The sequence below is a fragment of the Lissotriton helveticus genome, chromosome 9, assembly GCF_964261635.1.
Source record: "Lissotriton helveticus chromosome 9, aLisHel1.1, whole genome shotgun sequence".
NCBI classification, from domain to species: Eukaryota; Metazoa; Chordata; class Amphibia; order Caudata; family Salamandridae; genus Lissotriton; species Lissotriton helveticus.
In genome coordinates, this window is record NC_136070.1 from 160,437,772 (window position 1) to 160,509,860 (window position 72,089).

The following is a 72,089-nucleotide window of genomic DNA, read 5'->3' on the forward strand; positions in this document are numbered from 1 at the left end:
TGAATATGGGTGGTCTCAGCATCAGTTCCTCGGCCTTCCTGGCCAGTCTGTTTCCTCCCGATATTATAATTTTCTGTGCAAGGTATCTTGGTGTGTTGTAATGAATCGCTCTGTGGGTAGTACATGCCATTTTTAGTTGAATTCTAGCTTCGTAGGGTAGCCAATTTAATGCTTTCAGGTGCGGGGATATATGGTGACATTTCCTCGTTCCTGTGACCAGTCTTGCTGCTGCATTGAGGCATGCTTTATGTGGTGCAGTGGAAATTTTTGGTAAGCCTGCTAACGTTGTACAACCATATTCAATCCTCGAGATAACCAGTGATTGTATTGCTAGTTTTAGATCCGTCTCTGTTAAAAATGATTTCACTTTTTTAAATAGTTCAGATGAAAGCGGGCATTTTTTGCCATAGCTTTGATGTTTGCTTTCATGTCTAGATTCTCATCCAGTGTGATTCCAAGTGATTTCCCTGAATCAACCAGAGTGGGGGTTCAATTTAACACTGTGATCATTTCCGACCATTCTTTCATTTCTGATTGGTTCTTTTGTGGCGAGATAAGTAAGAATTCTGTTTTATGTGCGTTTAGCTTCAGATGATTGGTAGTTAGCCAATTTAGTGTCATTTTGAGGGCCTAGTTCATTAAGAAAATGGCTTCCATGGCTTTCGCGTACATGTGGTAAGATATTTTGGAATTTCGTAGAATTTCTGTGAGGGGTTCGATGTACAGATTAAACAGTGATGGAGATAATGTTGAACCTTGAGGTACTCCAATTGTGTTTGGACATGAAGGTGAGAGAGATTGGTTGACCAGGAATCTCTGACTTCTATTCTGTAGGAAGGACTCGAACCATCTCAGTACTTTACCAAATATTTCCATCCTGTCCTGAAGTCTTTCAGTAATTTTTCATGGTTGACTGTATCAAATGCAGATGATAAGTCGAGGAGGATCAGTAGACAACATCGGTTTTGATCTAGTGCTTGAAGTGCATCATCGACAATGTGTAGGATTGCCGTTTCTGTACTGTGACCTGTTCTAAATCCTGATTGGCAGTCATATAGTAGTGAGAAATTGTCGATATGTTGGCTCTGCTGATTCTGTACACATTTCTCTATTAATTTGGCCAGAAGTGGGATGTTGGTCACCGGGCGATAGTTGGGTCCGCTGTAGGTTTTTTGATGATCGGTACTACTTGACCTACTACTTGACTTGACTACTTGACCTGTTTTAAGGAAATCTGGAAGGATCCCCTGGGCAAGCGATGCGTTTACGATTTCTGTCCAAATAGGGATCACGATATGTCTGATTTCTTTTGGGCATTTTGACGGTAGTGGGTCATTATAGTGGTTGTTAGGTTTGATGTCAGCTAACGTTTTAGCAATGTCGTACTGGTTCAATGATTTGAAGGGGTCCCAGTGTGCCTTGTTTTTTATCCTATTGTTCACATCTTTTGATGTAGTGTTGTAGCATGATTGTGTGTGGTAGTCAGGGTTGTCTGCTGCCATCTTGAGTTCTCTTTCCAGCTTGTTGGCTTTGTCGGTGAAAAAGTCGGAAACTTCTTTGCAGCTTAGTTGCGATTTAATGACTTCTTGGGCAGATTTGGCTTGCTTGTTTGATTGTTGTTTTATGATCTCAAATAGTTTTTGTGGTCTGTTTTTGGCGTTGTGTAGTTCTATTCTGATAAACTCCTTTTTTGCGTTGAGGATCTTTTTGTTGTATTCATTATTAATTCTTCTGAGGGATTTCAGTTCAGGGGATGATGGGTGTTGTCTCCATTTTCTTTCCGCACATCTCAATTTTCGTCTGTCTTCATTGAAGGCTCCATTGAACCATGGGTTTTTATCCTTCTCTGTTACTCCTTTCAGTTTTAGCGGCATGGTAGTGTTGACAATTTTCATTACTGCCCTAGTGTAATGGTTCGTGATCTCATCCACATTTTTTACGTTAAGAGGTAGGTTTAGGTCTTCCTTGCATCTTTCAATTAGTAGCTCCATGTTCGATTCTGTGGTATCCCGTATCCATCTTTTGCTTTTGATTGGTTGAGTGGTCTGTGTCTTCATCCATGTAGGTATCAGGAAGGTTATGGCATGGTGGTCTGACCAGTGGCAAGGCTCTATTGCGAGGAGTGAGATATTTTCCTTTTTAGAGATTATCCAGTCCAGTGTTGAGCCTTTCGCGTGCGTTGGTTGTAGACATGCTTGGGATAGGTTTAGTTCGGTTAAGAAGTCTTTCAGAGTGTTGACCTGTTTGTCATTGTTGTTGTTCCAGTGGAGATTAAAATCACCTAAAAATATGTTATTAGCGTCAGTGTTCGTGTTAGCCGTGATTATCTCCATTAGCTGATCAATGAAGGTCACATTGTTGTTTCCCGGAGGGTGATATAGGGCATGTAGGATGCAATTTGGTTTGTTAGCTGATCTTATATTGAGACCTAGGTATTCGCAAGACTCTAGAGGGTCAGATTGAATTTGGCAAATTTCTAAGTCCGATCTGTGTATGCAGGCTAAACCACCCCCTATTTTCTTTTGCCTATCAAGTCTTACAATGTTATAATTAGGGCTCCCGGTTTTATGGTATCTATTTTTTTGCCATTTCCGTCTGTATTTATCCATATTTATTTTTTGGGCATTTTTTCTGTATTTATCCACATTTATTTTTGCCACAAGCAAAAGACGAAGCCACAGCTAGTATTTTTCCACATTTATTTAAATTGACAATGCACACCTGCGCCCGGTTGTTATTGGGCCGATGCAGGTGCAAAACCTGATGGTGGCAGGAAGGCGTCTTCATACCAGGCATGGAAAGAAGAAATAGAGTCAGTTGAGCCCCCTAATAAAGAGAAAAAGTTATGAGGGCGAGGCCGTAGCAGTGTGCTAAACTGTGTTGGTGACTGCTGGCACAGCCGACCTTCCTTGCCCTCAGATATTCCTCCCCATCTCTGGTAACTTTGCTTGATTTCTGCTACCTATGGATCGAGGCAGAGATACCAAAACTGCAGGTAATTTCCAACATTTCCAAAATCTGAGGGACTTTTTCAAAGACTCCAGAATCTGTGGGGAATTATGAAATATGGGTTATCTGCAAAAAGGTCTGTGCATCAGATTTGGATGCATAAGTCATTAGTGACGAAACATTATCCTGGATGAGCTGTTTGTGGAGGGTGGGGCAGAACTATGGCATTTGTGTCGAATTCATGGCATCATTTCAGGGCTGACTCTTGGATGTTTGCCAATGCCTCTCGAGTACATCTGACCCCTATCTCTACGCGCCATTCCCTGTTCACTTCAAAGAAGGAATCCATATTGTGTTTACTGTCACCCCAGCCGTCTTTTTGTTATGTGTGTGCTAAATGCCACAGGGTGCCTTAGTTTATCATGGTGGTGGAGGGAAAGGGCCCGCCGTCGCGCCATTCCACGATTGATGGCCTACTTAGCATTAACCTCATGCTAAGTAGGCCATCAATCGTGGAATGGCGCGACGGCGGGCCCTTGCCCTCCACCACCACGATAAACTAAGGCACCCTGTGGCATTCAGCGCACACACTAATTTCAAAATAAACAACAGCCCCCACCTCCCCCTCACCCACATGATGACTGAACATGATCTTCTGCTGATGCTGCTCTAAAAGGGCTGTTTTCTCTCTGAATTTGGGTCATTACATTAAGCTTCAGCAGCCCCCAATAAAAGAAAATTGTTTAAATGCGGCTCTATTAGGGGGCCGGTATGTGACACACTGCAGCATGAAAACTGTAAGTAGACTGTAGATGCAGTCTACGTTATTGGATTAGTTAAATATTTCAGCCAGTTTCGACCTCTACTAGCCGGTAATATGTAAATATGTTGGTAAATCCAAACACGATCTCTCTGACAGAGTCTGACACGCATGTGATCACACAAGCAGGTTCATTTAGAGCGCGCGGAAATGGTGGACATTTGCGATATTTACATTGTCATTAAAAAGCAACGTTTCTTGCACAAGTAACCAACATGAAATACCTTAGCTCCTATGAGAAACAGTGTGACTGTTCAAAAAAATGGAACGGAAAAAGCAAAACGTGGGGCAGTGAAGATTCAGGAGACTTTTTTTTCAGACAATATGCAGCCTGTACTATTGTTACTTTGACGCTCCGATGTACGTAATGCCCGTGTCCTGTCTACCAGTGCTATAATGTTGTAAGGGTACTGTCAACAGAGGCACTTTGTTGCTGAAACAAGCCCCTATCGCAAAAGCACTTGCAGTGACAATCACCTCAAATTAAAAAAGTAGCCGAAATTTCCACAGTCACTGACTTGAAAGGAACACTTCCAGCGGAACTAATGCTTATGGAACACTCCACTTGACTTGAGCCGCAGGACGTCACGGGTCAAATACTCAAAGCACAAGTGTGTTTTGTGCAAGTATTTTTGGAGAAATGCAACGACCTGCCTGCCGGGGCCTACTTAGCATTAACCTCATGCTAAGTAGGCCATCAATCGTGGAATGGCGCGAAGGCGGGCCCTTTCCCTCCACCACCGCACTGCATTCAGTAGACACATTAATTAACAACAGCCCCCACCTCCCCCTCACCCACATGATGACTGAACACGATCCTCTACTGATGCTGGGGCATGGGGGGCAGGGGAAATCCTCTTACCTGCGGGCTGGTGCAGAGCTTGAGTGGCAGGGCTCTGGAGATGCCGAACGTCGAAAAGGGCCGGTGCAGGTGCAAAACCTGATGGTGGCAGGAAGGCGTCTTGTAACCGGGCAGGGAAAGAAGAAATAGTCAGGTGAGCCCCCATATAAAGGGAAAAAGTAATGAGGGTGAGGTCGTAGGTGTTGGCACGCCTGCACACATAGGCTTGATTCCCACGAGGATTGGCTCAGGTGAACGGCTGTCCTTCAAAGACCCTGTGCCAATTTGTCCACACGAGGGCGCCAAAAGACTGATTGGAAGGGAATATAATGAATTCAGGCAGCGGCAGCGCGGCAACATTTGCCAGTGTTTTACCGCTTCTATATATAAATACAGACAAAGGAAATATAGATTTCCGTCTGTATTTATATGTAATTATCCGTAAAAACGGAAAACCGGGAGCCCTAGTTATAATAATGTCAGCTATGTCAGATGCATGTTTAGCTGCAGATCGACAGTTGAGCAGTAGGCATTTGAAGGATTTTTCTGTTCTACATTGGTTCATATTTTGCGATTCGGTGATCAGTTTGACTTGTTGCATGTTGTTGGAATTGGGTTTCCTTCCATTCAGCTTTGACATTGTGTTGGCGTCTATCGGAACTCTTTTGATTTCCTCTCCGCTAATGTCGTCATTAGGCTCATAATCCCGGATTAGGGATAGGGTCTCTTCTTCAGTTAAATAGTTCTGAGTCCTATTTGGTCTATTTTGTCTTTCTGAAAGTGGCATGGCCTTCTTCTTGCTCTTGTATTGAGATGTATATAATAGTTTTCGGATGTGCTCGACTTCTGTGTGTGTGTTTCCCGTGATATCCCGTAGTCTTTCTATTCCTATAAGGGTGTTTCGTAAATCGTGTGATAGGTTGCTCATTTGTGTTTGTAGCTCCGTGATCTTTTTCATGATCCTGGGTGATGTACTGGGATTGATCATCCGCTCCTTTCGAGTTTCACGACTTTTGTTCCTTCGTTTACTTTCTGAGCTTTTCCTCTGGATCTTGTTCTGTTTGCCCTTATGTCGGTTGTCCCTATTACCATTATTTGCCTAGTTTGAGTCTCTATCTTTGTTTTGTGTTCCTACGGTCTTGTTTGAGGTGCCTAACGTTCTAGGAGAGCTTAGTGTTGACGTATTTGGGGGTATAGAAGGGGCAACTCTTTCAGAGTTGGCTATTCCTAGGTATTCATTTTGTAATTTATTCCTATAAGATGTTTCATCACTGATGTAAGGCATCACTTCTTCCCATTGGAGATTATCTGTAACGTTATGTGCATGACAAATAGACATTCCATTTCTCTGATTAATGATCTCAGATGTTGGGCCTCCTGTTTCGCTAGTGTCTGTTTGTAGCGGTGAGAGATCTGGTTCAGTTAGTATGCTGTCTAAGGTTGCTTTTTCTCTCATAGTGGGCTCTCTGTTGCTGAGGGTATTTCGTTTTCTTTCTGAGTCATTCCTTATCATCGAGACTTCTGTACTGTTTGTTGTTTATGGTTGCGTGGATTGTTCTGTTTCCCGGATGTCTCTAATCGGTGTGCTGACTGAGACGTAAGAGACTGGGTTGTCTTCTGGCGGTCTCTGGATCTGTGATTGGATTGTGTTTCCTATTTGCGAAAATTGTTCCGGTTTCAGTTGGTTTCTAGATGGTGTTTTAGTTGTGATGGTACCATCAAATAGGACTGGGTTGTCTTCTGTAGGGCTCCGGTGCTGTATTGGGTTTGTGTCTTCTGGTTGCGAGAGTTGTTCAGGTTCCAGATGGTCTCTAGTTAGTGTGCCAGATGTGATAGTGATGTCAGATGAGACTGGGTTGTCTGCTATCGGTCTCTGGTATTGTATTGGACTTGAGTTTATTACTATTCTTTTTAATGTTAAGAATATCTTGTCAAATTTATCCAATTCGTTGTTGGAAGCTTGGATCATCACTATTCCGTTCTTGAAGATTGTTATGCAGAGGTCCGCTCTGATTCTCTGTTTTGCTATGTTCATGAATTTAGTACCATGTGGGATGTTAGTTGTGGATTTTATATTAAACATCTTTATAATGGTATTTCGCCATTTCGCAGTTCTTCTTGTGAAGAATATCATGTCTTTCGTGATGATACCATTGTCCGCGCAGAAGGCGGTGTCAGAAATCAGGCTGTCCGGGTTTTTCTTCATAAGGTTGTGTTTGAATTTTTGGGCTGCATTCTTGGAGAGCTTGGCTGGGTATTTTATGATATGAGCGTTCCTGCTTACTAGTTCTAGGTAGTTGTCCTCCATATTTGTGGAATGTAAATTAATCATGTGAGTAATATTTATTTAGAATATTTGGGGCGCCCTCTTCTTGTTTCTAGTGTTTTTAGAGGGTGGGGGGATTAAGTACTCTCTCTAACATAAATAACTAGATTATAGTTTCTTATTTTTAAGTACTTTCAAGATGTCCGCCGGAATAGCTGTATTCCTGAGGATTGAGGTGTCTTTTCTCTCTTTCTATTGATTTAATAGTGCTCTTTTCCTTGCCATTGTTTCTTTCTGTCGTGTTGTATATCTCCTTTTTTCCATTATTACTCTTCTACTAGTCCTCTTTCAATTGTCTTGTTTCTTATTTTCCATTTCTTGTCTTTTGCAGTCACCATTTTGGGGTCAGGCAAGCCAGTTCGCGATCTCAAATTCCCCTGGCATCCCTGGTATTCCCCTGATCTCAGATTCCCCTGAGTTGACGAGTATTTTCAGGTTGTATACTTCAATTTGGTTCCTATTGTTAACTGGTCCACATTTTTTGCCCTAAGTGTCTTTTGTGGCCGCCATTTTGGGTTCAGGCAGGCCGGTTCGTGATCTCCGGTTCCCCGAGTCCAGCGCTCCTAACCTTGATCGTCAGTACATTACAGCAGAAATCGCCCTCACCATTCAGCCCACGGACCAAGAAGGCTGCGTGCACCAAGAAGGCAGCGCGTAGGCTGGGGGGGGGGCGCGACTCCCTCTGTGATGCAAGTCCAGTTCCCGGCTTCTCTGCCGCGTGCTCTGTGATCGCACACAGCTCAAAGCATCAAGCCTTCCGACCTCGCCACGGGTGCACGCATCAGCTCCCCACCTCCGCTCTCAGCGGCTTGGCCGACGCACTCCGCCGGGGTGCTCCGACACCTTCGTGTGCCACAGGTCCTCTCCATCAGCACTCCTGCTCCACCGAGCACCGCTGCCTCTCTCCTAAAGGCGATCTCTGCGGCATCAATGGAAACATTGATCCTCTCGCCCGCAGCTCCCCGTCAGTCCGACGATGCGATCCAGGAGATGACAAGAAAGAAACAACTCATCATAGTCACTACACATCATCAGACTGTGTTCCAATAGATCAATGAGTAATTCAGTTTCATTAAGCATTTCATATAATTTTTCAACATGGAATACAAGAGGAAACACACTTACTTTGCCTTCACCAAGCCCACAAATGTAGGATTGTTTGTGCTCGACTGAAGTAAAGCTTCAACTGAGGTACCTGATATGTTTGTATTTGTAAGTGCTTCCTGTTGAGCTTTAATTTCTGTGAAATCAGCACCAGGGCCAGATTTGAACCTCATTATGTCCAAGAAGAGACCCCAATTTTTCTGAAAAAGCCCACCCAACTGGAGCCCTTTCACCTTGATAATTAGTGAGTGTTTCCTCGTTGGGTAAATGTATTGTGCATATTCTGATAATTGAATTATCTTCAAGAGAAGGCAAAGAATCATGGGCTCTGCTCTCACCAGAACACAACAAGAAAGAAACCACTCATCATAGTCACTACAGATCAGATTGTGCTCCAATAGATCAACTATACATTCACTCCATCAAGCATTTCAGTTTGTTTTTCAACGTGGAACGTGGAAATAGATGAAAACTCAGCTCCCAGCAAGTGGGAGCAGACTTATGTTTGCTTTCGCTTGCCCGCACTACCAGTAGACAAACATAAGCATGGAGGTGCCACTTTTATTATTAACAATGTGCAAGAACGTGCCACAGTTTTTATTTGTGCCCAGTGGAAGTGTTCCTTAACCTCTGAAACATAGAGAATACTGTGTGAGTGTATGTACAATAAGAGGTTGCCCTTCCCTTTTAGCCAAGTGTATATACCACCCTGCTATCCCAGATTTTCTGACAAGGGGTGTCTATGCTTTTGTCCAACCTACCAGACCCGTTTCCCTTTGTAACATTGGGCTGGACTGCCCTAAACAGGAACTCCATGTCCGTGGTCCACTTGTTGTTAAAGAAGTGTTAAAAAGTCTGCCCCTATCGCACCCGATGCCCAGGCTGCTGGTGCAGGGCGACTCTTCGTTCTCACCTTGAATAATTACCAAATAAGGAGACGGGCACTGGAAGTAGGAAAACAAGAACAGAGTTTATTACTCATGAGGAGAGCATGTCCTTTGGGACACTCGCATGGTGTCTTCGGGAGGTGCTCTAACAAGTTTCTCTGAGGCTTCGTCTTTTATACACAGGTTTATGGCACACAGGCATCCTTTATTACAATCAACACATTGTATAGTATGGAGGTATTCCAACACGTGGCTACAGTAGGGCCCTTATTCTCCATGCAAATAGGAGGGGGCTATCATGCGGCTGAGTGTCCTGCTGATTCCATTGGAATGTGTGTGTCTGATCGAGTCTCAGGGGGTGGGGTGGCCATGATCAATAGTAGCTTCTTCCAAGAGAGACGAGTGCATAAAGTAGTGGGCAATAAACTGTAACCTCAGGCTAAGGGATGACCAGTGGTCAGGGCTGACGTTCAGGCTCAGAGGAAGAGGTCATCAAAGGAGGGGTATTCATGGAGGGACAGGAGGTGTTGGTCAGGCGCGGGGTGCGATTCTTAGGGACAGAGTCATGCGGGAGGGGCGGGCTCGTGACTCGCGCATGTGGGAGAGGGGGCAGTCAGGGTGCATGGGGGAATGCTTGCAGGGTCAGGGAAGTGCGCTGATGAGCGATCGTGAACAGGGAGACCATGGTACCTAAAATGGCTGTCATGTACATGTGTGCATGGATCTATGCTGGCGGGACAACATACTCAGTGTTTTCGCGATATCCGTTCTGCTTACAACAGGGGTGCTATGAACACAAATGAACGCCGCTTATGTACATACACATTGCTATTTTTAACAGTCGCCGCTTTTTACATAAGCAAGTTCAGTTTCTACCTAGACGATCTGATTGGCGGAATGCAATACATGTTAATTTACACCTGTCGGGTTCTTCATACAAGCCTAGAGATCGGCATAATGTTTAGTCGGTGTAGAACCAAGAAAAATGTTCCGATACATAAAAATCAGCTTCACATTTTCTCTCTAGTGACATCAACATACAGGAAGAACGCTCTGATACCTTCCGACTTGTCAGTACTATAGGGGATTTTGGAAAACTAACCACATGAGTGACCGACGAAACATTTCTTAAAAGGCAATACAAAATGGTTAAGGGAGGTATTCAATTTGATACAAGTAATTTAGTCAGGGGCGAATAGAAAGTTCTGGAAAGGGGGTAGGGTCTTTGTCGCAATGTCTTTTAACATAGTCCGTCTTCTTTTGTTGGCGCTGCTGAGCACCGGCGGTGGAGCTATAGGTCCAGCTCGGATTCGTCCTTACACGTTGCAGGGTGCGATCAGTCCTCTGCTGTTAGATCACAGTCCTGTTTCCTAACTTATTGTCTTAGGGGTGCCTTATGCTGGGCACCTGCGTGTCTTTCCTTTTCCGTGACAAAATCCCAGTCCATAGTCAAATTTTATATGAAAGAGTTTGTTGAACAATCGAGGGAGGAGAGGGCGGAGTGGGGCCAGATCTTCGAACACACCAAGGGACCAAGGGAGCAAAGGACAATGAGCAGGCAGGCCCATAAGTCGGACTCAAAAAGGGACGGGAACTTCAGGCACGGGTGGGTCAGCAAGTCGAGGGCTTCAAGGCAGCCCCTTATTCCTTCATCAGCTGAACTTGAAAGTTGTGCCTCGTCCCGCGTCTCGTTGCTCTGCGGCTCCACCTTTGGTCGTCACACGTGCTCCATGATCTGTGGCCAGGCTGTGCGTCACGTCCAGCTCCTCTCCTTTGGCGATTGTATCTTTGAATGGGTGAAAAACAAGTTGTTAGACAAACTGGTCGGGAGAACAGATATACATCTCAATTCCTTCCCTATTCCTGAGTAGGTGGGGGATATGTTCATCGGTCACAGCCAGAGGTCGTTATTTATGGAGTCTGTAGAAGGGCATTGCATATTGAATTCATAGACTTGTTTGGCGTTCATTCGCGATATATGATAAGAGAAATTGAACTTTTGTACACAATGTATTACGTTACAAAAAATCGAGTCCTTATGGAGAGACTCGTTCTTCCCTTTAACCCAAGTATCGACAATATCACATCTCCTTTCGGGGTCGGCTAATTCTTGCAAGCAGGGGCATTATCAGAGGGTTGATCGGGGGCGAGTGGGTGCTTTTGGACAGAGAGCTAGGGTCGATCGGGGGAAGTGGGGTACTCTGGACATCCGCACTTAGGTGCAAGGGGGTGGGGCAATCGGGACATTGGGGATCGCATTTTCTAACGAACTGAGAAACAGAAGACCATTGACGTTATAGTTCCCCTATAAAAGGCCAGATTAGGGGACATCCGTCGTCTTACCCGTCCTTTCCTTCATTACCAACTCGGGTTCTATTGTTTGTAGAAGGGAGAGGTAGTAATATGGTAAGTCTCAATCGTTTTGGGTTTGGTCAATTTTGCTGAACACCTTTGCTTTCGAGGAAATCCAATTATGTTTGTGTCGGAGGGACACAATGCCATCATACAAGAAGAAGAGGAAAAGGGGGGGGTTCTGGAGAGAGGGAGAGAGAGAGAGAGAGAGAGAGAGAGAGAGAGAGAGAGAGAGAGAGAGAGAGAGAGAGAGAGAGAGAGAAGAGAGAGAGAGAGAGAGAGAGAGAGAGAGTCGTACTCTAAACGAACCATTCGGTACTCGTATGCCGTGAGGAGAGAGAGACGTGTACAATAATGGTCCATTCAGTGCGCACACAACTTAGAACAGCAGGGGTTAAGTAATGCGTAAACACAAGCGGAGGGACGACATAGATCCATACATCACGTACACACAAACTCAGACGGGGGAGACAGTACAGGTATTACATAGGGACGACGTAGATCCATACATCACGTACACACAAACTCAGACGGGGGAGACAGTACAGGTATTACATAAAAAGATCCAAGACAAAACATAAAACAGTTATTGGCCACAATTATCCTTTTCTGTGAGCTGAGCATCTTTATCATCCTAAGTTCTTTTTACCTTTTTCTTATCTTTTATTCGTTGGCTGCCTCTTGCTGGTGACTTTGATTGTACACACTTACGCCTTTGGCAACTGGTCATGGACTAACCTGGTCGGGCTAATGCTCACGGAGGTTTATTCGAGTCATTTTTAGCAAGTGCGTTTCCAGGCTGAGACAACAGTTAGTGTCAATTGGAGAGCAATGGGACAGCTTTTAGTTATATGCCTATGAGGATGCGGAAAAGGAGGTAGTAGGTTTTCAAATATTGGCAATATCCCTAGTCCTCTCGGCGGAGGATACTTGTGTAACCCCTACCTCGAAATACCCTAAACCTTTCCCTACTTAGTCAAACGTAAGAACGCTTAATCATGTGTGTACATTATTCTTCTTTACTTTATTCGGGGTTTGTCGTGGTTAGGTACTATAATCAGACCCCTTTTCCCGTCTCTTCGTCTGTTGGATCACCGTTTTCGTCGGCATTCCGAGGTGACCTGCAGAGAGAGAGAGAAAAGGAGGGAAGGGAGAGCAAGCTATATTGATACGCACTCGCGCGCATAAACCCAGAAAGGTTTTTACTTACTGCGTACTCGGCCTATTTCCACAGGATGCAGTCACTGCCAACTGGGGCGTTTAAGCCCAGGTGGACCGTTACTGTGATTTTTCTTATATAGGTAGCATATAAAGTGTGGGCTAAATACCTGGATCTCCAGCGGTTGCCTTTGGCTGTATAAAAAGGAAAAATACACAACTAAAATTCGACCCTTCATATTTGTAATATTTCTACGCGTTATACCTTTTTCAGCCCTTTATCTAACCGAGCTTAGTCATTCCACCTACATTTCAGTTATATCGAAAAATAGGGATTATTCATTCAAGACTTTATCAATTTACACGGACAACTATAGTTGCTTTCTCAAAAAATCTTTAATAAGAATGTCGATGTATAAATACGGGCCTACAACCCCGTGGACCGGCCACGGAGCAGGCTGGAGCGGAGTCGGTGGTCGTTTATTTCACAATAAAAGTGCGAAAAGCGCAATAAATTCATGTCGAGACTTCCGTGTGAGCGAATATCATAAGCATCGAAATTTCGAACTTTCAATAATCATGATGCGCCAAATTCAACAACAATTCATTGTCCGAATGTTCAATTAATACCCATCTGATGTCAATTTACCGTCTGCACACATAACCAGTACCCATCCAATATCAATTCTTCGTTCGAACATATAACCCGTACCCATCTCATATCAATTCATTTCCCGAACTGACAGTACACATCCTATATCAATCCATTGTCCGAACTCATAACCAGTACACATTCTATATCAATCTATATGTTTAAAAAGCTTCATACATATCCTATGACATCAAGGCTGAGCAATCGGAGTACAATAAGGAGTGTGAGAGTTTCATTTGCATCGGCGCCATTTTGGGTGCAGTCAGGCAGAACCAGGCATAGTCTAAATGTCTATTAACTCGTGGTTGGCTCAGAGCTTCTCTTGGCAGTCCAAAAAGTTCCGTTAAAGGGCAAAAGAAAGGATCGGTGGTTTGAACCATCAGTCAAAAGGGGAGGGAGGCAACAATCTTTTTCTACCGGGTCATACTGTGCTTTCGCCGGAACTGATCCGATCTGTAGTCTGCAGGATTCTAGTCATTCAACCTGAGGCTGGCGACAGCATGGGAGCGTCGGCGTCCTGCGGCTACATTACCGTCGTTCCGAGGGCACTCATGGCAGTCATTCCCCATCGGGGGTATTTGCGGGAGTCGGGGACTCCCGCGGCTCCTCTAGAATCTTCAAGGTTGTGGAGAACTACGGTGGTGGAGTCAACGGGTGACCGGGCCATTCCTTCGTGCTGGGCCCGCTCTTGCCAGGTCGATCGCCATTTTGAAAGTTCGGCAACTATCGGCGATCGCGGGGTCAAAGGAGCGGACGGGCTCCCACCTGCCGAGCGAGGCGTTGCAGCATTGCCGCAGTGGAAGAACCCTTTTCCGGGCGCCTGGAGCGCTGAGGGTGCCGTTGGGAAGCCTCCACCTGGGGAGGCGGGAGAGGCCTGTTCGCACCGTCTCTCCCTCCCAGTGCACCCCACGGCGTCTCGTTTGACATTTGTTATGGCCGGACCAGGCGATGAGGACGGGGGGGGTCGGAGGCATGTGCAAGACATCCCCCCCCCAGGGTTGTCGCAGCCATTATACAAGAAAGAAGTGGCGCCTGGCGTGTGGTTGCTGCCATTACGGAAGAAAAAAGAAAGAAGTGGCGCCTGGCGTGTCGTCGCTGCCATTACGAAGGAGAAAAGGAAAAAATGTCCCGTCCGTCCTTGGGCCGGGCTTCCGGTGGATGTCGGTCGGACGCCCCTTGCTCTGGCCCCATAAACGGGTTCCTTGGCTCATCGGCTGCAGCCGGATCTCGTCGGCCCCGGCCCCCGGTCGTTGGTGGCCGGGCCGGGAGAGAATGTGGCGGGACTACCTGCAACTCTCACGGGCCACCGCGGCCGGACTGGGAGAGAGAGGGGAGGGTCGAGGACATAGACATTCCCCCCCCTGCAACTCTCCGGCATTGTCAAGGCAATCCCCTGACCGGATCCCGCTGGCCTCGGCCTCTCCTCCGGCTACACCCTACGTGATGATCTCCTGGCCGACTGTTGGCAGCAGGACCCACCCTATATGTGTTGTTTCCGGCTGGGCGTAGCCATAAACTTGTTGCACTTTGGAAGTTTCCAGAATGGGGGCGGATGTTCTGCTGACTTGCATTTTCCCCAGTTTATCGTTCTTATTGTTTTCAGGTTTCTTATTACGGGTTACTAAATAGGTTTTACCATTAAGTATTGTTATCGTTTTCCTTGTTCGTTATTTATTAAAAAGTTCATGTTCATCAGTGGCCTACTGATTTTCGCTTTCCTATTCTTTTCTTTCCAGGTGGTTTCATGGTAAAGTTTTCTGTTAACAGGTTATAGTGATCACTTCGCTATTATTGTATATGTCCTTTTTACTAGGGGTGCTTTCTGGTCGGGCCAGATGACCTTCCTCTAGTAAATGGTCCGGGTGAAACTGGCATATCAACCAGTGGGGAGTAGATAGGCATGACAGATTACAACGGGGGACAAAGGTCCGCATTACCTACCCTTCACTACTTGCAAAGACTAGAGTATGGCGACTTCTGTGCTCGTTTGCAAAATAGAGAATACCTCCAAAAAGAACCAATTCCAAACAGTCAATGTTCGGTCAATCAATCAATCAATGAGGAACAAAATAGGTACGACGTGTTAAAGGTTTGCGTTACCTACCCTTCACTCTCTGCAAAGGGAGAGAGAATATTCCTATTCTTCCCCGTTTGCAGGCAGAGAAGATTCCTAAGAGAACCAACTTCGAACAATTCAATGCCCGATTCAATCAATCAATCAATGGGGAGAAAAAAATAGGCACGACGTGTTAAAGTTTTGCGTTGCCTACCCTTCACTATCTGCAAAGATTAAACAGAGTATGGCGACTCTGTGTTTGTTTGCAAATAGAGAATCTCCCAGAAGCAATCAATAGGCAATACTAGTATTTTCAAACAATCAATCAATTTCGCAATTTGTCGTGTGTCACGACCTTACCCGGACCGGACCATGTGGACAGTTCTTCGCCTTCCTTTTTCCAGCGCCCGATCGTTCTGTTTCTCCATGTTTTTTTTTTTTACCGCAGCATTCCTGTGGGATTCCAGTCAGGACAATAGGTCACTTGAGAGAGAGGTCCGTTCGGAATCGGTGAAGCTCATTCAATCGGCAGCCGGACGAGGGCCCTCTCAAGGCAGGTATACTCCAATCATTTAGATGTTCACCCCATCGTCTGGACCTCTCTTACCGGACCTTATGTCGCTGATGGGCCCCGCGTTTTGGGCGCCAATTGTTAAAAAGTCAGCCCCTATCGCACCCGATGCCCAGGCTGCTGGTGCAGGGCGACTCTTCGTTCTCACCTTGAATAATTACCAAATAAGGAGACGGGCACTGGAAGTAGGAAAACAAGAACAGAGTTTATTACTCATGAGGAGAGCATGTCCTTTGGGACACTCGCATGGTGTCTTCGGGAGGTGCTCTAACAAGTTTCTCTGAGGCTTCGTCTTTTATACACAGGTTTATGGCACACAGGCATCCTTTATTACAATCAACACATTGTATAGTATGGAGGTATTCCAACACGTGGCTACAGTAGGGCCCTTATTCTCCATGCAAATAGGAGGGGGCTATCATGCGGCTGAGTGTCCTGCTGATTCCATTGGAATGTGTGTGTCTGATCGAGTCTCAGGGGGTGGGGTGGCCATGATCAATAGTAGCTTCTTCCAAGAGAGACGAGTGCATAAAGTAGTGGGCAATAAACTGTAACCTCAGGCTAAGGGATGACCAGTGGTCAGGGCTGACGTTCAGGCTCAGAGGAAGAGGTCATCAAAGGAGGGGTATTCATGGAGGGACAGGAGGTGTTGGTCAGGCGCGGGGTGCGATTCTTAGGGACAGAGTCATGCGGGAGGGGCGGGCTCGTGACTCGCGCATGTGGGAGAGGGGGCAGTCAGGGTGCATGGGGGAATGCTTGCAGGGTCAGGGAAGTGCGCTGATGAGCGATCGTGAACAGGGAGACCATGGTACCTAAAATGGCTGTCATGTACATGTGTGCATGGATCTATGCTGGCGGGACAACATACTCAGTGTTTTCGCGATATCCATTCTGCTTACAACAGGGGTGCTATGAACACAAATGAACGCCGCTTATGTACATACACATTGCTATTTTTAACAGAAGAGTACCCCATAAAAGCTAAGGGCCACTCTTAATCTTGAACTTTAGTGAGGATACCAGATCGACAGAACCTATACAGCAGCCCTGAATCTCCAGATGCAAGTGAAAGTTTGCAATCCCAATGTTGTCTTATTCGTCTTTCTTTTGATTTTGGTACAGCACATTTTTGAGAATATAATAACTGTACTCTAATGCAATTTCCTCCCATCAGTAGTTCAAGGGGTTTTGTGAGAGGGATTCTTGACACCGTACCTGAGAACACTTGCATGTCTTTAGTGTCTTTCAATAAAGGGACCATCTCTTCCCATAGTCATGGCCTTGCTGCCCCTTTGTCTATCACAAAGTTGTATGGTGTATTGTTCAGGAGTACCATAACTACTTGTTCTTCCTCTGGTCAGCCTGTGGTTGACAATATGAGGTGTATGTGGTTGTGTGCCTCTTCTGTCTTGAACATTGGTTCCCGTATTTCTCCCTTGCGTGGCTGGGCAAGTCCTGTAGTTTTGCCCTTGTCATTGGTTCCCAGAGGAATGGGGCCCCCTTCCTTACTCCTGCTGCTTGAGTTACTGTCTAGAACTGCCACATAGTACCCCTTTGCCGTCCTCCATCATCTTGAAATTTTCAGTTGTATCCAATTATCTTTATAATATATATCACTTGATAGACTTGTACTGCTCAAACAGGTGTTGCATCAAGTAGAAGGTGGCATTCCAATGTATTGTCACCTCCTGTATGAAGGCTTTTACAGGCACTCTGTTAGCAAGCTGATCGATCCTCAAGTCCTTCCAGGGTTTGAATGAATGAATAAAGTCAGTGGACATCTGTTTACAGGTGACCAATATGTTGTCAACTGCTACTTTTTTTTGAGGAAGTTGTGCACAATTATGTTGATGCAATGAGCTAAACATAAGACTCTGAAGTACCCTCTGTTAGCCAAGGCTTTAACAATGTTGTGTCATCTTCAGTGGAAACAAATGCATTGCCAAGAGGACCAGGTAGAAACCATTCATAATTTTTGGTAGTGAGCTCAAAATGTGTGCAGTTGTATGTCATTTCTCCATGGAGAACATTTCAACTGTCTAAGGGCTTCAATATGAGTTTGCAGTTTGTGGACCGCCAGACTCGGGGGGGTGCAGTAGTGGTGGTCCATGGACTGCCTCATTAAAACCAGGGGGGTCAGGGTGCCCTGGGGCCACCACAATTGGTAGTGGTGCTCAGTTATTGAGGCTGCAATGGGCTTGGCAGTGCTGCCACGGCCCGCCGAGGATATTACGAGTTTCCTCACTGCCGCACTTTTCATGGGGTGTGATCGCCATGAAAATTGTGGCAGTGAGGAAACAAAGGGGGCCAAAAAGGTCCCCCTAGTGCCTTACGCCATTTGGAGGCACACAGGGGGGCACAAGATTTGCCCTCTGTGTGCATGCACACCAGTACCTGCACGGCATAGATTGCAGCAGTCCATGCCATGCAGGGACTGTCTTTGATGTTCCCATTGCAGTGCCCATTTCATAGGCATCGCCCTGGGAACACCAAAGAACCACCTGCCAGACATGAGAAAACATAATCTGACAGGTGGTTTGTAGCTGTTTTTGGTGGTGCTGGAGCGGGGCGGTCCCGCTCCCACACTGCCAAACTCATCATGAGACCCTTATACTGTTAAATGACTTGAAAAGCATCCTTGATGGTGAGACCAGCTGCTAACCTTTGAGTAACCCCTTTGAAGAAGACCAGTGTGTAGTGATTCACATGTATTCTGTTGCTTAACACCTGGTCTATATGTGTGTCATGAGGTCGATGGACTGAACAGTGTTCTCCTTCATTGCCCAACCAACCAAATGCAGCACTTGATTGTGCAGGGACACAACAGAAGAAAAATATGTCCGGATTGGATCCTTCCACTTTGGGCAGCGAGTCTCCACAAATCCCGGAAACCCTTCTACTGTCACCAAAGAAAAAAGCAGGAGGTCGATGCTAATATTATGTCCAACTTCCTGTTCTAAAAATAGTCAAGCTCGTGGTTCTGAGGTATTGTGACTCCTTGCTGAACATAGATTTGATAGAGGGCTGTAGTGCCTCTTATCTTTATAAGGATACTAACTACTAAACACCTTACAATATATATTCGAACACTTATAGCCTGATTAGGAAATCGGTCCAGTACATTTGTAAAAATAGGCACACAGGATTTTGTGCCTTTTTAACAAAAAAATGTTGTCGTTGCAGGAGTTACATGCAAATAGTGCTCATTCATGTTTTGCTCTCGTTCCTACTACTGTTTGTAGATGTTGCTAATAGTCACTGTGAAACTCGTAATATGCCTGAATAACCAGAGCAAAGTGGACTAACACCATTAGCGGCCATTAATTGATATTGTTCATGTCAATTGGTTAACCGGGTGCAAAAAATTCGGAGCTAATCTGGGACACATTTGGAGTGGAGAACTTTTTTCCATGGCTGCCCTTACAAGCTCACTTCTTGGCTAAATTGATTGGCGGTCAAGGAGAAATCATTCTTGGCGTAATATGAGAACTTGGGAAAAAAGCGTGCGTTCGAATGATAGATTAAGATGGTCAATATCTTGGGCCTTATTTATGAAGGCCTTGCGCCGCCGGTGCGTCACTTTTTCCCATTTTAAAAGTGGCGCACCGGCGGCGCAAGGCCTTCATAAATAAAGCCCTATTTTTCCGTGGCCCTGTTGTGCTTGTGAACAGAATCAGTGAAATCTCGAGATGTACTTGAACACAAAAAAACAGGAACTTAAAACCTGCAAATGCTCATTGAACAAGTCAATAGAAAGTTCGTGTTGCAGCAGCGTTCTTTGCAGTACTACTTCGGAAACTAGACGAAAAGACAGAAAGTGGTTTCAAACCAGTAGTATAAAAAACAATGGAATATAGATATGTTTCAAGTAAACTTTTATCTAAAGGAGGACTCTGGAAACCGCATAAACATCTACACCCAGAATTGCCAGGACATGATTAACAGCAGCGCTGCCACTCCTGGGGAAAGACTCACCGACATGCTGAAGTAGTTATTGATCGTGGACAGAGCACGTTCGTTGGATTCTCATTGAGCCCTGTGGCTTAACCCTGGTCGCTGAAAACCCACTTTGAGGGGCATATTATCAAGGGGGTTTATCTCCGCTTTTTGGCTTTAAAAGCCAAGAAAGCGGAGATAAAATTATCTCCCTATTACCAAGCTGTCGCTAACACCAGTTAGCGACAGCTAATAGGAGATAGCGACCATCTTGGGCCCCGCTTTGTATGTCAGTGATATTTATCACTAATGACATGCAAAGTGGGCGTGCCAAGATGTTAGCGACTGGAAACAGTCGCTAACATCGCTATCTCCTATTACCAACTTTTGGAGATATTCGCGCTAAGCGCGAATATCTCCAAAAGCTAACACCTGCCCTGAGCAGTTCTTAGCCATGTTATCCAATGGGAGGTGGATAACATGGCTAAGAGCATTTGCTCGATAATGCATGAATATCGCTGACTTTTCAGCGATATTCATGCATTGCGGGAGTTTTTTATCGCATTTGCGATAAACCTTGCTAATAGCAAGGTTTATCTGCGATAAAAATCGCCGATGTGCGGCGATAATTTTTGTCTCTAAACAAGTTAGAGACAAAAATTATCGCTAGTTGTTGGTAATATACCCCTGAGTCCCTTATCAATTGCACAATTTTGCTTTAAATATTACCTCCTTCTGATAGATGGCAAAGTAGCTTCATTGGAAAAAATACTGAAATCCGGATTGCCTCCAGTGAGCAAAACTCACGACCCCGAGCTCTTATGAGTATATTATATGAAGAGGATATTGGCAGTCACACAGTCGGATAGGAACAATAGTGGGTGTATTCTATCCTCAAGGAATGTGATGATTTTGTACAAATGCAAAAGTGCGCATATGTATTGCTCGCGTCTAAAATGCTGAATGGAAATACTAAACTCAAATTTGCAACATTTTCTAAAAAATGTATTGTACAAATTCAAATCAATCTTGCTGGGGGGGTTGGGGTTGATTTCATGCGTGTTTCTCATAAAGATATGGTTGAAAAGAAGGTGACACCCAGGGTCTTCTCAAACAACAATATTTCACATGAATGTTCTATATTTGTGAAACTAGGGGCAAAATCAGAAACAGAAAGGCATGTGATTGGGGATATTAAATAGGGCACAATTTAGCATCCGATAACAAAAGGTAATGTTTAAAAGTGAGAGAAGCTGAAAGTAAAGCTCTTGCCAGCAGCTAAAGGAGAATCTGCAGGTGAACCGAAAGGCTGGATGCTGAGATAACTGCTCCAGCAATCAATGGACTCGGGCTGTATTGATCCACTTGGTCTTCAACTTAACCTTTAACTTTGATCCAACCAAAGTGGCCTTTTACAACTTTAAAAAAGCCAGTCTGTGGCAATTTGACATTTTGCTAGTACGCAGCGAGCAACGATTCTCTGAAGCACACAGGCATCTTAAGGCTTTTTCGAAAGTGCGCGAGGCAGTACATCTTAATGAATGCTCCATCCTGTGAACATACCAAGGCCATACTTCACTTTACATGTGTTACCTTTAAATAATAGGCATGTTCTTTTCCACCAGACATCAGATACTATGAATTAGTCGCCTAATAGTTGAATTTGCTGTAGGTTTGCTGTTTGTTGCTGCTTTATCTTTAAGTTCATGGTGTTGCGAATGAATAGGACACTGGCACATTCGCAAAACGCTCTGGATATAGGGGAACTTAAAAAGGTGCCAAAGTAGCTCCCTTTCATTTCAATTGCAAATGAATCAGAAACTCCCTCCCAATCTCTACAGTCAGTTACACTCCTGAAATATCTTATTTTCGTACCCCTGATTTATTGTAAAAAGAGCAGACGTATTCATGGGACGTAAAGCCTGTGATCAAATTACTACTGTCTAAATGTAAGTCTGAATTTTACCTCATTTTGAACTGCGAGGATGATTGTTTTTTACATCATGCTTACTACTATACCCAGCAGGGCCAGGCCCGAAACCAAAAGCCTGGAGTCTAATCTCCCAAGCATCCCCTTTTTCCTCTTTATCTCTCTCCTCTTCTATCCATTCTTGTTTTGTCTTTTTACCTCCTGATACTCTCTTGTCCCTCTTTTTTCTCTCTCTCTCTACACTTTCTCTTTCCTTCCATTCGTTTTACCTGTCCTCTCTCTCCCTTTCCGTGCCTGAGTGGAATAATGGAAAACGAAAACTGAGAAACAACATTGTAGGAAGTAAGGTTCAGCAAGGTGTTATGAGAGTGTTCAGAAATGTCGAGGCGCTCTACAGGTAGTGGTCAATGGGTAATTTGAGAAGTTGGGTGGTTGGTGCTACTTGATCTGAGATAACCCTTGTCTCAGAAAAAAGAAGGGGAGAGGGCCTCAACCTTCTGTGTACATAAATGCAATGTCAAGCGCACACAATCTGCATCAGTGTCTAACAATTAAGTTTGGTAGTCATGTAATGAAAAGGATAGGATCCAACTCCAATGTCTTTGACCTGTAAGGTGTTTATTCATTCAAAATAAGTATTTGTTTCACAAGAAAAACCAGCCGACACGTGTTTCGTCAACACCGGGATAAACCCGTGACTCTTCAGGGCTGTAGGGTAACAGGATGCTGTGTCGTCGGACCGGTGATATTTCCAACCCGGTCCTAATCGGGTGTGTGACACAGGAAGACGCATGGAGGAGGTGCTTCTACGCGTCTCAGTGGTGTAGAGTGATGGGAATGACCGACGCCGGATGAGCGATCGGGGGGCACAGGGAAGCAAATCCGCTTGCCCTTGCGTGTGAACTTGTGGTCGTATGTCGAGGTAGAAAGAAGTCTGTACGTTTCCGAGTACCATTGTAGGAAGTACAAAATCATCCACAACTAAAGGAAACATTTTACAGGAAAGATCATTTTAAAGAAAATCCCAAATTACATTAGATTTGAGTGGAGTCTAGGACTATTATGGAATGGTTGGGCTCACTATTGGGTTATGTTTAGGGTGATGAAAGGTCAGGAATATTTAGTGTTTGGGCATTGAAATTGGCTTTTAGGGTTCAGGGATGGGTGGAGTGCAGGGGTAGTGAGGATTTGTTAGGGTTCAGAGATGAGTGGTGTTTAGGTGTGTGAAGTGTAAGGGTGGAGTGTAAGGGTATCGAGGGGTTTTAGGGTTTAAAGTTTGTAGATTTGTATAGCACTGATCATAACTCATGTGGGTATCCAGGCGTTGTCTATTGGCACAGGGAGATTAAGTGATTTGCCCAGAAGCACAGGATCTTGCGCCGAAGTCGAGGCTCAAATCAGGATCCCCAGCTCCCGAATCAGTAGATCTGCCCGCTGCGCCAAATCCTCTTCTAGGGTTCATGGATGAGCGGAGTTTAGGGCTGGTAAGGGTTTTTAGGGGCAAATATGGGAAGTGACTGGGGTGGTGTAGAGTTTTTAGGTTTGAAGATGGGATGAAGTTTAGGTGGGTAAGGTGTTTTATGGATTCAGGAATTGGTGGAGTTTACATCTATAAAGGGACTTTGAGTGTTCAGGGATGAGCAGTTTTGCGTGATGTGTTCTTATGGGTCATGAATGGCTGATGTTTAAGGGGGTGATGTTTTTTTAGGGTTCAGTGATGGATGGAGTTTGGGTATGCTGAGGTGTTTTAAGCATATGAGATGGGCGGGGTTTCAATCAATCAATCAATCACTGCATTTATAAAGCGCCCTACATACCCGTGAGGGTCTCAAGACGCTGGGGGGTAGTGGGGGCGCTACTGATCGAAGAGCCAAGTCTTGAGGAGTTTTCTGAAGGCCAGCAGGTCCTGAGTCTGTCGTAGGCTGGTGGGGAGAGCGTTCCAGGTCTTGGCTGCGAGGTAGGAGAAGGATCTGCCGCCGGCGGTGGTTTTCCGGATGCGAGGAACTGAGGCGAGGGCGAGGTTGGCTGAGCGGAGGTTTCGGGTGGGGGTGTGGAAGTTGAGTCGGTTGTTGAGGTATGTAGGTCCGGTGTTGAGTAGGGCTTTGTGTGCGTGGATGAGGAGTTTGAAGGTGATCCTCTTGTTGACGGGGAGCCAGTTCAGGCCTCTCAGGTGGGGTGTGATGTGGCTGCGTCGGGGGTCATTGAGTATCATTCGTGCCGAGGGGTTCTGGATTTGTTGTAGTCGTCTCAGGAGCTTGGTTGCTGTTCCTGAGTAGAGGGCGTTCCATAGTCGAGTCTGCTGGTGATGAGGGCCTGGGTGACGGTCTTTCTCGTGTCGGGAGGGATCCATTTGAAGATCCTGCGGAGCATGCGGAGGGTGTTGAAGCAGAACACGGAGATGGCGTTGACTTGCCTGGTCATGGAGAGGGTGGAGTCGAGGATGACCCCCAGGTTGCGTGCCTGGTCTGTGGGTTTCGGGGGTGGGCCTAGCGATGTGGGCCACCAAGAGTCGTCCCAGGCTGATGGGGTGGGTCCGAGAATGAGGACCTCCGTCTTGTCTGAGTTCAGCTTCAGTCTGCTGTCCTTCATCCAGTCGACTACGGCCTTCATTCCTCTGTGGAGGTTGGCTTTGGTAGTGTGGGGGTCTTCGGTGAGGGATATGATCAGCTGGGTGTCGTCGGCGTAGGAGATGAGGTTGAGGTTATGTTGTCGTGCGACGTGGGCAAGCGGTGCCATGTAGATATTGAACAGCGTTGGGCTGAGGGAGAATCCCTGTGGGATGCCTTTAGGCATAGAAAGGGGTTTTAGGATTCAGAAATGGGTGGATTTACGGGTAGTGAGTGATAATATGGTTCAGGAATGGTGGATTTTTGGTGTAGAAAGGGTTTTCCGGCTTCAGGGAGGAGTGTAGTTTAGATGTGGTGAGAGTTTTTAGGGGGAAAGGATTGATGGTGTTACGGGGCTGTGAGGGTTCAGAGATGGAAGGCGTCAACAGGTGGTAATATGTCAGAGAATTAAAAGCATCCAAAGTAATTCTCTGAAAATGTAAATTATATAAATATGAAATAATGTCCCCAGACGTAAAGCACTGAAATAAATATCACCAACAAATCTGTTTCTGAAAGTAACACCTGCAACCTTTGCATTACACTTAAAAAATAAAGCAATCAAAAGACAATTTTGACCCCAAAAACTTTTTATGAACTTGTTTCTATGAAAAGGGAAATGCAATTAATACTGAAAATTTCCATTAAACAGTTTAGAGGAAATGGTTTTTCAGTAATGCTATTCCATGAAAAAGTTTTTCTATGAAATCACATACAACCCTCTTTCCTATCTCCCTTTCTCTCTTTTATGCATTGCTATACTTGCGCAGAGGAAACAATTGATGGACGGAATGCTAGACAATGCAAACATTCACCCCCAGTCACATGGATCTGGGTTTAATCCATCATTCTTTTGCTCACAACACCACCCCAGTTTGGACCCAGACATATGCAAATCAGTCTTGACCCTGTTCCCTGTGGGAACAGTCCAGCCCGAACTTCCAAGCCAGGCCCTCCCTGGGCTGGAAACAAGCATCCTGGAACCGGTTTCAGGGCATCACCCTTCATCAGCCACGCTAGCTTGAATCCAGTGGTGTAGTGAGCATGGGACCCACGTCTGGGCATGCCCTTCCCAATTAGGTCAACATATGCAAAAGAAACAATTGATGGACGGAATGCTGGACAATTCAAACATTCACCCCCAGGTCCCAAGGATCTGGGTTTAATCCATCATTCTTTTGCTCACTACACCACCCAGTTTGGACACAGACTTATGCAAATCAGTCTTGACCCTATTCCTTGTGGGAACAGTCCAGCCTGAACTGCCAAGCCAGGTCCTCCCTGGAACGGAAACAAGCATCCTGGGACTGGTTTCAGGGCATCACCCTTCATCAGCCAGGCTAGCTTGAATCCAGTGGTGTACTGAGCATGGGACCCACGTCTGGGCATACCCTTCCCACTTAGGGCAACATATGTAAAAGAAACAATTGATGGACGGAATGCTGGACAATGCAAACATTCACCCACAGTCACAAGGATCTGGGTTTAATCCATCATTCTTTTGCTCACCACACCACCCAAGTTGGGACCCAGCCATATGCAAATCAGTCTTGATCCTGTTCCTTGTGGGAACAGTCCAGCCGAAATGCGAAGCGGAAACAAGCATCCTGGTTTCATGAGTGGTATTATGGTTCAGGAATGGTGGATTTTCGGGGTAGAAAGGGCTTTCCGGCTTGAGGGATGAGTGTAGTTTAGATGTGGTGAGAGTTTTCAGGGGGCAGGGATTGATGGTGTTTAGGGGCTGTGAGGTTTCAGAGATGGATGGCGTTTACAAGTGGTAATATGTCAGAGAATAAAAAGCATCCAAAGTAATTCTCTGACAATGTAAATCATATAAATATGATATAATGTCCCCAGAAGTAAAGCACTGAAATAAATATCACCAACCAATCTGTTTCTGAAAGTAAGACCTTTGCATTTACACTTAAAAAATAAAGGATTCAAAAGACAATTTTGACCCAAAAATCTTTTATGAACTTGTTTCTATGAACAGGCAAATGCCATTCATACTGAAAATTTCCATTAGTTTATATAAAATGTTTTTTCAGTAATGGTATTCCAAGAAAAACGTTTTTCTATGAAATCACATACATTCCTCTTTGCCACCTCCATTTCTCTCTTTTATGCCCCTGCAATACTTGCTGCAAAAAACTTTGCATGTTTGAGAATTTCGGTTAACACCGTTACCAGTGAAAACCTAGTGGTGTCTTGAATTAAAATCATTTTCAGTGAGGTCATGCCGCACATTGGAATTAACGTGCTCCATGGTATGGTGTGGGATTACTAATTGATTTTCCCACATATCTTGCATTATGATTTTTCACGTTATTTTGCAGACCATTAATGGCACATTCAATTTACTTATCATTCTCTAGTATATGGTACTAAATGTACTCAGGGCCTGTGAATGAAATGCTACTTGTGGGCTGCAGCATTCATTGTACCAACCACTAAAGTAGCACTGTAAAATGTGTCTCCAGGCCTGCCATTGAAAGTTAGTGTGCAGTTTTTAAACTGTTATTTCAACCTAACAAAACAAACCTTATTTGCCAGGTCTAACTCTTAGTTTTTATACTTATAAATCACCTGTACTGTAGGCCCTAAATGCCCATATGGCAGGATGCATGGTATTTCAAAAATGGGACATGTATCATTTATGTTTTATATATCCTGGCAGTGAAAGACTTGGGAAACATCTGAAACTATGTGGCCAGAGCCATGCGTTCTTAAGCCCGCAAGTGTAATCACGCTAGCTCGACCAATGCATTTGCCTAAACCACACACATGCGTGGTTAAGGCAGGTGTGCTTTAGTGTTCGGGATGGGCAGGGACTAGAAACAGGAACAGGAGTGTCGGAAAAAGAAGCGGACACCGACAGAAAAGTGGGGCTGGTACGGGTCTGGGGGTCGCTTTAGGGGGAGGGGATTGGTGGCAAGTTTTTAGGGCTTGGGTCTTGGGGTCGCTTTCTGGGGAAGGTTGGTGGCAAATGTTAAGGTGTTGGGAAGGGGTCAGGGTACTTTTAAGGAGGGGGCAAGTTTTTAGGGTTGAGGGCAGGAGGAGGGGGTTGGGGGAGTATTTAAGGAATGGGGCGTTTTTAGGGCTCAGGGCGGGGGCAGGTAGGTTGTTTGTAATTTAGGGCTCAGGGTGGTGGGGGCAAGTAGGGGGCCTGTAATGTAGGGCTTAGGGCGGGGGTCAGAGTAGTGGCAAACTTAGCCATGCATACATGCATGGTTGAGCCTTGCGTGCCTCTATCATACAACCGAAAAATCTTGTTGTTGTTCACTGTCACAAGGCTGGCTCTGCCATAGATTACAACTGGTTTACACTATTACCTTTACTAAATACTAAATTCATTCTGGGTGTAGCTAGAAACAGGGTTCAAGGACTCATTTTATCAGTACTTTACAATGCAACTAGGTCAAGCCGGGTTTTATATTATTATTTTGTAAATTGCACTTTTAGGTAATCGGTATTTTATGGCATAATACCAAAAAGCTTTAATACCAGAGTCACTCTGCCATCTGACCCCTGATGGCTCACCTGTTGCTAGATGTGTATTGATCCCAGACAGTAGAAAAATGGTTTGAGTGCGGGGTGGGTAGGGTTTTCCTTCCATGAACAGGTTGGCCTGGGGCTGTGCCCAGCCCCTTCCCAAGCCTCCAAGGATGTCTACCATGTCAATGGCAGATGTGGCAGATGAAGGTCACACATAGGCTTGTCTCCCGTTTGTCCCACTACTCTGACTGGCACCAAACCTAGCTGGAGGGGAGAAACTGACCAGAATTGGTTTGGGGGGTAGACCCACAGACTGACACTGGGCATCAAAGTAAAACCCGTAGACCTCTCCACAGAATACTGCTGGACATGTGAATGATCAGAAGAAGGACTGTCCTGTTCCCAGAATAACCTTAGGAAGAATGCACCACAAAAGTGACACAAAGGGATAGTTGGGTGACCTCTTGTTTGACCTACAGGGACACAACATGCTGCTAGATGCATTTATCCCTGCTACTGTCGAGCTGACCACTTCCAACTGGGCCTGCCCTGGTCCCTGCTGCTGGCATCTGATGGAGTGAGTCCTAACCCTCAAGTGGTGCCACCCAATTCTAGGACCCTTACCTTGTGTTAGAGTGTACTCCTCCTTTCCCCAAACTACAAGAGCTGAGACTTAGAAACATTTTGCCAACTTTCTCCCTGGAAAACCATTGGAGACCAGGCTGTCATTGAAGCCACTGCCATCGAAGTTGAATTACCTGTTGACCTCAGCTTGCTGGTTGCTGTGCTGAAGGAGATCAGACTTCCAGAAATATTTCTAAGTCCGAACATAGAAGGCATAGGCAAACACCAAGCTGAATCCAATGTCTTGGGCATGGATATCAGACTCCAGCATTCACCCACCAACAAGGTTCCCATCTTTGTTGACCACTGCACCCAGAACCCACTCTTCAGCGACCTGCAGACCTGTCAGCAGCATTTGACACAGTCCCACATGCGATGCTGCTTGCACGTTTTCAGGCGATTCGCATTAGATGCAACTTCTGGAAGTGGATGAAATCGTTTCTTGAAGACAGGAGACAAGAAGTTTAGCTACTCCCTTATTCTTCTGGCAGACAAAGTGTCTTAGAAGGGGTTCCTCAGCGCTCGGCCCTTAGCCTCACAATCTTTAAAATCTATATATCTTCCCTTGCTGACTTGGTGGAATCCTTTGGGGCTAAGATAATCTCTGACACTAATGATACCCAGATTTTCTTCTCCATTTGGTAAGGTGGTGCCAAAAGAACAGGATGTTATTAAACCGTGTCTTTCTGCGACTTTTCGCTAGATGAGCTTTAACCAACTGAAGTGCAATACAGAAAAGACTAAGGTGATCAGTGTGGGACACAATTTTGGTATCAATTTGGAAGTTCAGGGGCCAGATGGGGCATCCCCACCCAATACTCAAGTTGAAACTGTAAAGAATGGGGGGGTAAAATTTGACAAAAATATGGTGTTACACAATCAAATCAACTCAGTGGTTGTCATGTGCTTTGGCATCTTGCGCGTGGTATAAAAATCCTGCATTCCCTTTCGGTTCTGATAAGGATTATATTGATCTCGGCTTAAGTCATGTCCAGGAAGGACTATGCCAATGTTTTAAAAGCAGACTGGCTACAGTATCTGGTGAGGAAATTACAGATGGTACAGAAGGCTGCCCCTTGGCCAGCTCTCAGGCTTCCCTAAAATGAAGCACATTACTCTGCATCTGCGTAAATTGCACTGGCTTCCCCTGTATAAGTTGATTTTATAACTCTGGGCCTGACTATTTGTCCTACAGGATCTCTTATTACAACCCTTTTGAGAACCTTGCATTCTGCTAATAACCAACTGGCCATGATTCCAATGGTTCTACCTGCTAAATCTGGCAGACATTCTTTTCCCCTCTTTAGGTCTGTGGGCTGGAATGATCTTCCTCTAGCACTTTGCCAGACTGACAATGAAGGTTTATTTAGGGAAACGCTCAAAACCTGGATCATTCAGTATCTTTCTTCTTTTTTCTTTCCTTTACTACACCGCATAGCGCTGGGACACTCTTTCAGTAGCCCTGTGCTCAACAAATCCCAATACATCACCAACATCATCATCAGCATAATTACTTCACACATTGCCTCTAAGTTAAGCCTAACTGATTTGTGCCAAGCTACCAGAAGGAAAATTACAGGTTTATTTAGTGGCCTTAGTGGTTCATCCTGACATGGATTGTGATTATTATTTGATATGAGTTCACACCCCCCTTAACTTATACTCCAATTTCTTCCATACATTTAGATCTTTTCGCAATCAAGCAGCTAGGGAACAAAAGTCAGATTTTCATTGCATGTTTAACTTTACTCATAATGAACTATTTGCTTGCAGGTGAGGAGGCAATTTACAATATATTCACTCAGTTATATAAAATCGGGCTGCTAGCTACCACCTAAACTTTGCTCAGTCGCCATAATGTATTGCAAATTTTTAACACAATTGCAACAAATGAAAATCTTCAACTACTTAAGAAGCGCTGACAGAATTGGGAAAGATACCTCAGCTATGCCAGCTCTTCAAATGTTTGGTATAAATATCCATCATCTGTTCAGAAAACTAGCTTTAATATCCAGAAAGTATATCTCTATCAGCAAATTTTAATGAGAACTTATTGTATAAGGAGGAAACTATTAACACATATAGAAAATGTATAGAAAATTATCAGTGCTTGAGATACAAGTGCCCAGATGCCATTCTAGCGAACATGTTTGTGGACTTCAGAAAACTAACATACTGGTGGATGAAAATAGCTGAAATAATTAATCTGTCAACCTATCTTGACATTCCTAGATCCAAATGAGTTAGTCACCTAAATGATGTTTCATCTTTAACTATGTGACAAAGTGCAAAAAAGTCAGAAACCTAATTGTTCCAAAAAAGTAATTTAAAAAAGGGAGTAAGGCTGAACAAGTGCCAGTTGCAGTGGGACAAAACCACAAGTCCCAGGAGTGCACTCAGCGGGGAGGCCACCAATGACATCCCTTTGCACCAGGAGGGGCTTTTAAAAACCTTACAGAGGGAAAGTGAGGCTGAGCAAGCGCCAGTTGCAGGGGGGCAGAACTGCAAGATCCAAGAGTGCATGCAGCAGGGAGGCTGCCACAACATCTCTTTGCACTTGGAGGGGCTTTTAAATGCCTTGCAGAGGCTCCCGGAGCACAGGGCTCACGCAGGTGTGGCCTGGGGAAAGACCAGTTTAAGAATGGGCTTGCCTACGCCCATCATAGGCTGGAAGAGGCTGGGCTGGGCCATTCCCCTTGGTCCTCCGGCCGGGCTCACCTTGCTTAATTATTCAGTGGGAGAGTCAGTGGTATACCCCAAATGAGAAGACATTGCAGTAAGTAGCAGACTTAATGTTGTTTACTTTTCTCATGGTACTCTTGAGCACAGTGAGGTCCTCAGTACAGTGATAATGGGGGAAAAGGAAAGCAGAGTCTGTCACGGCACCTACGGCCTCAAGGCACTCAACCATTGACTTTCCAAGGAAATTGATCCCCATTTCTGAGGGACTTCCTTCTGGTACCCCCAATAGTAGGGCCCCTCTGGTTTCACCTTCCAGCACTGGCATGATGCTCCCCCCCCCGGCCCCCAAATGGAAGTTTAAGAACAAAAAGACTGATGAATTGCCAGCAACATCAAAGGGTTCGCTGGGGCAAATGGCAAGCAGCAATCTTGAGATAAGGGAGGACTTCATAACCCCTGTATTATAAAAACTCTAAAGTTGACTGATCCTCAAGAGGAAACATGGTAAAAGTAGTGCTAAAGAGTTGTTAAAATGATGTATTGGATATATCATGTCTCACTCACAGGCTCTGCCCAATTCACAGCCAAACAGCCCCACTAGTGGGGCCTGTTGAGAATGAAATACATATGTATGTCATTCACATAATCAGAGAAAACAAATCCCCACCCTCCCAGGAGTCTCCTGGGCAGTTTCAGGTGGATGTTGAAGAACAATGGGAGGAGATGATACCATGAGAACCTCTCATTCACAGCTGATGAGGTGCAGCTAAACAACCTCTTCAATGAAGAAATTTCACAACAATCTAAAACAGCAAAATATTTTTTCCTACTTGAGAAATGAGAACAATAAGTATTACACAGTTTCAATGCTACTTCAACTATTCGGCAAAAAATAAGTGTTCTCGTTTTACAAGTAAATTAACAACTAACAAGCTGTTATTAAAATACAGGCCTTCTTTAACTAGAATCGGTTTAAACACGGAAAATATACACAAAACTTTTAATATTGACAACATTTTTTAGGGACCTGAGAAGATAGGGATAATTTATCATCAATGCTAATATGCATGTCAAGGTGGTTCGGTGAATTAAACCCTAGCTGGTAATATCGGATGTGCCTGGCAGGTTACAAGTTTGAGTCTCTGTACACCAACCCAACCATCTCTCTTTCTGAGGTTTTTACAATAGGTTTTGTTTAATTAGGTAAAGTAACACCTATTGTTAGTGGTTCCTAGGAAAAGCAAAACTGTGGCAGGAAGTGCTATATCAAAACACATTTCCATAAGTAAAAAATTATCAAAGTAAAAAATGATCAAAAACACAGTATAGATGACTCCGTTTCTCAGAAGGTTAGTAACACATTTCCAGATTTTTTTGTCTTTCAATGACAATTTGTAGAAACGTATTTTCTCAATGGGAAAAAGTGGATTATTAGTTGGAGTGGTTGGGAGAATTCACCAAGTAATAATGACACTATCCTGTATCAGGTCCAGTTAGGTTACTTTAACTTAAACCTCAGCCCAGCTCAGGATAGCTGTGGCACAGGGCAGCCAGAATTAATTCAAAGGAGGCAAGTGTAAAGCATTCACCAGTACCAAAGCAATTGACAAGTAGCAAACACAACAGATTAAAAATCTGTGACAAATTGGGCTGTTCACTGAATAGGGCTTGACCCCTGTTCAAGCAACAGCTGCAATCTTTGTTAGTGTAAACCACATGAGTCACTAAATGTACCTTTTCTTAACCCTTTAGTAGCTTGGCACAATGCATAAAGTATGTATGCAGCTTTCAAACAGTTAAAAAGTGAAAACACAATAAAAAGAAACTGAGTTCCACCCATTTTAACATAATTGTTACATAACATATTTGCTTCTGTCACATGAAATACAGAACCAGCGCAACGCCCCTTCCTGTCATTAGAACTGGCCAGCAATGAAAAAGTCCAAAGACCGACAAAAACGAATTTCATCTGAAAAATGGAAGTAAGTAGGCACAAGGTTTGGGGGAGGACTACCCTAATGTTGGCAGGTCTAGTCATTCCCAATACAGGTAGACCACGTACAGTTCGTAACCAGATAAATACATAACTAAAACTTGTGATCTCACAAGGGAGAGCAGGGAGTCAATCATTACTCGTTCTTGCAGGACACTTCTTCTCGAAGAGGCAATTAAGAACCTGTGCACAGGGGCAGTCCCTGAACTGATGGGTATCGATGATGGAATGAATACTCCGAAGGATTTCACCCTCAAGCCTATTTGTTCATAGAAAAATCCGTACATCTATTGCTTATTTCCCTAACAGCATTACCAGCAGTCATTTTCTAGGAATAGTAGGCAAGTTTCTTTACATTTACGCATACAAATACCCTTTAAACAGAAGTGTGTACATATGTATTGTGTAATCATTGGGTGATGCACATCTAGATGTTGTCAATTCAAATATTGAATGGCTAAAGCAATACATATCATCAATATCTCTTTAAAGCACGTACATTTGATACATCTGATGGTACACATAGGTCAAGCTAGAGGACCAAGTGATGTACCATGAAATCATATGTCCCACAGGTTGTGGTATCTATTCTCCACAGCGTATTTTAGTAAGTTAATTCGTTTTTCAATAACACTCATTTACATGTTATTAAATGTTATTAATATATATATATTGCTTCTTTCCAGATGTGTCCCTTGATATAGTTGCAAACTGGAAGCAGATGCTTTCCCCCAGAGCCCACTCCCAGATGATCCTTGCATATGTTAAATACTGACTTCACTCTACTTCCTTGCCACTAGAGCTTTGAAAATGGTGCATCGCATGATGGATATCTAAACTAGTTGTGCTGCTTGCACAGGTACTCAAATGCGTCACCAGAAAAGTGTTCCTATTTATTACCAGGAAACTGACACTGTTGTGAAGGACAGGTGGCAAGTAAATGTTATTCTACTGACACTACCCTCAGCTAGTACGTGCTATTGATTGCACACATGTAGCACTTCATCCACCCCACCCGAGAGAACATCATTTTCACAAGAAACGGACACTCCATCAATGTGCATACTGTCTATGATGTCAGGGACTGCACCATGATGCATACGCTGCTGTTCCTGGATGAACGAACATCAGCTATGTTTTCTGACAGTATGCTCTTGCATGTCAGTGAGTTGCTGGGGAGTTTGAGGCCATATGGTGACTATAGTTTAAATAGCTGAAAATGGGCTTCTCTACTGACCAAAAAGAATTCTAACTTTCCCGCTTATGAATACCAAGGTGAAAACAAGGCTTTGGCTTTCAAAGGCTAGAAGGCCTGCACATCTTGGAATAACATAGGAGTATGTTGCAAATGTGGTTTAAAAAAAACATGGCGGAAATAAAAGCTGTAGTCTAGTAGGCACAAGATTATGTGTAGCATTACAAGCACCACAAATGTAGTGTGCATATTTGCCCGATACCTAAAAGTACACATTTTCTCTTATAGAAAAAAAAATGTTTTGTCAAAGCAAACAATTGCTTGCTACCCCTGGGTGCCCTTTATATCTTAGGCTGTTATTGACTTCACTCTCTGCCTCATTTCCCATTACATCTAGATGTATAATTTCTCCACCTTTGCTATATAGGAAGAAAACTATGTACATTACATACAGGGACTGGAAGTAGGCAATTCCTCAGCTTCTTAAGGAGCACTGCAGATTCTGCTTTAATTTTTCTTCTCAGTTTGTTGAGGGAACATTGTTAATGGCTGCAAATAAAGACAGGAGGGTTCCCAGGAATGAGAGGTGATTGAGGATGATGGTCCTAGAAAATTACCGGCAGCTGTACAGGGTACAAGACACCCAGTTTAGGAATGCAGCACTTATGGCAATGTGGCAGTATATCCGCCAGGTGATGCTGTGAGGCAGGTGTTCTCACCTGTAGAAGCAGGTTGTGTCAAGTCTCATGTTTAATGTGTCTTGACATGTCTAATTATTTCTAAGAGTGGGTTTGATTTGTGTAATTTGCTGTTGCTTAATTAAGCAAAATTATGTGAGAATATTTGTAATTACATGAGAAGTGCTACCCAGCATAAGAGCTATATTCTTATTGCACAATTCACTCTCACATCCACAATGGAACCAAAGTTGCATTTTGTGCTAAGAAAAGAACACTAAATGCAACAGAATACAAACAGCAGCAACCAGCAGCCACTTGTGCTCGTTTAGGGTAATTGCTATTTGATAATCCCAAACACCTGTGTACAAATGTGTGTATTACACATTTTGCGATTCCCAGTGGGTCGTAAATAGACCTACCTCATGAATATTAATAAGGTAGGTCCCGGTTTATGACCTATTGGGAATCGCAAAATTCACAGGGATGGTTGACTGCAGGGGTCAGCAGACTTCCATGTCTGTGATTGCTTTTAAATTAAGCAACTTTTTTTTTAAATGCACCTAGTTTTCCTTAAAAGAAAACAGATGTGTTTAAAAAAGAAAAATTCAGTTTTCTTTTATTTTTTTTGAGTCGGCCGTGGTCCATAGGACCCGTTCACATTTGGGAATGGGTTACCGTTTTGCAACGGCATTTCGACAAAACATTCATACATGCCACTTTGATTCGTTATTAGGAACGGATCCCCTAAACATGTCCCTTCTTAATACCGAATCACAAACCCAAATTGCAATTCTGTAACAGGTTTCCGAATTGCTATTGGGCCTTAAAATATTTAAAATTGCCTTTTCGTTTCACAAACTGCAAATTGGGCTGTTTGTGAACGTTAAAAAAGTTTCGTACATCTGCACATACATTCCTTGTCTTGTGTTCCAGTGGTAGTATTTTGGGCTACATATATTTATAATAACATAAACAGGAATATTCACCACATTTTTGGTAATTTTGGGGTAGTCTTTTGACACAAACCTACCTAAAGTTACTCAGATTACTCCAACATAATTAAAATTTCACCCAGGCTAATTATTTCCATTAAGAGAGTGGAGGCATATACACCTATTGTGGGGCAGCAAAATTGATGATTATGAAACAGGTATAGCCATCAGCCATGCTGTCGGCATAAACCTACATGTGTGGAGATCTTCACAAGCAGAATAGTCGGCCTATGAATTTATAATAAATAATCAAAAGGATTCCCTGAATATTAGACCTCATGTAACTCACGAAATGTGCATTATTATTTTGGTGAATTAATGAATTTTTGGATAAATATATGATGTAGTAAGTGTGTCAGTACAAATAATATTGCTATAATTATTGACTTGATAAAGCTCGCAAATGGCCAGAATGGTGTCCTGGTGCTGTGCGGAGCAGCAAGAACTGCCGCAGGCATCTGTTCCTTGGTTCGACCCCCCTCCCTGAAGGGAGGGGGATGTGGCTGGACTGGGGGCTGCAAAGGCAGGGAAGGTACTGGGCAGCAGAGAGGACTTTGGGTTCAGCCCAGTCACAAATGTAAGCAAAGGAATTTGGCTGGGGGTGGTGGGTATTTTATTACCCACAGGCGCGGGTCCAAACACCCTCTTTTTCCTGGGAATGTTAGAGCGGAGAGAGGCGCTGCTGCACTGTGAGAGGTGAGGGGGCGGGGTTGGTGTGGGTTAGGGGAGCCGTAAGGCCTTAGGAGAGATACTCTGCTAGGCAGGAGGGTGGTGCCTTGGGGCAGTGCACGGCACTTGGGGGATCAGGCCGGATGCGCGATTACACAGAGCGGCATACCACAGGAGTGGGAGTCCCGTCTGTGGTAGTTTTTTGGTGGTTCAGAGCAGTGGGGGAATGTGTGCATCTGACAGTGCAGGGGGTGTGAATCTGGCAGTGCAGGGCTGTGTATATCTGGCAGTGCAGGTGGTGTGCATCTGGCAGTGCGTGGTGTGCATCTGGCAGTGTAGGGAGGTGTGCATCTGACAGTGTGGGGAGGTGTGCATCTGATAATGTAGGGAGGTGTGCATCTGGCAGTGCAGGGGGGGGTGCATCTGGCAGTTTAGTGGGGGTGTGCATCTGGTAGTGTAGGGGGGTGTACATCTGGCAGTGCCGATGTGTGCATCTGACAGTGCGAGGGGTGTGAATCTGGCAGTGCGGGTGTGTGCATCTGGCAGTGCAAGGGGTGTGCATCTGGCAGTGTGGGGTGTGTGAATCTGGCAGTGCGGGTGTGTGCATCTGGCAGTGCTGGGGGGTCATTGGTGGGTTCTCTTGTGCTCTGGCCATCTCTGGGGGCATCCCCCCGGAGTAGCTGCCAGCTCTGTGTGACATTCAGCCATAGTGAAGGCTGGACCTCGAGGTTGGTTAGGAGAGTGAGTGCACCCCATTGCCCGGGCCCCAGGGTGTCCCGTCGCTTTGGAGATGTGTGCAGCAGATGAGCTCTATGACCTTGCACTGCGGACGGCTTGAACTGATCACTGGGTGGGTCTCGGTCCTCCTTGAGCACCTGGTTCTGTTCATCCATCCGAGAGGACGTGAGGCATCAGAGACTCTGAAGAATTTGCGGACATTTTTTAGGGTGGCGGCCATGGGGATGAACTATTCGCAGACTCGGTGGAGGGAGCTCATCACTTGCTTCCATTGCTTGGCTTGTGGGCTGATGGGGGAGCAAACATGCTCTTGATAAGCGTGGGGCAGGAGGCGTTGCTGGATGGGCCAGTGGTAGTAAGGGCACACCGGGATGGCGCAGTACGGATCACAGTGCTATCAGACGGGTGGGAGGTGTGTCCCACACACAGGCATAACGAGGGCACAGGCAGGAAGGATATTGAGGGAAGGTTGTCAGTCCTCCGCCCTCAAAGGGACTGCTGGGCTGGCTCCAACTCGCATATGGAGAGGACTCAAAGAGCCGCTGGTATCCTTGTGGAGTGGGTCAAGCCCAAGACGAGAATCACTCGCACTTTTATCTTTCCGGGGTCAGTAAGAAGAGTTACAATTCCTTGTAAATAACCGCGGCGCCTGCAGTGGCACTCAAGAGACCTTGTCTGGGGAGGGGGTGAAGGGGCACTATGCAGGGAGAAATGCTGGGGAGGGCGAAGGGCAGCCGGGAGGGAGGTGCTCAAGTGGTTGCGGAGCAGACGGCCACCTTCGGGATAAGATGAAGGCCCTCGGGTGGGTGGTAGTAAGGACACACTGGGAGGATGATGCAGTAAATGTAAATGTACCGGTATTTATAGAGCGCACAGCTACTTCCCTGAGGTAGTATCCCGGCGCTGTCCGAATACCGCTTAGGAACCCTTCCTGGTTTTCCCTGTGAGGATCCACTCCTGGGCACCCCCAGGGTGAAACCAGGCATCCCAGCGCTTTTGGGGCCGTTGTGGAGATCAAGCAAGCTATTGCCCAGAGTCGCAGAGTGGGACCCATGATTAGAATAGGCACCGAGGCGAGAATTATCAGGTCCGAGGAAATTGAGCCCAAGACCCGCCAAGGCGGGTGTTGAACCCTGGTCCCGGGCCAGACCTCTGCATCAGGGTCTGCCGCTCTAACCATTTGAGCCACACTTCTCCACAGTCCGTGAGGCTAGGAGGCACACTGACAGCACAGGACGGGGCAAGGTCCGGGGACAGTCGGGCGAAGAGTGATCGACAACTACTGGGCAGCAGAGTGCATCTGCACCCGAGGCTTGGCCTGGGTACCACCTTACAGGTCTCACAGCAGCATGCATGGAGGACTGCATTACCCCCTGCCGCTTGCCACTCTATGTTCACCTTGCAGCAGGAGTGAAGTAATGTGCTGGAGAACAGGTGAATGATGTGTGATGGATGAATGATGTGTGATGTGTGAATGATGTGTGATGGATGAATGATGTGTGATGTGTGAATGATGTGTGATGGATGAATGATGTGGGATGTGTGAATGATGTGTGATGGATGAATGATGTGTGATGGGTGAATGATGTGTGATGGATGAATGATGTGTGATGGGTGAATGATGTGTGATGGATGAATGATGTGTGATGGGTGAATGATGTGTGATGGATGAATGATGTGTGATGGGTGAATGATCTGTGATGGATGGCTCAGAGTGCCTCATCTTGCACAGGACGATGGGGGCAGGAATGATGCTCTTCAGGTGTTGGTTCTGGGTCTGGCACAATGGTGGTTAGAAGATGTACAAGTTAGTGACATGCCGGGCTTGAGGGGCGGACGGGGTGACAGGAGGTCTTTGTGGGGAAGAGTCATTCAGTAATTGGTAGCTAAGGACGTACAAGGATATGCCGGTCTGTTTCTGGGTGCGTCACAATAAAACGGTGTTAAGGGAACTCAGGGTTTAGGGCCTTCAACAATAGCGATGGTCATGGGAGAGGTAGGAGCTGCGGGATTCAAGTGACCTCCAGGGGCACTGGAAAGTTTGCAAGGTGAGGCCACACACATGCCAAGACCCGTGAGCTTCGAAGTGCAGGCAGAGGGTGCGAAAGCATGTACAGTGAAGTTTAAATGGGTACAGACAGCAGGTGGGGTGAGGAAAGGATCAGGGTACATTTTGTGAGGTAGGGGGTGAATAATAGGGCTTTGGAGAACAAGGTTAGTATACTAGACAATAGCTGGGACTAAGGAGGGAGGGAGATGGCCCTATGCTCATAGCTGCTGACTTTGGAGTGGGGGAATTAGATTCGAGTCTCAGCATGGGCTCAACATCCAGTGGTCCTGGGCAAATTATTTAATCTCCCCATGAGTACCACAAAAATGAATTTGTCCTGGTGTGATGCAACTGATGATCATGTGTAGTGCCCAAAACTGCTCATGATTCGGGCTAGAGGGAGACAAAAGCGCACACAAGTGTGGGAGGGGGTGGGGGGTCAAGGGCCCTCATTTCAGCAGCTTGAGGAGGCGCAGCTAAGGGTCAAATTACAGGTTTAAGGGAAGAACGGGGGCTGCCCAGGAGGATTTTAATATAAGGAGGATGGGGTGAGGCCTTCCAGGGATCCTTTCACATCTGGTAGGGAAGGGAGAGTTGCGACGCCAGGCACTACAGGGCGCAGCCCCCATTAATAATAATTTAGCCCCATTCATACAATCGCTGAAGGTGCAATACACTATCATTGGCAAGTGCCTTTCTACTGCCAGGAAGGCTCAGGAGCCCAGAGCCCCCGGGGGCAGCACGCCGGGGATGGAGGCACCAGTCCCAGGTGTGGAAGGGGTAGTAGGTGCCACCTCGTGGGCACACACAGGCAGAGGTGTGTTCAAGCATGTGTGTTGGCAGTGCTCAAAGACAGCAGCGCAAAGTTTACAGGAGTCTAATTGCGCCGTGATTAGGGAAAGACGCTTTACCCCCCTTTTTCACAGCAGGGAGAGGAAGGATTGAAAGTGGCGGTGCCTGGCACCTGGCAGTGCAACACCTAGTGATGGTTGGGTAATTTGCGCCGCAAGGGAGCCTACATTGTCAATGGGCTGCACCGTCCCATGGGCCAACAGGGGGGTGCAGCACAGACCGCAGACCAGCTTGTTAGTGTGAAAAAGGCTGCTTTATTGAAGACAGGTGCACCTTACAAAACAAATTCCTTGGCCTGTGCTGTACAAAACTAAACCTCACTAAATATTTTCTGCCTACCTAAACCCCCACCCCCTCCCCTAAAGTTTCCCCTCTTTAACCATTTAAAAAAAAAAAAAAACTTGCAACTTCTTAACCTTTCGTAACCTAGTTATCTATGTAACCTTCCTATGTTACTTCCCCTTCCTGCATGCTCCCAGAGTGACCTTTTCCAACCCATAAACTTAAACTGTAAACAGACCCACCAACTATTAACTAGGAAAAAGCGCCACTCAGAAAATTTTGACCCCCTGACTTTTCCTACCCCCCAACTATGGACCCTGTCGCCACGGATATCTATAGATGTCAAACGCCCTGTCTAAAACCTCTTTGATCGGAATGATGTACAACTCCATTCAGTACCGGGACAAATGCACCCCATTCTCTCTAAAAAAAAAACTGCTGCATATCGTAGCTCCGGATGCTCCATTCTCCCAATACCTTCCCTGTCACAAAACAAACACATGTCCTGGTTGAGCTTTTTCCTTGCTTTATCTATCGCAGCTGGCCCCTCCGCTCCCCTCCATTGTCTCCTGGAAAAAAACTCCGACCAAACCACGTAACAACCTGACCACTGCTGTTTGATCTCTAAGAGGCCCCTCTTTATCTGTTTTAACAGGGCCAGACCTTTACACTGCACCAGGTCATTCTTCCCCAAGTGGATAAGCAAAACATCCGGGCAAACCCCACCTCTGATTGCCCCATTCAAAACTGGGAACAACTCATGCCATCTCATACCCCCTTTTCCCCGCCAATGACACAGAAACAATTGCGAGTCCAAGCCCAGATTCAAACCATTTCCTTTCCCATACTCATAACGTTCAGCTATTTTTACAAACAAATGTCCTATGATGAAGATGGACAATTCTGCTGCAGCAGGCCCCACCACTGCACCTACAAAGACACATATATGAGGAAGGAAATGAACATCATGCTTCCCTCTCTCCAGAGCTCCTCAATCAGATGTATGTTTTAAAGCAATCCAATTTCCAATGCCCCAGGCGCATAAGGTCTCCCCTCCCCATCCCATCTTGGCTGCGTCTGTGGCCACACCGATGCAGAATTAATGAGTCCCATATTAACCAGGATCTTCTCCCAATCCCTGGAGAGCTTGCCTCAAAACCCAAAGCAGCTGAGATGCTGACACTCTGCTGCCTCATTTGTGCTGCAAAACCTCCCTGTTGTCCCGCTCCGACCCCCCGCCCAAAATCCCCACCATGCCAGCGGGGCACACTGCCTTGTCCACTAACGGTCCCATTACCACCGATTTCCCCAAACCCATCTGGTCCGTCTTAGAACAGTTCAGTTGTACCTCCACCTTTGTCCCCAAGCAATTCATCTTCACCCCACCGAACACCCTTGTCCCCCTTGCCCCCAACAACTCCGAAACCCAAAAGGCCCCGAAGTACATCCATGACATTAACATGGAAAACAAAACCACCTCTTCCGTATTGCGGCATACCATGGGCAAAAGCCGAATCAAGCCGGCCAGAATACCGACTGATAGGGGGCTACTCGGCTGAGGTTTGCTACCCCTTTCTCGCGTCCAGCCTTCCAGGAATCGAGCACCCAATTCCACACATAACCCCACCACAGTTTCTCCATGAAAGCTATAGCTGACAATTTGCCCACTTTCGTCACTCTGGACAGACCCTTGTCAATCATGGTCAAAATGAATTGGACTACCTGCTCCTCCCGCACCCAGTGCTGCCCACACCGTTTTGCGCTGCAGTCAAGGAATTCCCACCATGCCTGTTCATATGCCTTCCAAGTGGATGGGGCCAGCGATCATCTTACCAACTGAACGACCCTCTGTCTCCTACAGAACACATCTCCCCTGGAACTAGCGTCCTGACCTCGTCCGCCTCAGTGGCTAGCCCATGGAGCCTCTGCCACTGTGAACAAGACAAAGTGTCTGCAATGTCATTGTCCACTCCTGGCACATGTCTGGCTTTAAACAAAATATATTGCTCCAAACATCGCAGCACAAAAACCCTCAACAACTTGAGAACTTGAGCATCCCTGGCAGATTACTACCCAGCTTCCCCAGCTTGGAGGAAGACTCCCTGGTGCACATGCATGCAGGATGAAGATATGTTACGAGGACTCCGTCCCCACAGCACATTCATGGCCCCTCTCAGCCATAAGATCATCGACACATTTGAAAACTTGGTCAAGAGAGACATAGCCACATTGCCTTTTCAATCCATGGGTAAGCAGGAAAATCTCACCAAAAAGGAAAAGAACATCTTGCTAAGAATTGCCAACAACACGTCAATTGTTTGTCAAACTGCGGACAAGGGGGGCGCCTTAGTCATTATGGACGCCTCCTACTATGAAGAACAAGTTCATATCCATACAGCGGATACCAATACTTATGCACCATTACAAACTGACCCGACCAATGAGTTTGTCACTATCCTGAGCAAAATCATCAACCAGGCATTTGACAACGGGACTATCACCAATCGAGTGAGACGGTATCTTACACCCAACAATCCGAAACCACCAGTTCTATACATGATACCGAAGGTGCACAAGCACCCCACTAGACCGCCATTACGGCCCATCGTATCCACCAAGGGGAGCATTCATGAAACGACAGGAAAGTTTTTGGACAGGTACCTTCAGCCATTTGTTGTAAACACCCGATCGCATGTTCGCGATACCACTGACTTCTTGATCAAATTAAAACAAGCAACGGACGTACTGGAGAACCAAGAGTTAATATTGTGTACAGTGGACGTGTGTTCATTATACACATCCATACCTCACGACCTTGGTATAGGAGCTGTCGAACAAGAACTCTCAAATTCCAACCTGGATCCTGATTTGCAAGTACTACTCATGGAACTGATGATATTCACCTTATATCACAGTTACTTCAAGGTAGCCGACAAATGGTTTCACCAACTGTGCGGGACGGCCATGGGCAATTGTGCGGCGCCGTTGTACGCGAATTTATTTATGAAATATTTCGAAGAAACGCATGCTTTATTCCAACCGTCTTGCCAAACCTTTGGCAGACTCTTCTTAAGATTTATTGATGACATTTTCATTTTATGGGCAGGGACTGAGAATACCCTCACTGATTTCTTGCAATCTTTGAATGGGATTAATGACCGAGTACAATTCACTTGGACCTTTGACAGACAATGTATACATTTCCTGGATGTGAAAATTGAAAGACAAGCAGGAAAAGTGTCAACCACTATATTTCGAAAACCGACTGATCGCAATTCTATCTTGCATTACCGGAGTTTCCACCGACCTGGATTGAAACTAAATCTACAGTTTTCTCAACTGTTGCGTGTCAAACGCATAGTATCTACAGATAATGTTTGTAAACAAGAAATATCCAACATGGTGGAGAGGTTCAAAGCACGTGGCTATCCTCAACAGACATTAGACCAGGCCGTGGCCCGATGTGAAAATACTAACAGGGATGATTTGTTGCAGGTTAAATGTAAAACTGAGAACACACGGATTGTGGTAGTGTCCAAATACACTGTCATCAGCAATCAATTCAGAAACGTTATAACTAAACATTGGCCTCTACTAAGTCTGGAACCGGATTTTCAGGGAGCGTTTTCACAGCCACCCTTGTCTGCCTATACAAGGGGACGTAACTTAAAGGAGATGTTGTCTAAACCCAAAGATCAGACGAAACTGGAGACATTCAAAGGTCTCAGACCATGCTACAATTGTAGCAATTGTAACAATTGTATACTAGGGAATGTCACGAATCACCCCATGAGGGGTCACCCAATCAAATTACGAGTCAATGCCACATGTAATTCCTCGAACGTCATTTACATGTTGAAATGTCCATGTGGGAAATGTTATGTTGGTCACACTGAGAGGAAAATACGAGTACGGCTATTGGAACACAAAAGCAACATAAGAACTGGCAACATCAAATCGACAGTAGCCGCTCATTTTCTTGAACATAACCATACAGTAGCCCAGTTAAAATACCTGATATTGGAACAAGTTGCAGTAACTCACAACAACAAGAACACTTTACTGAAAAGAGAGAATTTCTGGATCCGGCTCCTGGCGACGATGCAGCCGCACGGATTAAATGACAGGATGGAATTCCTGTGTTACTTATAGACTGGGCACTAACTGCATATCATCTGAAATTACTGCCACATGTCATTTTAGTTTGCTTTTGATCATTACTTTATTTTAATGTTTATTTGTGCATTCACCCGTTGTTGTGTACAGTATCAACCCGAGTGTTTATTGTTGTTCGTTCTCTTCAATGCACGCATTACAAGCATTGCCTGACCTTTCCAATATGGCGCTAGCTTCACCCGCCCTATAGTCCTCTTTCTATCTTCACGGCATCAGCCGCGCGTTTACTAATCACACCGAGACCCTGGCGGGTACAATCTTCGAACCGGGTAGCACACGGAGGATCATAAACAAGTCCAGAAGCGTAAGTACCTCTACCGGGGACCGCTTATTTTGTTGAACATCAAGGCTTGGGTCACCCTCGCGTGTTTTATGGCACCACTGCATCTTCACAGGCTGAGGCGATAAGATTTATATCTGCACTCGAGCGCGTAAGCCGAGCAAGTTACAGATGAACGCGAGTGGGGTATGGGGATCATCCCGTTATAGACGACAGAGCACACACACTTGGGCGACGGATTTATCATTTAATTCTGGCTTATTTTGGTCCATTTTAAGCACCTTTCAATGCCATCACACCCTTGTTTAATTTCATGCACCTAGCACATACACCTTGATTTATTAATGAACGTCACCATCAGGGGCTTTGATGAGGTAGATTCTTAGCATGTCGGCATAGTGCGCACCAGCATGTATGGACGCAATTCATTATTGTGAAGTTTTATTATGAAGTATTTAGTGATAGGAGGTTACTTTCTTTTTTGTTGTAGAGCATTCCCCTGAGGAAGGGCTTATATTCAGCCCGAAATGCATTGGGACTGTTAAATATTGGATGCTATATCATTGGAATATGTACATGGAATTTATTTCTGAAGCATCGTGAAGTACTCATGAAGATAATGAGTTTGGAGTAAAATCATATGAAACAGCAGAATCGTGTGGATTTCACTTTCTGAAGAACTATATATGAACATTTAGACAGTGTGTCATTTGAGAAAAAAGCTGTGCACTGGGGAGTCTTCCTCCAAGCTGGGGAAGCTGGGTAGTAGTCTTTTGTTCTGCACGCTGACCGGCACAGACAGCGTCATCCCTGGCAGCACGCCACAGACCATCACAAGTGGTTCAAATTTGGATTAACCTACCAGCTGTGCAGGTCCTTTCCAACCTTTTAGTTCATCCCTGGCAGATTGCCTGTTCACAACCTGCACAACCAACATGTTGTCCACATTAAAGAACACCGTCCTGTGCACCAAATCCCGCGCCCACACTGTCACGCCCACTACCAGTAAAATAGCTCCAGAAATGCAATACTCCTACCCTGTTTTTCCAATGTGGTGGCCATTTTTCTGCGCACCACCGCCCCTGCCAGTAGAGACCAAAACCTATTGCCCCTGCCGCGTCCGAGGAGATGGTAACATCCCATTCCCAGTCTACAGGAAGTGCCATGGGGATGCCATTAAAGTGTTCCAAAAAGCTCCGCCACATGCGCAGGTCCTCCTTAGTGCCCACCGACAGTCGCATATGATGGTGCGGGAGGGTCAAACCAGCCAAAGATAACCCCAACTGTCTGCAAAACATGCGCCCAGCTCTCACCACCCTGCACGCAAAATTCAGGTGGCCCAGCAGGACCTGTACCTCCCTGACTGTCACCTTCTTTTTGGCCAACAAGCTGTCAATCAACAACAGCATATGTTCTTTTTTGTCCCCGAGCTAATAGGCTTTCATCGCCCTTAAATCCAGTACAATACCAAGAAATGACAACACCGTGCTGGGACCCTGTGTCTTCTCTGGCACCAGGGGTACTCCCAGGTAGCCCATGAACTCTTTAAAACGAGCCAGCTGCTGCTGACAGTCCGCAGAACCGGGCCATCCCACCAGGAAAAAGTCATCCAGGTAGTGTGTTACCTTCTCTTTGCCTGTGCGCCATGAAAACGCCCACTACAAGAAAGTACTGAAGCGCTCTAACAAGGCACACAATATGGAACAGCCCATTGGCAGTGCTTTGTCTATGTAGATAGATCCATCGAACTGGATACCCAAAAAGCAGCCGAAATGCCGACTATGTCGTATTTTGCCATGAGGGCACCCGTCTTTACTGTCGGGACCGATTGCCTCGCCACTTCCACTAATGAGTAGGATAAGGATGACACTCAGCTGCTATGAAATCATTAACCAACGCCCCTTTCAGCCAGGAAAGGTGTTGAATTAACATGTATTGTCCCGGTTCCTTCTTCGGCACCACTCCAATTGGGGAGATGATCAGGTCCCAAATGGGGCTACTCCTGAAAGGACCTGCCATGCGCCCCTCCCGGACCTCTTTCAACAATTTTACCTGCACCACCGGACCGTGTGACTTAGCAGACCTCAGATTCTCAGCCCACATAGCTGCCCTCGGACCCTCATAGCCCAGCCGTAACCCCTCCTGAAAACCCCATTGCAAAAGTGCTGTGTCCTCAGTCCGTGGATAGGACAGCAAAAATTCTTGGGAAAATGAGCCTTTGCCCAAATTCACCTGTCCTCCCCTCCCGCACCTTCCCCCTGTCGGATGCTGCCCATGCTGGTTGGACTGCTGACCATGTCCCCCACCGCCTGTCCCCAACATTGCACCACGGGATGCTTTCCTGCACACTTGGAACATTCGTGCCAAAACTTGCAATATTGCCTTGCACATGTGCTTTTGTTAAAATCACAGCAAAACACACAAGATGATGGACGGAATGTTGCACAATGGCAAAACATTCACCCCAGTCACAGATCTGGGTTTAATCCATCGGTATTTTGCTCACCAAGCCACCCCAATTCAGACATGGCCATATGCAAATCAGTCTTTACCCTGTGCCTCATGGGAACAGTCCAGCCTGAACTGCCAAGCCATATATTTTCTGGACCGGAATCAAGCTTCCTCGGACCGGTTTCTGGCTATCAGCCGTCTTCAGCCAGGATAGCTTGACTCCAGTGGCTTAGTGAGCAAGGGACCCACGTCTGGGCATACCCTTCCCACATAGGGTGAACAGCAAAACACACAAGATGATGGACGGAATGTTGCACAATGGCAAAACATTCACCCCCAGTCACAGATCTGGGTTTAATCCATCGGTATTTTGCTCACCAAGCCACCCCAGTTCAGGCATGGCCATATGCAAATCAGTCTTGACCCTGTGCCTCATGGGAACAGTCCAGCCGGAACTGCCAAGCCATGTCTTTCCTGGACCGGAATCAAGCATCCTAGACCCGGTTTCTGGCTATCAGCCGTCTTCAGCCAGGATAGCTTGACTCCAGTGGCTTAGTGAGCCAGGGACACACGTCTGGGCATACCCTTCCCACATAGGGTGAACAGCAAAACACACAAGATGATGGACGGAATGTTGCACAATGGCAAAACATTCACCCCCAGTCACAGATCTGGGTTTAATCCATCGGTATTTTGCTCACCAAGCCACCCCAGTTCAGGCATGGCCATATGCAAATCAGTCTTGACCCTGTGCCTCATGGGAACAGTCCAGCCGGAACTGCCAAGCCATGTCTTTCCTGGACCGGAATCAAGCATCCTAGGACCGGTTTCTGGCTATCAGCCGTCTTCAGCCAGGATAGCTTGACTCCAGTGGCTTAGTGAGCCAGGGACACACGTATGGGCATACCCTTCCCACATAGGGTGAACAGCAAAACACACAAGATGATGGACGGAATGTTGCACAATGGCAAAACATTCACCCCCAGTCACAGATCTGGGTTTAATCCATCGGTATTTTGCTCAACAAGCCACCCCAGTTCAGACATGGCCATATGCAAATCAGTCTTGACCCTGTGCCTCATGGGAACAGTCCAGCCCGAACTGCCAAGCCATGTCTTTCCTGGACCGGAATCAAGCATCCTAAGACCGGTTTCTGGCTATCAGCCGTCTTCAGCCAGGATAGCTTGACTCCAGTTGCTTAGTGAGCAAGGGACCCACGTCTGGGCATACCCTTCCCACTTAGGGTGAACAGCAAAACACACAAGATGATGGACGGAATGTTGCACAATGGCAAAACATTAACCCCTAGTCACAGATCTGGGTTTAATCCATCGGTATTTTGCTCACCAAGCCACCCCAGTTCAGACATGGCCATATGCAAATCAGTCTTGACCCTGTGCCTCATGGGAACAGTCCAGCCCGAACTGCCAAGCCATGTCTTTCCTGGACCGGAATCAAGCATCCTAGGACCGGTTTCTGGCTATCAGCCGCCTTCAGCCAGGATAGCTTGACTCCAGTGGCTTAGTGAGCAAGGGACCCACATCTGGGCATACCCTTCCCACATAGGGTGAACAGCAAAACACACAAGATGATGGACGGAATGTTGCACAATGGCAAAACATTCACCCCCAGTCACAGATCTGGGTTTAATCCATTGGTATTTTGCTCACCAAGCCACCCCAGTTCAGACATGGCCATATGCAAATCAGTCTTGACCCTGTGCCTCATGGGAACAGTCCAGCCCGTACTGCCAAGCCATGTCTTTCCTGGACCGGAATCAAGCATCCTAGGACCGGTTTCTTGCTATCAGCCGTCTTCAGCCAGGATAGCTTGACTCCAGTGGCTTAGTGAGAAAGGGACCCAGGTCTCGGCATACCCTTCCCACATAGGGTGAACAGCAAAACACACAAGATGATGGACGGAATGTTGCACAATGGCAAAACATTCACCCCCAGTCAAAGATCTGGGTTTAATCCATCGGTATTTTGCTCACCAAGCCACCCCAGGTCAGACATGGCCATATGCAAATCAGTCTTGGGAACAGTCCAGCCGGAACTACCAAGCCATGTCTTTCCTGGACCGGAATCAAGCATCCTAGGACCGGTTTTTGGCTATCAGCCGTCTTCAGCCAGGATAGCTTGATTCCAGTGGCTTAGTGAGCAAGGGACCCACGTCTGGGCATTCCCTTCCCACATAGGGTGAACAGCAAAACACACAAGATGATGGACGGAATGTTGCACAATGGCAAAACATTCACCCCCAGTCACAGATCTGGGTTTAATCCATCGGTATTTTGCTCACCAAGCCACCTCAGTTCAGACATGGCCATATGCAAATCAGTCTTGACCCTGTGCCTCATGGGAACTGTCCAGCCCGAACTGCCAAGCCATGTTTTTCCTGGACTGGAATCAAGCATCCTAGGACCGGTTTCTGGCTATCAGCCATCTTCAGCCAGGATAGCTTGACTCCAGTGGCTTAGTGAGCAAGGGACCCATGTCTGGGCATACCCTTCCCACATAGGGTGAACAGCAAAACACACAAGATGATGGACGGAATGTTGCACAATGGCAAAACATTCACCCCCAGTCACAGATCTGGGTTTAATCCATCGGTATTTTGCTCACCAAGCCACCCCAGTTCAGACATGGCCATATGCAAATCAGTCTTGACCCTGTGCCTCATGGGAACAGTCCAGCCCGAACTGCCAAGCCATGTCTTTCCTGGACTGGAATCAAGCATCCTAGGACCGGTTTCTGGCTATCAGCCGTCTTCAGCCAGGATAGCTTGACTCCAGTGGCTTAGTGAGAAAGGGACCCACGTCTCGGCATACCCTTCCCACATAGGGTGAACAGCAAAACACACAAGATGATGGACGGAATGTTGCACAATGGCAAAACATTCACCCCCAGTCACAGATCTGGGTTTAATCCATCGGTATTTTGCTCACCAAGCCACCCCAGGTCAGACATGGCCATATGCAAATCAGTCTTGACCCTGTGCCTCATGGGAACAGTCCAGCCCGAACTGCCAAGCCATGCCTTTCCTGGACCGGAATCAAGCATCCTAGGACCGGTTTCTGGCTATCAGCCGTCTTCAGCCAGGATAGCTTGACTCCAGTAGCTTAGTGAGCAAGGGACCCACGTCTGGGCATACCCTTCCCACATTGGGTGAACAGCAAAACACACAAGATCTCCATGCCACTGGAATCAAGCTATCCAGGCTGATGAGGGCTAAAAGCCCGAAACCGGTCCATGGATGCTTGCTTCCAGTCCAGGGAGGACCTGGCTTAGCAGTACGGGCTGGACTGTTCCCATGGGGCACAGGGTCAAGACTGATTTGCATATGGCTGAGTTCAAACTGGAAAGGCATGGAGAGCAAAAAAGGATGGATTTAGGCCCAGATCTCTGTACTGGGGTGAATGTATGACATTGTTCTGCATTCTGTCCATCACCTGTTGTTTTTGCATTTGTTAAAATCCCAGCACGCCCCCTTGTGCCACTGGTGCTGTTACCTACAGTCCCCACCACCCAGGGTGGGGCGGTTCAGAAAGGGGCAAGGAGCAAGAGGGAGACCGCTCACTGTATATATTGTTTTCCCAAACTTGGTCCCTCCCATGGTCTGCTGGTATAAATCCGAGTCTATCTCCCCCATTTTGCCTCTGGATCCCAAGTCGACCAAGCCTGAAACTCCTCGTCATAATGCGACCACGCATACCCTCCGTATGTGACCTGCGCCCTCCTGACCAGGTCCATGAACAATGCCACGGACCTTTTGGGGTACTTCTCACAGTACACACTGACATAAATCAGAAAAACCGCCGACCAGTTCTCAATGGTCATGGGCACCCTAGGCCTCAAAGCCAGTTCTATCTCCTCTTCTTTGGACCCTACCTTGGCTGTAGGCTCTCTATGTAACAGCCTCAGCATGTCGACAAATTCGGCCTTCCAAATTTTTTTTGGGTGGCCAAAGTAAGATGGGCCCCCAATGGTTTTGTGATTCCCATGTACGGCAATTTTTTAACCGGCACGTCATGACTCTCTTTGCCCTCCTTCTTTTCCACCCCTCCATCTTCCTGTCCATCCTGGCGTACACCCCGCGCCCCTGCCGTTTGCCCTCCAGAGGTGCCCGTAGCTGCAGCCCCATTGGCATCACCCTCCTGTCATGGTGAGCCTGTCCCCACACCTGTGTCCCTACATACGCCCCCTTCTGTAAGCGCCCCTGCCCTCTCCTCCCCCCGAGCGTCCGTGCCCACCGACATCATGGCCTGCGGTCTTGCACCTGACAGCTCCCCGTCCACCCTATCCTGCATCTGCCCTCCCCTCCAGCTTGTACTCCATTGCCTTACCTTGTGCCAAGGTCGGCGTCCTGACAGGATCCCACCGCCTAACCAGTCGTGAAGTGGGGCTGCCACGCTATCCACCTTGTTCCGCCCGTTCGACCCGCTCTGCAAGAGACTAGACACATTACTTGCATCCCCTCTCTCTTCTGCCTGCTGTTCCTCTTCCCCCCACAGTCTTCCATTCTTCCACGCTTTCCTTGTCATAGTCCAGCAGCAAGGAGCCGTCCACCATGGACTCCTGCCCAGACACCCATGCACATTCCCTATCTGATTGGCTTGCAATGGGCCGCCCTCTGTGTACTCCAGCCTGCTCAAGCCTGCCCGCTCGCTGCAAATGCGAAGTAGCTCCCCTAAATCAATGCTCCCTTTCCGTTTCCCTGCATGCTTATTGTCTGAATCCCTGGATGTCCTAGCAGTAACCTGGCCCAGTCCCCTTGGAACCACAGCGGCCCACCAGGGTTGGGGCACCGGCGACCGGTTGCCCCTCCTCCTGGACACAATTTCCTGTACATCCTTCGTGGGAGCGCGGCTGCCCACATGAGGCAGGGCCAGCCAATCCTCTCTGTGGGGTGGAGCCGCATGCATCTTTCCCGAGCACCTCACCTATCACCCCTGCCAAAAAGAAGTGGAGTCCAACATGCCGGGGTTAATCCTGTCCGCCGACCCCCGAAACCCAGAGTCCCTGACCCACTGACTATCCGCCATCCTCCCCCGCTCATTGCACCTGAAGAATGACCCCCTGCCGAGCAGGCGCGCCCCCCCAGGACCACGACCCACCCACCCCGGCTGGGGCGGCCCATGCCCTCACCCCCGGGAAACCCCTGTCCTCCCCCTCCGTGTAGCTCCACTCCAAAGCGTCCACGCCCTCCGGGCCGCGCCACTGCCCCAAGCCAGGCCAGCCTGCACCCAAATTCCTTGGTCCCCCAAACTCTCCACCCCTCCTTCCCCCAGCCCCCCCCACCCATCCAGCTCCGTCCACCTATTTCTGAGCCCCTCCGGGGCCCTCTCCAGCCAACCCCCTATCTCAAGGTACAGCATCGGTCCCCAGCGCAAGCCCCCTGTCACGCTGCGTCCCACACCCCAGGCCCTTCACCCAGCAACCCACCCCATTGCTGGGTCCCCGCCTTGTGTCTGCCGGCTGTGTATCCATCCCAGCATCCCTCTGGACACCCTCTCCCCCTCCACACCCATGTTCTGCTCGCCTCCCTGCTCCTACCAAGACCCCCTGATCGCTTGCGTGGCCTCACCCCCCACCCCTTTCACAGGGTCCTCCTCCCCCCTGCTGTCAATTAATAGGGGGCAGGACCAGCCGCTGCCTCTAGTATTTGGGTGGCCCCCTGCCGCCAAGTCCCATCCCCAGCTGGTGCTGCCCCACTGTGGCCCCCAAGCCCCTGCCTTAAACACTCACATGAGCCGCTCGATCTCGACCCGCCTCCTGCCTCCTGACTTCCTTGGAAGCGCAGCCGCCTTAGTAACGCGGCCGAGCCCCCGTCCATCTTTGAAGTCACGGCCGCCTTGGCAGTGTGACTGTGACCCCCTGCTTCCATCCGTCGTTCCTTACGGGTCCGCTGCGGTGAACAAGCTGATATCACCGCAGCAACCCCACTTGCAGCCTGCCTGGGGGTCCTTACCTCAAATGCAGGCTGCAGTAAGTCTGTGCAGCCCGTTTCAGCTAAGAGGCGAAGCGCCTCAGAGACATGTGGGTCCTCCGCCATGGCAAGAAACATTGCGGACATCGGGCACACCACCACAAAAGTCACCACACGTCTCAGGAAACCACACAGCGCACAGCTGCCAATTGGCCACATGCTAACGCCGCAAAACCAGCCACAAACCACCGTGACACGACAAAACAAAATTGCTCCCCTCCCCTACCCAGTCGGCTGTAATGTTACTACCACAGAAATGGTGGATAGTGACTCAAAATGGCTGGCTAAATAGCCCCCAGCCCAAACCTATCCCAAGTGAAGCCCAAAGGCCCAATTGGGCTCTGGCTACACCCCGGCTCAAAATCCCCCAGGAGGGGCAGGCCTCCCAATGGTTGGCCACTCCCCCAAAGCCCTATTGGGGTACTGTTACAATGATACCTCTGGTTAGTGTCATGTTCTGCATTAACGTAATCGGTCCTCCCCCCTCAAAGCAGTCACAGGTTTGCACACACCACCAAAAGGTAGCACATTCAGAGTAGTAACAGAAAAGTTACAGTTTAAAGAATAAAGGATGTGGCATAACGGCTGGAGCATCCCACTTTAATGCTCAAGAAACGAGGTTCAAGGGCTAGCGGAAGATCCACAAATCAGGATTCTGGGCAAATCACTTGCTCCACGTACCTAGCAATACCTGGCCCGACGGGATGCGCGAGTGCTCAATTAAATCTCATTGGGCCTACCAATGAAGCATTTTTTGAACAAAAAAGGGCCATCTGTAATTCAACTGGTGCTCTTTGAAGTGTTTTCCTACCTGCACGGTTGTGTTTCCAAAAAAAAATCATTTGCAATGCAATAGGTCTTGCATTTGCGGGAATTTGAGCTATTGGTATTGAAAATTACATTGCCTTTTATTTAAGTGTTTAGAAAAGCTGCAAGTGGTGCGTAAACACACACTTTGCACTTTAAGTCCTTGCTTACGAGATGCAAGGCAGACAGTAGAAGAGGAGTAGTTACTGCCAGCATTGCTTCTCGTAAGCAACGACTGTAAGTACAAAGTGTGTGTTTATGCACCACTTGCGGGTTTTTAAAATACATAAACAAAATGCATTGGTATTTACAATGCCAATAGCTCAAACACTCACCAATGTGAGATCTATTGCATTGTAAATGCTTGTTTAATCCACTATTAGTGAATAATGTAATATTATTCAACATCATTTTAAGAAGAAAAAATGATAGAACACAAAAAGAATGGATCACCAACTAAAGTCCATAGGTAGGAGCTGCCCCTGTGTTCCTGGCACAGATTTTGCCACCTCTGTGGTCAGGGGTCACAAAGGCACTGTCAGGGCTGCAAGGGGTAATCCAGGGGTCGGAGCTGCAACCCCTGCCGACCCTTTAATGAGGCCCACGTGGAGGCCGGTATACTGACTACCATTACATTGAATGAGATTGACACTTGTTATTAAATGCAGTTACAAAGGGCTGGTGTATGGTATACATCACTCCATATCTCTATATAAACCAACTTATTTATAGAGTATAGTATAAAGTTCTCTCCCACCACATATAACTTGGTGTATTTTCCTCACCAGTTCAGTAAACCTATCTGTTTGATTATGACTCACTCTTTGAGTGTTCTCTTTTGCATCACAGCAAGCACATCACACATGCATTTTTCTTTCACATTCACTTCTTTGAAACTAAAAAGGTCACTGCGCCCTTCCTTGAGGCCCATACACCTGTTATTTATCTTGAGCAGGCAACCACATGCTCATTTCTTTTTATTTAGCATATTTCGTCTCTAAAGAAAAACATGCAACGTTTTCTATAGTTTTGTATAGTGGGGGTGGGGGGAGCATTAGAAAAGCATGTCTATTACATTGCCATATCGCTAATGAACAAGCATGGAGTTTTTGCGCTCCAGAGACTGAAAAACGCATTACTTGCTTAAAATGTTACAGAAATGTTGCTTTGAACAGTCACAAGAGATTGCTTAAGGCCCTTTTCTAATAATATCTCACGGTTCATTTTTACAGAAACAACACATGTATTGAAAACAAATCTAATTTCCACAAGCATAAATATATTTTTTATTCGAGTCCTCAGAAAGATAAATTATCTAAGGATATCCCTAGGTGCGATCGTGCAGTAAATTTCAATTTAAATCTTTCAAGCAAGCTCCACATCACGGTACTACAGCCATAAAAAACTGAATTAACATGTAAACATATTCCAGCAATGAATACTGCATTTTTATTCATAGGAGAGACACAGGTCAAGATTATTTTAAGGAGCATCCCCAGGTGAACAGAATCACTGAAAGATTGAACATTTATCCACCAACTGCAGCTATAAAAGATGTGCAAATCTGCAGGATAAGCATAGGTGCAAAAACATTATTCTTGGGTGTAGTAATAGCTCAGCTGCCTCCCACACATAAAAAAACTAGCTGTAATCACACATTTTAGTTTACCTCTCTCTCGCACCCTGATGGCCAATTTATCCACAGCAGCATATTTACGGCCCTGTTTACTGCATTGAAATTCTCCACCAGGGCTGTTGCTGCGCTGCCTTGAAGCACTATTGAATTTAATTGAACCAGCATGAGAGAGCTGATGAATGGATTTTGTTGCAACGAAGGGACTGGCGCTGGGCTGGAATTTCAATAGATGTCTCAGAAAGAGCTTGTGTGTTCGCTACAGTGTCAGTGGGCAAGTACTGTGCACTTGTAAAGAACAGTATGTACAAATGTAGCCAGTGCTTCTGCTTTAGTACTAATAAGATCTCTTGTCAAGAATATCCTTATCATTTTTTTTATCACGATGCAGGTGCCTGTGCATTGTGTTTGCTGCTTGGCCGCTCAGGAGTGACACCGGCATGGAAGTAGCCGTGGTTGCAGGTCCATCAAACCTCTGTAAATGCTCTGTTGTTGTCACCAGGATAGGCCAGCGGAGGCTGCTACTCCACAGTCCATAGGAAAAAGCCTGAAACATGCTGCACTTGGTGAATTATGTCTCTTGTGTGTGCAGGATGTACCTCCTTTCCTTGTGATTCTGTGTTAAGGCTCGCTTTATAATTCAGTCACACAGGCTTAAGAAAAGTAGTCCCTCTTGAAAGCCACTTTAGATTTTTAGTTTTGTTTTTAATATATCCAACTCTACATTTGGCTATTTCCACATCCTATATTAATGAATATGAAATGAATGTTAACATGCTAATGCACACCCTGTTAGACCAGAACCATTATAATCTCAGGATGTTTGTTCAATATACGTGTTTTTTTATCTATATGTATGGTGAACAACCTTTACCCCGAAACTTTCTCCCCGCAGGGAATCACAACGCGGTTGTTACAACGACCGTGTTGTGATTCCGCATACCCTTACTCCGCAGTCAGAACAACGACTTGCAGAGGGGGGGGAAGGTGTTAGATTTAAAATCCAACACCTTCCCTAGTGTCCAAACAGACTGGAGTTGGGATAGTATATTATACTATTTCAACATCCAGCGCCCCTCCGCAAGTCGTTGTTCCGACTTGCGGAATAATGGTATGCGGAATCACAATGCGGTAGTTGTAACAACCGCGTTGTGATTCCCTGCGGGGGAAAAGGCTGCAGGGTCTTGACATAGATTTTATATGTATATACGCATAGGGATAGACCATCTAACTAATACCGTACTGCCAACAAGATTTAGTAGTGGTAGCAAATAATTAGACATTATACTAGCTATGCACAGAAAATGTCACTTAATATGTTGGACAGATCATTTTCCTATCTCCTTTCTTACATTTAGTTTTCTTATATTTTAGTTTTCAGTGCGCTCTCTCACCATACATCATCATATGGAACATCTTAGAGTGAAATTCAGTAATAACAAAGCAAGAAATTAAACATACATTGATGACCCAACAATTTAGAACTATGGTCAGTGCTGAGTATTACCTTCTAACTACACTATGTTTCTTACATGCACTTTCTCACCAAGACCTGTATAATGAATACAGTGTGTCTGTGCCACAGCTCTCAACAGGTGAACCCTCTGCAAACAAGGAAAGTGTGCCGTATTATGAATGTGCTGCCCCCAGGGTAGCCAAAAATGCAAGTTTCCCCCAGGGAGCAAATTCAAGAAAAATATGGAGTAGCTGTTTGAAAGCTGCTCTGTGTTTCACTTGGCAGGCAGCAAACCGCCTGCACTTTTAAGCGATTTGAGATCCCCTTGCAGGCGAGTGCAGAGATTGACTGCACCTGTTTGCAGGTGTTGTCTGAGGGCTCCATAGTACCCTGTTTCACCCCCAAGAGGGCTGCCCTTAGGAGGCGCACTGAAAGTGATAGAGCGCGCAGGTCACCCGACCAACAATTTTTTTTTTTCCACATACGTATCGGGCCCATAAACTTCAATTTACCATATTCATTAATCGGGCGACCTTACACTCTACTACCAGTAACCCTTGTTCCTTCCTATTTTATTTCCAGTGTACCCGACTTACCAATCCACCGTTACGGGTACCTAAGATCACAATGGATCAGGGAGCTAGCTGTAAAAGAAAGGCAGACCCCAAAATACTTATACTTTATATTCTAGATGTACTTTTATAATAACCACAAACTCAAGAAGTTTTGAAAACCTTTATCTAAAATTCTTCGATCTCGGAAAGCATAAGGTTCACAATGAACAAACAGTCGATAACCAAAATCATAAAGAGCACGTATCCATAAAGGAAATAAATGAGACCAACCATTTATAAGTCTAAAGGAAGGTAAGAACAAGGAACATGCTAGAATAACGACAATTTTATGTATGTCTTGTTCATTCAGAGATGCAGAAAGCATGGAAAATCAATCTCGCAAGAGTATGACTTTATTAAAGCAAAAGAAGGAAAATATAGAAGGTGCAGAGTAGACTTTTCAGCACTATATTTACCTAGTATGGTGTGAAGACCAACCCTGGCCACGGGTCAGTTAAGGACAGGAGGAACCCCAAGGAAGGACAGTCGCCAGTAGGACAGCAAGGACGGAATGGACACCCCAGGACAGGACAGGAAACCCAGATTAGGATCAGGACAGGACCACCAAGGCACGACCAGCACCCGCAGTTTGGAAGCAACGCCTGCGCTCCACCCTCTCTGCAGCTATCAGTCAGAACCCCGATTGGGTTATCGAATTCCCCAGCAAAGTGCTCGACCAGCACTTAAGGTTTCTCAACAAAACCCTTGAGTCTATGGAATTTTCGGACAGAGTGCTCCGCAGCCCTCTGTATCAAGTCACCTATTGAGTGCGTTAGGTCAGTGACAGGTCAGCTATTCGGACAAGTCGGACGATTTCTCTAGCTAAACCTAGGCTAGTTATACTGTTTTCGGGTCAGTGTACCACCCCCCAAATGTTGCAAGTGTAAGAATCCCCAATTTCGATTGGTCCACAAGTAGGCCAGGTTAACACACCAACCACATTTCACCTTTACAAGTCTTCATTTACATATTCTGGGACTGCCTATTGAATTTGGGGTTCCCATGAGACGTTCTACAGAATACAATGGAATATATACAAATGTAGCTTTTGCAGTACAGTTCAGCTTCTTTCTGCTGGGTCGCAGGTCACTCTCTCAGGAGCATCTTAGCTGTGGCTGCCAGCTGGCTGAGTTCCACTGTTCAAGGTTTTCTTCCCTCTGCCAGGGTGACATGCGCAGTAGGGACTTCTAAGATGGGGTTTTCTTCCCTCCCAGGCCCATGAATTACGATACTTGAAAAGTAAGCGAGAACACATTAGAAATACAAAAAAAAATGAATACACTGTATACCATGAATAGCTACTCTATACCCCTCACTTTAATATAACTTTAGCATTAGTGTTAGAGGCACACGACACAGTAGCGCAAAAGCAGCAGGGCAAGCTTCAGCATGTGAGAACACAAAGCAGCCATCTTAATGCTAGTGCGCAAGTGTAAAAGATTCCCACCAGAACTGCGAATACATCACGTCACGTGATAGTGACCAACGCATGCGCAGAAGAAACCCCGCCAAGCAGCGGCCATTTTAATGACAAGCGTTGTTAATGTTAGTACACACATAAGCAAGCATCTCTCGGATACCCCAAATGTCAGAATAAAAGGAAAGTTAGTGAGACGAACAGGTTGAGTTAATATATTATAGTTATTCGAGGTTCATGAGTACGAGCAAGTCGCGTAACGTGCAAAATCTTGCTCCATCAATCCCCTCTTTGATGATATTTACTATCATCACAAACAATAGAACCAGATGCCAACTTTCACAATTTGCCCAATTCAATCTCTTCCAACATTCGATTCAATTTCTCTTCAGTTTCTTTGTTAGGGTGAGAATTTTTCGCCCTTTTATAAATCTGATTATTCAGTTCTTCCAATTCAAGTTCATCCACATTCCGTTTCATGCCTCTCTTATTCACAGTATATTTCCTTTGGTGTTTGCGACATTTGCAACAGACAAATATGAGGAATATGACAAAACCTATTCCTGCAATTGGCATCAGTACCTTAAACAATAAACCTTTACCTAAATTGGAAAACCAATGACCTACAGCGGAGAGACCATCAGTAAGTCTCTTCCAGGCACTATCAACCTCCAGTGGTTTGAGTTCCTTTTCCAAATTTGTAATGTTCCTTACATACCTTTTGAGTTCAACACTTTTGTCAGGTATGTAAGTGCAACAATGTTGCGCTTTCAAAATTCTACAGACTCTACCCTCTTTTGCTAATAAGGTGTCAAGGGCAAGTCGGTTCTGCAAAACCATAGATCTGATCGCAACCATTTCGGTGTTGATCATCAAAAATCCACTAGCAGTGTCAGTAGATAACCGATCCACTACTGTAGACAATTTGCAAATTCTGTGTGTGTTCAGAACCACTCCCACTGCAGGTATCAATGCACTAAATATACTACCCACTATTTCCCCTATACTTTCTCTTCTACTATGTACTAAACCGTTAGTGCTTTCACTGCTTCCAGCAATTTCATTCACATGGTATATTTTCGGGAAGACAATTCCAAAATAGCAGCTTCCATACCAGTGATCCGGCAATTTGAAATAGGCCTTGTTTCCGCATATGTAATAAATTCCGGGAAACACAGGTTCTGACCCATTTTTGAAACCCCAACCTCCAATTACCTTATAATTGTGTTCACATTGACTGGAACCAATGAAAATTTTATTATAATAACTAGTCTTTTCTCGGTGAAGACAAAGCTTCCCTTTTCTTTCGAAATCCAGCAACAAAGCAGGATTAGCCCCACCATTTGAGGTGCTTCCCATGTTTTCAGCCCATTTAGGAACTCTCTGCCTTTTATCATTCGCCTTTCTTTGAAAGCTTTCCCTTCTTTTCTCTGCCATGTTCAGAAACATTTTCTTTTGTTCATGTAATGAACAGGTCAAGTTGTCTCTATGTGCTTCACCTAAATCTATGGTACCTATAGTCAGAAAATATTCTCCCATATAACGTGTGACATCACTTTTCGTATGTACAGGGTTCAGATTTCCACGTATAGGAAGTTCAGAAAATATCACGTCTGAGTTAGAGTAATAGTACTGTAACGGTCCTCTTTTATAGAATAAGCTAGCTAAAATACTACAAGAAATTCCATAAGTTAATGGCAAGTGATGGTATGTCACTCCCTCAGCTACAGAAGTAGGTAGCTTCATGCAAACATAACAGTCTTCTATTTCCATAGCTTCTACATAATGTACTAATAGGTTTGCGAATACGTTTAGATGAGTCCTGTTCTTGATTCCATGATAATGTAGTCCTTCCTCATCTGGTGCTTCTAAGTCCATTTTAGTTTGTCTAACGCTAAGTGCTTTCTCATGTCCATCTACACTTTGTGGTGTCAGTTTGTCAGTGTCTTTTGCCATACTCTTTGTAGAGTCAGATTCAGTGTCCTTACTCATCATATAAGGAATAATAATTGTTAATCCTATCCATAGTATTACTACTAAAGCTACACTACATACACATACTTTGCAGCATGTTTTACAACAATTGCGTCTAGGTCTTCCATTCACCCTTAAATCAGACATTTTTGCTCAAAAGAAGCTTTCCAACCCCTCTTTGTAACTTCACACAGGTGTCTTACACAGGGCGACTTCAGGTTGGTTCTTCTTCTTCGGCAGACTGGTCAGTAGTCAGTTCTTCGTCACTCTCATCACTTATCTCAAGATCCTCAAATTCCTCCAACACTAGGTAAGTCCATTCAGGATCCTGATACTTTTCGTTCAGTCTTTTTATTCGGGCACTTCTTCGCTTAGTCCTTTCTCCAGGTGGCTCTGTTTTATTGGAAGCTGGTTTCCTCTGCTCAAGCTTCTCTTCTACGGTTTTCATTCTTAGTCTCAGTCTTTTGATGTACCTTGGTTCTCTATTCTTTTTCTTGAGTCTTTTAACTGGCACTGTTGTTTGGCTTTCTTCCAATGCTCTTTTATTTTCGTTCAGTTGTGGCACTTCTGTTTCAACGTTTTCTTCTTCCCTTTCTGTCTGACTAGGTCCAGGTCTTATTTCGGTTTCTTCTGCCTGGTCGCTAAGCTGGCCTTGTTCAGGTGTATGCTGAATTTGACTTTCGGACGTTTCAATTTCTGTGTCCTGAACACATTCGTCTATTTCTATCTGATCCTGTTCAAGCACTTTGAACCTTTGATTTTCTTCCGCTTGAACTTTCGCCCTAATTTCTATTTGTCCCTTTTCAATCTCAGTAGTTCTTGGAGGTGTGTCAATAACCTGTTCTGTCCCTATCTGACCTTCCTCCTCATCAGATTTGACATGGATTTCGATGATCTGATTGTCTCCTTCTATTCCTGTCTCTTCCTCACTATCCCACTCTTTGTCTGCGTATGTCTGGCTTCTGGTTCTTATCGGATCAACAGTCAGGTCAATCACTGGGATCCATTCATCTTGACTCGTGCTCGGTTGTTCGTCATCAGCTACTTCAGGACCAACATCTGGAGACCCCTCAGCTGGACAACCTTCAGCGTCAGTTTCTTCCTCTTCGGTTACTTTCTTTGTATGACTGGCATGGATCCACTTTGGTACTCCAGCTTACTTCACTGCTGTCGTGGTCACCAGGATCACCTGTCTTGGCTTCCCCCACTTCGGTGCAAGGCAACTCGATCTGGTGTGCTTCTTTAGTACCACCCAGTCACCTGGATGCAGTTTATGGACTGGAGTTGCTGGACTGGCGACGGCGTCTTCCCCAATCTGGTGAGAGATAGAACGCACTTGGTCACCCAGTTGCTTGCAGTACTCAAGTACCAAATCATCAGAAATGCTTATAAGTTCGTGTCTTGGTACCCATGCTTGTCGCATTACTCTTCCCATCAGGATCTCATGGGGACTCAGGCCTGTGTTCCGGTCTGGAATACTTCGCATGCTCATTAGAACGAGAGGTAAAGCCTCTATCCAGTTCATGCCAGTAGATTCACACATCGTTCCTAATCTCGACTTGATAGTGCCATTCAGTTGTCCCACCACTCCAGAAGCCTCTGGGCGATATGCACAGTGCAGTTTTTGAGTAATTTTGAATGCTCCACAGATCTGATCAATTATTTCATTCTGAAAATGCCCACCTCTGTCTGATTCAATGGTGACTGGAACCCCGTACCTAGGTATTAGTTCTCATAATAACAATTTAGCTACAGTGATGGCATCATTCTTCTTGGCCGGGTAAGCCTCTACCCATTTGGAAAACAGGCAAACAATGACAAGGACGTACCTCATTCCTCTACAAGGGGGTAACTGAATGAAATCAATTTGTAATCTTATAAAAGGGCCTTCTGCCTTCCCAATTTTTCCCAGGGCAACTACTGTTCTCTTCCCGGCATTGTACTGCTGACATGTCAAGCACCTCTGCCAGAGTCTCTCTGCTATCTTCCTGAATTTAGAATTGAACCATGTCTGTTGAAAGACACGAACCATGGCATCCCTACCAATGTGTGCATTTCCATGTATTAGCCGGGCCATTGGAACAAGCAAGCTGTCAGGCAATACAGGCATACCATCAGGGCATACAATGACACCAGCCTCACTCCTCTGGTGACATCCAAACTTTCTCCATCTTCTCCTTTCCTTAGGTGTTGCTGCATCCTGTAATTCTTTTAATTCCTCCCACGTATGTACACATTCATACACCATAAGTTGGCAGCTGTTTCGGCTCCCTCCCAATTTGATATTGACTGACATTTGATGTCTGGCACAATGTTGGGCTAGTTGGTCAGCATAATTATTACCTACTGTCACATTGTCATCACCAGATTTGTGAGCAGCACACTTGACCACTGCCAATTCTTTTGGTAACTGGATTGCTTCCAGTAGCTCTTGTACCACTTTTCCATTTCTGATAGGAGTACCTGAAGAAGTCAGGAACTCTCTTTGCAGCCACATTTGGCCGAAGTCATGCACAACCCCATAACCATACTGACTGTCAGTGTATATGGTTACTCTTTTATTTTTCCCAACTTTACAGGCTCTCGCCAATGCAATCAATTCGGCTACTTGTGCACACTTTACTCCAAATAGATAGGATGCTTCTACAGCACGTGATACTGTGACTACAGCATAGGCAGCACTTAGGCCTCCATTCTCGTGTCTCAGACATGAGCCATCTACAAACAACTCGTAATCTTCCACAGGTAGGGGCATTTCCTTGATATCTGGGCGTGGTTTGGTACTAAACTCAGTCAGGTCAATGCAGTTGTGCTCGACCTCTCCCTTTGCTTCTGCAATCAATGTCTCTGGTAATAGGGTAGCTGGATTCAATATGTTACACCGAGTAATTGTTACATTTGCAGCACCCACAAGAATCCTCTCATATTTAGTCAGCCGACTAGGTGTGAGATACTGGGTTTTAGTTCTGGTCAGTAAGATTACAACTGCATGTGGAACATACACAGTTACAGGATGTCCCATAATGATGGATTCACTCTGTTCAAGACTCATGCAAGTTGCAGCTACCGCTTTCAGACATCCAGGTAATCCAGCAGCCACTGGATCCAAAGTAGCAGAGAAGTATGCTACTGGACGTCTAGTCAAACCATGCTCTTGAGTTAGGACTGACAGTGCACAATTGTCTCGTGTATCACAAAATAGTGCAAATTTCTTTGAATAATCAGGCATTCCTAAGGCGGGGGCTGTACATAGACATTCTCGTAATTTAGTAAATGCTGTCATGCTTTCTTCATTCCATTCCACTGGGTCCTTTACTCCTTTCCTCATCATTTTTATCAATGGCTTTGCTAGGACTGCAAATCCCACAATCCACTGTCTGCAGTATCCTACAACCCCAAGGAACATTCTGATCTCTTTCTGAGTGTTAGGTAACTGCATGTTTCGAATTATCCTAATTCTTTCTGAAGTAACTCTCCTGATGCCTTTCTCTATCTGGTGCCCCAGATATTTTACTGAATTTGTACAGAACTGTAATTTGTCAGGCGATACTTTATGTCCTCCTTCACCTAAGTGGTTCAGTAAGGCAACAGTATCAGCAACACAGTCTTTCTGACTTTTAGACGCCACCAAGAGGTCGTCTATATATTGCACCAAAACTGAGTTTCCAGGTAAGACTAGGGATTCAAGGCATTTTTTCAGAATCTGATTAAAGATTGAGGGGCTTTCTGTATACCCCTGGGGGACGCGATTCCAAACGAACACGTGACTGGCGAATTCAAATGAGAAAATAAATTTGCTATCTGGATGCAATGGGATAGAAAAGAATACGTGAGATAAATCAATTACGGTAAACCAATCAGCATCCCATGGAATTTGATTTAAAATCACTGCTGGGTTCGGAACAATAGGACAGGAAGGAACAACAATTTTGTTTACCTTTCGAAGGTCCTGCACTACTCTGTACTTACCACTAGGTTTCTTAATGCCAATTATCGGGGAGTTACAAGGACTACTCAACACTTCTTGTATGATGTTTGCTTCTAGCAATCTTTTTATTTCAATGGCAACTCCTGCTTTCACTTCTGCACTCATTTTGTATGGTTTAGTATTTGGGTAAACTGCATCTTCCTTTATGGCTATTTTAATTGGGTCAACATTTGCCATTAGTCCTACATCTTTTCCAGTAAAATCCCATACTTCTGATTTCACTGTCTGTTGGAGCTCTTCAGGTAAGTCTTTTATTGTCAATCTTTTAATTTCTGAGTCAGGTCTTATTAGCATTAATTTGTATATTCCATCTTCGTCTGGGGTTTGAATCTCGACGCCCTTTGGTGTGCAAAAGATGGTACAGTTCATTTTACACAACAAATCACGTCCTAATAGGTTTACAGGACTGATATCACAGACAACAAATCTATGCATTTCCTTGAAGTTCCCTATTGTAATCTCCATGGGTTCAGTAACTGGGGTACTAATCAATTGATTAGATACACCCACTACTTGGATTGCTTCTCCCGAGAGGGGTAGGTTTGGAACATCTGCTGTTCTTACAGTAGAACGGGTAGCTCCAGTGTCCAACAGAAAGGTGACATCATTGCATTCAACCTTTCCTTCAATGTATGGCCCTGACTGGTCTACCGGCAAGGAGGCGGCAAGTACGCACTCCCTGTCCTCCCCCCTCAGGCACCGTCAGTAAGGTTCATCAGAGAGGAAAGTGTCATTCAACAGAAATTGCTAAGTTGCTGCATTTTTATCCTCCTTTCCTCCCCAAATTTCTATGTCTTCACCTTGCTGTGCCTTTCCCTTAAAATTCGGTCTAGGTGCTCGGGGCAACTTATTTATTTTTATTTTATTTATTTAAAATTTTATATAGCGCACAGTTACCCTCGGGCATCCCAGCGCTTGTCCAGACACCACCGATTAACCCCCGGCCAGTTCAGGTGCGATCAAGCAGGAAACAGAAAAGTTTTGAGACATTTGCGAAACCGCAGAGTGCAGGTCTCAGAGCACAACTTCAAAGGGAGCGCATTCCACAGCATAGCTGTGTTAACCAAGAATCTTCTTCCACCAGTACGGGCCCTTTTTACTCTGGGAGTTTGGAGAAGATATTTCTGATCAGAGCGCAGCGCTCTGTTAGCTTTATAAGGCGCCGCTAAGTTCCTCAGTATGGGAGGGCCCTTCCCCTGAAGGATTTTATGGGCTGTGCAGAGGGCCTTGAATTTCACCCTTTCCCGCACCGGGAGCCAGTGCAGCGCCTTTAAGGCCAGTTTAGCTGACTGTATCCTAGGCACGCCCATAAGTAGCCTAGCAGCAGCATTTTGGACCTGCTGGAGTGTATTAAACGTTGCTTCAGGGGCACCCAAGAAAATAGCATTGCAATAATCAAGTCTCGATGTAATAAGCCCCTGAATAAACACTTCCTTGATGTCAAAGGAAGAAGAGGCAGGACTTTGCGAGCCGACCGGAGAAGACCAAAACAGACTCCTGCCGTTTTTTTCGCCTGAGTCCTAAGCGACAGGTCTTGCTCTAACCAGACCCCTAAGCAACTGATTCGCTTTTACCTGTTGCTGGGTCTTTCTTGGCTTTTCATTCTGCGTCTGTGGATTTAAATCATTAGTTTGGGGGTTACTACTTTGTGCGTATGGACACTCGTCTCTCCAGTGCCCTATCTGTCCACACCCGTGACAGGGGAACTTCTTTTTAGCTTCCTCTCGGCTTATTTTTACTTTGGGCTATATTGATATATGTTTGTTTTTTTATGTTTGAAAGCTTTATTGAAACGAATTTGTCAATACAATAAAGTGACATCAGCAGAACAAAGTGAAAAAGGGACAATCATGGGAAAGAAAGAACATAGGCAACTGATGGCACAATGAGCAGAAAAAATCAAAGCATTTTTAAAAGAGTTTTCATAGGAGGGGGAGGGAGGAGAAGGGGAGGGAGGGGTAGAACCATGATAATATAGTTAAGAATAAAATAAAATAGAAATAAGCATGTTAAAAGGTGGCAATAAAGTACAGTAAACGCACAACTAGCTAAATGATAAATGGAGAAAACACTTTATCAAAACAAGTGTAAAAAGAAGAAACTACATTAGTGAAATCTAAAAGCATGAAACTACAAGCAGGAGTACAACTGTTCAAGGAGGTTTAAAATTATCAGAGGAGAGTGGAGTGTATGTCTTTTTAGCGGATTGATCCAAATATAGGGTAAGAGGCAACCAATATAGTTCAACATTGCGAGAAGGTTTGCAGGAGGATGCAAATGCAACATCCAATCTATGAGAGTGACATAAAATGTTCCACCAGCATAATAAGGAAAGTTTGGACAAAGACTTCCAATTGGAGGCAATTTGTTGAAGTGCAAGACCTAGCATAAGGTCAAAAAGACCATGGGACTGTGAGGGGAGGTCCAAAGAATCTGAAAGGCTACCCAAAAATACCAAAGAAGTAGAATAAGATATAGAAAAATTAAAAATACAGGAAATACGAATCCATACCTGTGTCCAGAAAAGTCGGACTGAAGGACATAGGAAGAAAAGATGGAAAAGATCAGCATTGGGAGCATTACAGGTCCAGCAGTTAGCAGTAGAAGAGGAAAGAAAATGAGAAAGAGAAAGGGGAGAAAGGTAGAGTCTGTGATAAAAGAAAAATAAAGATTGAGTAAGAGATGCAGTACGGGAAGTCTTTAAAGATTTAGCCCAGAGTTTATCCCAAAGGGAGGTTGGCCACGAACAACCAAAGTCCTTTTCCCAAGTTAGTTCCAATTTGGATTTAGGACGGGTAGGTTCAGGAGCAGAGAAGTATCGATATATAAGAGAAGCTTTAGGAATTGTAGAGAGGACAGTAAGTAGAGAGGAAGGTGAGGTGGGTGAGATATCGGATGGCAATGAGTAATATCGATCGAGAACAATTTCCATAAGGACGTAGTACTTCTTTGCAAACGAGGGAGGGCAATGAAATTGGGACTGGAATTGGGGAAAGGAACAAGGAGACGAACCGTCAAAAAGGTGACGAACCCAGATTATACCCTTCGATCTCCACGAAGACCAGGCAATAGGTCTATTTCGTAAGAGAATGAGTGAGTTATACCAAATGGGTGACAATAAAAAGGAAGTGCGGGAGACAGAACCTGTGGATAACAAGGGCCGCAACAGAGAAGAAGTGTGTTTAAATAATGGGGGATTCAGACATGGAGCCTTAGTAGTGAAGCAAATGACATCCTGAAAAGAGTACGGGAACAATAATTCACGCTCAACAGAAATCCATAGGGGAGAGAGAGGGTCTGTGTCCCGCGATAACCAGCGGGAAGCTTGACGAAGAGAGAAAGACTTGTGATAAAGTCTGAAATCGGGAAAATTAACTCCACCATTTGATTTAGACTTACGAAGTGCCAAAAGAGAGATATGAGCCTCCTTCTGCTTCCAGAGAAATTTAGACAAAACAGAGTCAATACGACGGAAGTAGAGAACTGGGATATGAACTGGGAGCATGGAAAGCAAGTAAATCAAGATCGGAGCGATCATCATCTTGATCGAGTCAAGCCGACCCCACCAGGAAAGGTACAGGGGGTTCCAAGAAGAGAGCAATGATTCAATTCTAGAGATGACTGCATTCATGTTAAGTTGGATAGAGGAAGAGATAGAATTAGAGAAGAGAACGCCAAGGTATTTAATTTTGGTACTATTCCAAGCAAAGCCAGTGGAATCAAAGAAATGTGGAAGGCAAAACTTAGTGATAGGAAGAATCTCCGTCTTATCCGAATTTATTTTATATCCTGAAACCAGGGAAAATTTCTCAAATTCATCTAATAGGGAGGGAACAGAAGTAACTGGGTCTGAAATGAATAGAAGTATGTCATCCGCATAGGCAGAGAGTTTGAGCTGATGAGCACCGTACGGAAAACCAGAAATGGAAGAGTTGTTACGAATTGAAGATATGAAGGGTTCTAGCGCTAAAATGAAAAGAAGAGGGGAAAGAGGACAGCCCTGACGTACTCCCCGCTTAAGTGTGAAAGGGGAGGTAAGTTGACCGTTGACGAGAACTGATGCTTTGGGCATAGAATATAGTAAAGAAACGTAAGAGATAAATTTCGGACTAAAGCCATGCCATGTCAATGAAGCGAACAAAAAGGACCAATGAATCAACCCGATCGAAGGCTTTCTCAGCATCAACCGAGACAGCCGCAAGGGGAATAGAGAGAGAGGGGGCTTTATTGAGAACATTGAGGAGGAGTCTGGAATTGTCTGAAGTAAGGCGGCCTTTAACAAAACCACATTGTTCGCTTCCAATGAGATGGGGCATAGGTGGATCGAGACGAAGAGCCAGTAATTTTGCAAAAATTTTATAATCTACATTAACTAGAGATATCGGCCGATAGTTTTTATAGAATTTGGGATCACGTCCCTCTTTAGGGATGAGGCATATGGTAGCATCCTGAAATGAGCCCTGGGCCATACCAGTGAAACAAAAAGATTGGAAAAGCAAAAGGAGTTTGGGCAGGAGAAGATCGGAGAAATGTAAATAAAACTCAACCGGAAATCCGTCAGGCCCTGGAGACTTACCCTTAGTTAGAGAGGATAGAGCTGTGGATAACTCCGAGAGGGTAAGATCTGAGTCAATGTTTGAGAAATTAAGCTGGGAGGTGTCCGGTTTAGGTAAATTCTCAAAGTATGCTTGGATGAGGTCTGAGGTAGGAGGGTTCTCAGGAGAGTATAAAGACTCATAAAAAGATTGAAACTGCTCCAAAATGTCTTTGTCTGTGTGTAAGAGTACCTGAGAAGGAGAGTAGATAGAGTCTATAATAGTTTGTTCCTTACGTGATTTTAGATAATTAGCAAGTAACTTGCCCGACTTGTTACGGCCTCCATAGTAACGGGCAGTACCCCGAAGAAGGAAGGAAGAGGCGGAGTCTGTAGTAAGATTGTTAAATGCAAATTTCACTTGAAGGAGTTCAGGAGACATATGGTGGGAAGAGGAGGTGTAGAATTGGTGTTCTAATGACTTAATGTGTGCAAGAGCAATCTTACGTTTTTGGAGAAACTTTTTCTTTTTTTTGGAAACAAAGTCGATAATAAATCCGCGGGCAGTGGCCTTGAAAGAATCCTAAAGAATATAGGGAGGGGTATCAGGAACAGAGTTAAGTTGGAAGAATTCAGAAGTGAAGGAGCGGGCACCCATGGATCGTAGAGGAGCACGGAGGTTAAGAAATTCTTTACGCCTTGCGGCAGTGACATTGGAGACATCTTGTGATAGGAACACCTTGGATCCCAACCAGGAGATATTGCGCTTGGAGCGGGCTGCATAAAGGACTGAAAGGAGATCCGTGAATTTCAAAAACAAAATGATGACTCCACGTGGTTTGGAAGAGGAAGAGTCTCTGGGGCCCAGTCTGTGAGCTCTCTGGATGGAGAGAGAAGTAGAAGGAGGCATGTCCAGGAGCTTTGGAATAAAAGAGGAGAAAAACACCACAGGGTCACCAGCTTCCAAGGATTCCGGAAGCCCGTAAATGCGAAGATTGTTCCTTCTATTACGATTTTCCAAATCCTCTGTGTGTTGTTGCAGGGCCAAGACAGTCTTTTCCAAAGACCATATACGTTGAGCATGAGCAGGAAGTTCCACCACTTGTTGTTCAACAGAAGTAATTCTGCTGTCCATAGACGACCACTTCTCCTTCAGAATCTGCATGTCATTATTGGTATTTTCAATGAAGGGGCGCAGAGCGCAAATTTCTTCTAGAATGAGTTCCATAGAAATAGAGGATGTCGACTTATCAGGAGATGGAGGGTCACCTTTGGGTCGTTTTGATATATGTTTTAACAAAACTCGTATTCATTTTATTTAACTGCTTTTCTTGTGCCCACATGACTTTTTCCTTTAAGGCCTTTCGTTTGTCCGCCATCTCATCCTTGCAGTACTTGGCGTACCTTAAAACCTCATCTATTTTCTTAGACTGCCAACAAATCTTATTGTCTTTGATCCATTGGCAAATTTCAGGTCTTAAACAGTTTACAAACCTGTAAATGAAATGGGTCATGTCCTTCATCTCAATGTTATCTATACCGCTGTACGTTTTGAACACCTGCAACAGTCTTTCGTAATAGGAATGCACAGTTTCATCCCTATCCTGGGTCGTTCTATCTATTCTGGTCCAATCAGTTTCCTTTGCAGGCACCTTTCCTTTCAGATGTAACATCACCTGATTGTATTTGTTCATTACATCATCAGAGGGAGCCCCTGTGAGAGGGTCCCTCGGGTATTCTTTACTAGGCCAATCAACTGCAATTTTACATTCTGTCCACAAATCTACGGGAACTACGATATCGAAAAACCCATCCAGATCTTTCCACAGGCATTTTTGAACCTTCACGAACCTCTCAACCTGTCGGTACCAATCTACAGGCTTCTCTCGCAATTTAGGGAAATCATTTATAAAGGACACAATATCCTGTCTGGACCATGGAAGGTGCATATACTTTCCACCTGGCACCTCTTGCATGGGATATAACTGTTCTGGTTTGTCAGCTTCTTTTAGAACATACTCAGAAGTCATCTGTTTGGACCTAACTTCCTCCTTTTTCTTTGCCCACCTGGCTTTCCACTTTTCTAATTCTCCCCATTTTTGCAGTACGTTCAACAATTCTTTGATCTGTACCTTCTTTCCTGACACATTCATATTTTCCAGATCTTTGTCTGAGAACTCTGCTCTGTAGGGTTTCTGCAAGGGCTTTGATTTAGAAATATCTATTCCCACACTAGCCGCAGTGTCTGTTAATTTCTCATGAAACACTCTGGTATTACAGGTAAGACTCTTACAGATAAACAGCAATTCTTCTTCAGAAAAGGTATTTAGT